Here is a 67336-nt window from a genome sequence, read left to right as displayed (position 1 = left end):
TATTAAATTTGATATTTTTATTCAAATTAATATTTTTATTATATATTTTTAACATAGCTAAGTTTATTTAAAATTATGTTTCACATTCAACTTTACTTCAAATTGTTTTCAAATTTTAAATTTATGTGTTTTATTGTTACATGAACTAGATAATTTATGAATTTTTTTTTCTATTAACATTATTTTCCATTAACAACTTTTAAACCATTTTAAATAAAGTTCAATGTAAATCCATGCTTTAAAAAATTTGGTTAAAAGTAGTATAAATTTCTTATATAAATTAAACTTAGGTCACACTTACATAATCTCCATTTAATAAATTTCTCTAAAAACAAAACCATCAATTGATATTTAACCTACAATGTTGACTGCTTCAACTTACTTTTATAATATTTTAACAGAGTTCTTTTAAATTTAAATTAGAACTATAGTATAAGCATTACATACAACTAAAATTTGCAATAAAAAAATATTTCTCTTTATTATTGATTTACAACAAACAATCTAAATTGTCATATAAATTTTTTTGAATAGTTGTCATTTTTTTAAATATTAAAATTAAATTTGTAGATTGAAATAGATGGTGATTAAACGGACCAAGTTTTCTTCTTAACAAGGGTTTTTTCAATTTCAATCAATGCATGATATCCCTAAGGAGCTAAGGTACCCATAATTCACCTTTTAAAGTTCAATTTCTAATTCGGTAACAACTTTTAAACCATTTTAAATAAAGTTCAATGTAAAATATTAATTAAATGAACTTAAGTTGGTTAAAAATATTTACTTGAAATATCAATTTTGATGAAAATATTTGTGTACATTTATATAAAAATTAAATTTAATTTCAATTTGGAGAGAGGCAAAATTGCTAATTTTTACACAAATTGGGACTAAATTGAGACAAATTAAAATAAAGGGACCAAAATGAGACTAAGGAAATGACACCTGGCGTAATACTAACACGTGTCACTGTCACTGCCATGTGGCACAATGGCAGCTTGACACGTGGCAATTTTTTGATTTTTTTAAAAAAATTTAAAAAAAATAATAAAAAAATTCAAAAAATCGAGGAACTGACACATGACACTTCCTCTAACAGCGTCAACCTTGAGTTAACGGAAAGAGCAAATGTGAGACGTTTTAACAAAAGAGGGGACCAACTTGAGACTTTTAAAAATTTGGGTACCATTTTGAGATTTTGACTCCAAAATGGGGACCAAAGGTATAATTAAACCTATATAAAAATATATTAGTTATATTTAGAGTAAATGATTATTTTAGGGTTAAATATGTTTTTAATTTCTTCACTTTTACTGAATTTTGAAATTAGTTCATTTCGAAATTTTGGACCAAATTTAGTCTTTTCATATTTCGAAATACATAGATTTAATTTTTTTAATCAAATTTTGTTAAGTTTATTTGACATTTCAAGCGCGTTTCATAATAATATTTGACTTAACATTAAAGCAGAAATGTATCAGACATTATAAACAACTCATATATAATCCTGAAATTCGTACGAAACATCAAATAAACCTAATAAAATTTGATTAAAAAGACTAAATTCACGTAGTTCGGAAAATCAAGGACTAAATTAATCCAAAATTTCAAAATAAACTAATTCCAAAATTTACTAAAAATTAAGGAAACAAAAATATATTTAATCCATTATTTTATATATATTATTATATAATATTATTGTCTGTACGAATAATAATAATAAATATTAGAGTTAGATATTATTAAAATTAGGATTTTAACATTTGTCGTGATAGTTTTTAACAGAGTACTTTAAAATTAATTACAAATAATTTTAGATATTTTGTTACTTGGAATTAAAACATTATATTTTTTAATAGATTACATTAAAATTATTTATAAATATTCATAAATATTTTGTTAGATAGAATAACAACATATTATGTTTTTTAATTGTTTACTAATAAATAAATTAATTACAAATAATATTATGGTTCTTATTATTGTGATATTTAATTGTTATTGATTACTATAATCTTTGGAAGAATATATTAACTAAAATGTTAAATATAGTTATAAAAGTGAGCAATTGTTTTTTTTTTATATTTTGGAAAACAAAATAACAAACATTGAAAATAATATATGGAAAATGATGTTTTAAAAGGAAAAAAACTGTTTGCTGAATTTGTCTCCTCCGTACAGACAGAGAAAAAGTTTAATTCTAGGTGAAAATGGAAAAGACAACTTCTTGATACTGTATCAAGAAGATTGTGCACTAAAAATTTCCAAAATTCGTTAACGTCCTTTCATCCTAGAAAAATAAATTTGTTTGTATATAATATAAGATGCATCAGATTGGAAACGACCGTTAATTCAATATTTGTATAATTATTGTTATATTTAAATAAAAAAATTATATTTAAGTGTTATAATTATATATAGTATTAAATAAATAATTTGATAATATTTAGATGTGAATTATTTGCTTTAAATTATAAAATTGATTAGTTATATATAGTTAAACCATATAAAATATTGAGGTGGAGTTTACCCTTTTCGATATAAAATATAGTCACAAGATATTTCAGGATTAATAACAACCACAAAATAATGATAATGACAATTATTATAATACTAAGACTAAATAATAGTACTATTATTAATAACATTAATATTATTAATAAAAATAATAATAATACTGAATATTTATTAATACTAATATTAACACAAATAATAATAATAAAAAAAAATAATAATAATAATATCGATCCTATAAAAAAGAATAATAGTACGAAAATAATTAAATAACTAATCACAAGTATTTTTGGTAATAAATTAATTAAAAGTAAATAATATTTATTTCAGAAAAATAATAATAATAATAATATTTTTTTAATAATAATGTTAATAATAATACTAATGTGATACTATACAACTAATAATAATAAATAGTGGCTGATATTGAGACATATGCATGTGTACGATTATTATTTTTTTAAAATTATATTCAGAAAATTAATATAATTATAAATAATATGATATTTTTTTTACTAATATATAATCAAATAATGAATGTCAGTTGTGCACACACATACGTGTATATAACTTGTAATTTAATTATATGTCTTAACCTACACAAAACTTATTGTCCACAAACAAAAATATGCTACACTACCCTGAAATATATATGAATCAACACAAATCAACAAACAATTAAAAAAAACTAATTAAATCATTTATTTGTGATGTCATGAAATGAAAATGAGAACTTGAAACATAAAAAAATAGAAATCAATAAAAGTATTATCTTCCAAATCCAATCAAGTATTTGTTCATCTTAAAACCAAGTCCAACTTTCCACTCTTCGGCCTTCGCTACCCTAAAAAAATGCAAGTAATTTTATAAAAACTAAAGAACAACAAATTAATGTACAAAATAAACTTAATAAACAAAATATTAAAGAAAAAATGTTACCTTTTGCTCATTCGAAAACCCTTTTGTTGCTATATGCTCGTCAAATGAAAAAAAAAAAAAAAAACCTAAAAAGTGAAGAAGAACCTAAATCAATTTAATAAACAAAAGATTAAACAACTGATAGATAACAATGTTGTTACATACCTATAAAGGAACTTATGGATGAAGAAGAAAAAAGATTTAGAGCAATTATAAAAGTCAAAACAATATTTTTAAGATGAAAACCAAAACTTGTAGATCAGCAGGTGACAATACTCATCTGCTGTGAGAGAAAAAGGAAAAACATTTCTTCATTGTCGTGAGAGATAAACATTGTATTTGAAATCTTTCTTTATCATTTCAATTACTACTCTGAACCATCACAGATGAGAGCCAAAAAAAATGCCAATCGTCTACAGTTTTGGTGCCATATGAAAGGGTGCTCGAGAGACCATTTTGCCATTCAAGATACCATTCTCCAATTAAAAAGCAAAGCTAAGTTGGTAAAATAAGAACAAAACAGAGTCAGGGATGGAACGACAAAAAACCCAAATTTTAGGACAACTATCATGATTTTAAATATAGGCATTTAGGTCCATTTCTGATTAGTTGGTTTTCTTAGTTTTTAGATTTGTTTTATATCAAATAGAAAATAATGATTCTTTCAGAGGTTTTAAATTATTATAATTCCATAAATTGAAGTGACATAACACAATCATACTAAAAAAAAGGAAGACAAGAAAAAGGTTAATCTGTGCCTCTAACTCACTCCTCGTTTTAAAACGGACTAAAAATTAATATATTTTAATAGAAGGTTTGTCAAAAACTAAAAACATATTAATTTTATAAAAATTTAGAAAAGTGAAATATAAGCTATATTAATGATTTAATTTAAATGTTATATTAATGTTAGATATTTAGCATGAAAACTATATGTGTTTGTTGTGTATTTATTAAAATAGACTTTAAAGTTGAAAAAGAAAATAATAAATATTTTGAAGTCTATAAGTTTTAAATAAAGTTAAGGTGAAAATGGTTTATAAATTTAGAAAATCAAAAGAAAAAAAAGTTATATATATATATATATATATATATATATATATATATATATATATATAATACTATAAAAGAACAAAGGATGTAAAATTATTAAAAGGTATTTTAAGATATGGGCACGATCAATACGTATGGCCGTTAGGCTTGTTCGATGCCCAACCTGTTTGGGTTTTTCGGTCGGTTTGGTCTGTTTGGGTCTTTGGGTCAGACCAATTCGGCTGGGTAGTCGGGTCAACCCGATCCATCTAGGTTATCGAACCTGTTTCTAAATTTATCATGAACTCAAAACATAATTAAGCCTAAAATAAATATTGTAAAAATTAAATTTTATCTCATAAGATATTCAATTGTTTTTTCCAAACAAAAGATTGAAATGTAAGGTATTTTAATTTCTTTATCCAAACAAGTTATTTAAAAAATGAAGGGAATTTAATTGCAAGCAATTCAAATACAAAGCATTTTAATTTATAAGCATTGTTGAAATGCTCCATCTAAACACAAGGTAATGGTGTGTTTGGATAAGGCAATTTAAGAGAGTAATTCATTTAATTGGAGAATTTAAAATTTTTTTAAGTAAAATGACTTGTTTGAATGAAGAAATTACAAGGATATTCAAATTGAGAAATTTTAAGAAGCTATTTCAAATCACTAAAATACTAGAATTTGAAATTCACTCAAAAATGAAAGAAATTGAAATTCCAAAATTGTGAAATTCCTCATTGTTAAAAAAGAAAGTCGAATGACCTAGACGGGCTGGAGAGGGCCCGACGACCCAAACATGTAGGGCTAGATTAACAACCTTAATGGGCCCAACCGGCCTGATGACCTAGACGGACCTGACTGGCCCAATGATCCAGATGGGCTCGACCGACCTGACGACCTCAACAGACTTGGCTAGCCTGATGAACCAGACAAACTTGTTGGACTAGGCCGATGACCTAGACGAGTTGGGCCGCCCCAACGACTCAGACGAGTCAGGTCGGACCGACGACCTTGACATGCCCAACCGACATGACGACACAAATGAGGCCGACCAACCCAACCACCTAGACTAGCTCGACCAGTTTGACAACCTAGACTGGCCCGACCGATCCAACGACACAAATAGGCCAAGTCAGGCCGATGATCCAAACAGGCTAGGCCAGGTTGGGCCTAACAACCTAAACGAGATAGGTCGACCAAACGAAGAGTCAAGCAAGACTAATAACCTTGACGGGCCTTATTAGCCTGATGATGCAGATAGGCCTAATTGGCCTGCAATCCAAACAGGTCTTGCTAGCTCGACGACCTAAACAAGCCTGGCTTGCCCAAAGACCAAGAATACCCGACGACCCAACTAGACCCGAGGGTCCGACTACAAAATATCATATGTAATCCTAAATTCAAGCACACCTATATAATATTTTTAATAAATTGAAAAGATGTGAGAAATATTTTCTATATTCGTGTACTCTGTACATACAACATCTACGAGAGTATTAACTATGTACAATATTTAAATTTTAAATATTATAATATTTTAATCTTAATTTTTTAAATCTAAATAATAAAAAGTATTATTTTTTTATCTTCATAAAATGTATTTCTAAAATTGAAAATTTTCTTAAAAGTTAATTTAAGTAAAAAAATCATTTACAATAGAATTATGGACCCGCAGCACTTGCCCTAATTATATTCAATATATTTATCAACAAATTTCTGACACAAATTATAATAATGAGATATTAATAATATTAGAGTGAACTTGTCGATTCTTTTATCGATATGATGTAATTTATATTTAGTTATTAAGTCATACATAATAAATACGATTTTAGTGTGATATTAATATTAAATAGAGCGAAGTATTTTATTTTTTTATTAAAGAAACAAAGTTATATGTGAATTGGACAACTTGGGACAAGAAGTCATAGAAGTCATAATTCTCATTGACGACTTCTTATATAAATTGTAGTTATGGTATATGACTCTTTTAGAATGAAGTCTAAAAATTCAATGTTTTCTATTTTTTAATTTTTATTTTTTAATTGAAAAAAATAAATTTAGTTTTATACTTAATAAGTTGTATCAAAATACATAAAATAAATAATGGAAGACGTATCTACTTAAAAACTAAGAAAACAAACTACTAGGGATATTACCGTAACACCCCGATTTGTTTATCTGACACGTGTGCATTTATTTGGTTTTTTCGTCATTTTGGTACCTTGCAGTATTTGTTTGTTCTAGCTGAACGTTGGTGTTTAAAATTACTGGTGTATACTTTTATTGTGTTCAGTCAATGAATTCATGTTTGGGTTTTTTTGAAATTTCACGACATTTTGTAATGGCGACAACACTGCAGATAGTGTGATGGATTTCTTTCAAAGCTTCTCTGCAGGTTCAAATTTCAAATCACATTTATGCTTTCCTTTCTCCTTCTTCCTCCTTCTTCCTCCTTCTTCCTCTGCTTCGTCTCATTTCTTCTTTTCTACTTCTTCTATCCACTACATTTGTTGGTTTTTTAAAGACATTTTTTTGGGACTGTGGTTGTCGTGCAGTGCTTCTGTAGAAGGTGTGTCCGTTTTGAGTTATGAGTTATTTTTTGTGTAGGGTTTTGATTGATCTTTTAAGGGTTTAAGGTTTTGATCGTTTTGTTTAATCTGGAGTTCCGTTCGTATGTTGGTTGAGGGTTTGTGAGAATTTGTGGTTCTATTTTTTGTGTTGTTTGTGATTTCGTGTTTGGGTTGAGGGTTGTGGGTTATGGATTCTATTTTTTGTTGTTTCTTATTTTTGTTTTGTAGTTGTTTATTTACACTCTTTATTTGCAATTGCTTTAAATGTTCTACTATAAGTTTGCTTTCTATTTCATTTTCGTAGTGTATATTCAAACGAGTATGGTTTTTTGTTTAGGATTTCTGTTTGGTTGGAATGTATACTATGTTTCTATTTTATTTCATTTTTATGGAGTTTTTTATTTTGGTTCTCGATCTCGACTATTCCTATGGAAAAAAAAAATTTGTCTTTGTGAATGGGTATTTTATTTTTTACTTTTGGTTTTGGAGTGTTGTTTGGCTGGAAGAAATTTTGGTGTTCGTAAGTGGTATGGTTGAAATGTGTGTTTTATCGTTTGGATTGTGAATCTGCATTGTGTTGGGGTTTTAATGTTTAGCATTCAATTTTTGTGGTTTGATGTTTTAGTATTTACCATATAGTTTATGAGGGGATTTAGATGGTTTGATGTTTATTTTTTTCTTTAAGTGCATAACCGCATTTAGGAGGGTTGTTATGTTCCATTTATTCTTCTTCATCATCAAAGGTGTTTCCTTTACATCTTCTTCATCAAAGGTTAGGGTTTCTTGATTTGGTTTTGTCTCTTCATTCAGAAATAAGTTTATTTTTTTATGTTTTCTTCTTCTTCTTCTTCATCGAAGGCTTTATTCATGTTCATCATCAAAGGTTCTTGCTTTACATCTTCTTCATCAAAGTTTAGGTTTTCTTGATTTAGTTTTCGTCTCTTCGTTTGGAAAGATTTTTTTTTGTATGTATGTAATAAGAACATTCAAAATAATTTTTCTTCTCCATTGTTCAGGCCAAAATGCAAGTAACTAATTTTGTCATTTTTATTTTCTTTTTCTGAATTATTAGTTCTTTGTTGATTATTTTACTGTTATTGTTTTGTTTGCATGTCTTATTATCGTTTGTCCTTTCATCTTCGAAATGGGTTTTTGATTTGTGGTTTGTGGTTTTTTTTCATTTGGACATTGTTTATTTAGCTTTTTTATGGGTTTTGTTGTTAAGGTTTTCTTTTTGTTCATGGGATGACTGTTTTCTTTCCATTTCCGCCATTGTTTTGGCTTGATGGTTGTTCTGGTTTAATGGTAAAGTTTTCTTAAAATGTTTTTGTTAAAGTATGGTTTGTTTACTCTTTTGTAATTTTTTTATTTTCTTTTGTATATTTGAAATGACTTCATTTTTTGAATGGTTTTCTAAAGTTTCAGTTTTTATTTTTCTTATTTTCTGAAGGTTGTAATAGCTTAACTTTGTAGAGATTGTTGTTCTTTTCAGGGCTGTAGTTCTATTATTAGAAATATAGGAAATTAATTTGTGTTCCTGTTACTAGAAATATAAAAAAATTTATGATTTGTGAGAAAGAAAACAAAATTTTTCGTACTACTAATGTCATGTGGTATTATGATTTCTGACATTGCTACATCTTTTTCCGTTTTCAGCTTAGTTATTCTCCTTCTTTAGTCTCAAGCACGAATGTGATAGCGAATTGATGTCATGTTAGGCTCAAGTGCAAAGTTCTTTTAAACTTTCATCAGGTAAGATTTTAGTGTTTGATTCGGGTACATGACTATTACATTGAATTTTAGTATTAGTTCCTTCAAATATTGGCTAAGTTGTGTTCCTTTACTAGGTTTATTCCATCCCTAGATCTTCATTGCAGATGAAGATGAAAGTGAAGGTTGTGTTTATTTTTTTTTTCATTTGGTTCATAAATCAACCTCAAATACTCTTTATTTCCTTGATCGAAGAATTAACAAATGTATAGTAATAAAGAAACAAAGCATATGTTATCTGTTGTTGACATAGTGTGGCGATGAGTGCAGAAGTGGTTTAATTTCTATGTTGAAATAGTCATGCACACTCATCCATGGAAGTTGAAATAGTCCCAGAAGCCAAAGTTTTGCTCCTCAAGCCAAAGTTTGAGCTTTGAAACCTCATGAGATTAAAAGCTTCATATTAGATCAAACTAAAAGCTTGGGTATGTGTTGCTAATTTATTTTTAAGAAATTGCATTCCTTTGTATAGTATTAGAATTATTAAATCTTTTTTCACTCTTTTAGTCATATTATTGTTAAGGTATGAGATTTAATCTTTTAAATTTTGAATTTGTTTACTTTTTGTTGCAGTGACAGGAGCTCCTCGCTTTTATGTTTTTTCTTGAATTTGAAACTGAGAGGTAGATACAACTAGCATATGTGGCGTGGTAAAATTGTTTAATTTTTAGTTTATGAAAGCAACATTTTATTACTGCACAACAAATTAGAACAAACCATTTTGAATGTTTAATTTTGAGAAAAATGATATACAAGTGTAGGTTTCATATATGTTTTACACTCCACCATTTTGAATTGAAATGTTTTTTTTAGTGTTATATTGCGAGTGCTTATAATTAGAAGCAAGCATTGTAGAACAAAGAAAATGTTATTGTACTCCAACATTATCTACTTTATTGAGAGAATGCTTAATACAATTATTTTGTTAAGTTAACAAATAATGTTTTTTTTTTCAGAAAAATCTATACTTTCAATTTTTTGATTGTTTGTTTTATTTTTATTAGCTATATTAATATTGTTATTTACTTCCAATTTTATTTACCTTTTAATTGTGCATATTAATGTTAAATACTTTTTAATGACATTGATATTAATATTTTGTACGCATTTTAGTTTATTTATCTAAAAATGTACATGCATTTAAATTTTTTAGAGTTATTTGGGGTTCTAAAATTGTAGTTTATTTATCTAGAAATGTGTACGCATTCAAATTTTTTAAATTTATTTAGGTTCTAAAATTGTTTCTAAGTTGAATGCATTTTTAATAGTATAAGTTTTTCTTTTTGTTTAAATATGATTTGTCAGCTGATGTTTTATGATTTGGAAAGTTTGGCAGGTTTGTTAGTTGTGCATATTAATGTTAAATACTTTTTAATGACGTTGATATTAATATTTTGTACGCATTTTAGTTTATTTATCTAAAGATGTACATGCATTTAAAGGTCAGGTTAGGAGTTCGATACCCACTGACAACAACCTGCCTTGCGAAGTGGGGGGACACTTGGGGCGAGGGGTTGGGGTGTATTGGGCTGCAGACCTAACATGACCCTCTTGATAAGAGGGGTGTTATAGTTTCTAAGTTGAATGCATTTTTAATAGTATAAATTTTTCTTTTTGTTTGAATGTGATATTTTATGATTTGGAAAGTTTGGCAGGTTTGTTAAGACAATTTCTTTAAATTGGTGAGACATACATTTTTTTTGCCTTTATTATATACTAATAGGCCTTTTGTTCAAGATATAGCCTTATTTCTTGCATAGTTCTCTAATTTCATTGTTAAAATATATAAATTTGAAACGATACAAATAATCATAGCAATTAATGTGTTGAATCTCTTGAGTTGTCATTTTAAGGTTGAGATAACTTTTCTATATCACATCATGGAATTGCATAATACTATGGATCGTGATGATGAAACAAGGTTTTAGCATTCAATTTGCTTTATAATTTTAATATGGATTTTGATCCACATTATTTGTGAATCTCAACTTTAACCATAACATTTTTGTCCTTTAGCTTTTATATGTGTAAACCATAAATCTACATACAAATTAGATCATTAATTTATAATTATCTGGTATAATATGCTTCATTTATATTTATCTTATTAACCTGATTAGTTCATTTAGCTTTTAATCATAAATCTCTCAAAGTGAATAAATATGATACATGGGAACCACTTTTGTATAAAAGTAGTCTTTGGTTATCACTTAAAGCCACAACCATAAAATAAATGTTGGCCTCATGTACCTCCAAAAGAAACATCATATGTTGGTAAACGCAAGCATTTCATTTGTCTTGATTTTCTCCTATACTTAACATTTTAGCTGATATGAAATTACTTTATCATATAGGCAGTGGGAAGACATATACTATGCAACCATTGCCTCTCAAAGCTTCATAAGATATTTTAAGATTAATGCACCACTCCTTCTGAAATTCTAATTGTTTGTTAGTTTCTTCGAAATATATGGTGGAAAACTTTTTTATCTCCCCAATGATCGAAAGCAAGTCGTCATCATCATGTGAAGTGGAATAAGTATCTAATTTGGGAGTTATTTGGTTGATTAGCTTATGATTTTGTAGAAAACTTTTCATGAGGGGAGGATGGGAAACAACAAGTTTGCATTGTTGGCTTCCAAGAATATAGGGTTGTTATTTCAATTCATGTTTATTCAATTTTCTAGGTTTTCTTATTCCCTTTACAATTTTTAAGTTATGTTGTTTCAGAGAGGAGGATCCTGTTTGTATGTGCTAAACTTGGAAAAACCAGATAATACTATGGACTTTCCTTTTGGTTGTTCTTTATTTGCAATTAGTTACATTAAAATTTGTTGCTTTCTTTTAATTTTAACCATAACAGAGAAGAAAAGTTTATTTTTTTAAAGCTTAGGAGTAAGTGTTTTCTTCATTCATGTTTGATTTTTATTTCAAATAAGAATACCCTATTTGTGTGTTCTATACTCAGAGAGAATCAGGTAATAGTATGGGTTTTTGTTTTAGTTGTTCTTTATTTGCATTTAGTTATATCAAGTGCCTTCTTTTAGTTTTTAACCATCATAGACCATTGTTGTTTTGTATTTATTTTATCTATGGGCCTTTTTTATAGTATGTGATTGTATAATGTAACTCTTAAAGGTCTTTGATGATAGCATAATTGTAATAACTCATTGTCATGCAAATTCCATGATATTTTTTATCTCTTCCATGATTTAATCTATTCAAATGTCCATAATATGGAATATTATTATAACTATGATTATAACTGATAGATTCACTTACTAAAACTTTTACAGTGACCAAGTTTCTTCACTCTAAAAAGCCTTCCTTTGCTAATCATTTTCTAATTGTAGTTTGTGATGTATGATTTTGTTCTGCTGCTTACATTTCATTTAATAAATATCTTGAATTACATATTTGAAATTCATTTCACTGCTTTACTTCATCCTGCTTATATGCAAGATCATTTGTCAATTATAAACTTCAACAATTTGTTGTTATGATTTTCAAGTTTGAAAGACATGTCAAAGTTATTATCTCAATCCATGATGGCCATTTATTTTTGCCTTTGTAGTATGACAACAAGAGAAGGAAATATGTGTTCTCTATTGCAAATTCAAAGTTCATATGGTGTATATTTAAAACGGTCTTCATATTTTGGTTAAAATGGTGAACAAGAATTCCAAATGATGAGTTATTGTTGATTTGTTTCAGAATGGGATTGAGGTGGTTTCCCATGTTGGTTCCATTCCATAAATCGAAGTCCCAAACCAAGATCATCTGATCGTGCTTATCTTCAAATGGTATGTTTTTCTTTATATATATATATATATATATATATATATATATATATATATATATATATATATATATATATATATATATATATATGGGAATCAAACAATATTGAATGAATTAGAGTTATGTTAGATCATTTCAGCATCATCCTTATGATCCTTATGTCTATAATAGGTTGTAACCCCTTGCTTGATACCATGAGTGGTTCAATAGAGGAGCTTGGAGGTTGAGATTGTTGTTACCTCTTATGAGATCTAGCTTCTTTGGCCTGTTTGCCTTGCTTCCATTGCATCATCTTAAAGTTAAATTAAGATTATGGTAACATGCAACCTCAAGAGTTAATTGAACTCAATCAATAAGTGACAATTAGAGAATGTGGGTATATGATGTTCTTTCTTAACTGCATTATTTTCTGTTTTGATGTCGTTAAGAACATGAGGGCAGTATTTCAAGACATGATGTTGGAGAAGCTCTTTGTGAAATTAATAAAGTAAAGCCTTGATCCTTAGCCTTCGCTTGAATGAGGATTCTTTCATTAAAAAAAAATAAAAAAACCTCATTGATATGGAAACACCATGACAATTCATAGCTAGGTAGGATTTAAAGGTTGTTTTTATCTTTCTAGAGTAGGTAAGATTTATATTGTCTTTGGCAAGCTTTATGGTCCATTCATTTTCATCATTATCAAGAAACAATGGTATTACGAAGTATTGGATACAGATACAAAAATTTTCAGAATTTATATATTTGGATTGATTTGAGTTTTTATGCTCAATATGCGCAGGGAGAAATATCAAGCAGGATTAACTATTCAGGATTAGCTTTAGGGTGGGCTATGATTACTTTAGTTAGGTTTTGTGATAACCTTGGGTTATTCCTTAAAATTACTAAGAGACTCATTTCAATAACTTAATTTTCCTTTTATTGCATCTTTAAATTTATTGATATGTTTACACAGTAAAATAGTTTATTGCTTTTTTTCAAATCTTGGTTAGGTAGGTGCCACCACTGACAACATAGAAAGTTGTGCAACCTTGCTAATCATGCCTTGGGATTGGTAGCTTCCTTTGATGATTATTCATCGAATTAATAAGTGCACTGAAGGCTGGTACTACATTTATGTTGATAGTAATTAGAGCTCTTTGTCATTACATTTGTGCCAAAGGGTAAAGTGCATCGAGTGCTTTGTATATTTACACATAACACCCTAATTATATTTATGCTCATTTATATTTACATATAATCTCTGTAATTATACTGTATCTACACTTTTAGATTTTCAATTGAAACTGCTAATTGCAATTCCTTTTAGATTCTAACCAATTTGGTAGTTCATTATTTTGATTATATTCCACTTTTGCATAGATGTGGAATTGTTTGGTTTTTTCAGCTTTTTTTCTTGAATTGTTGAACTCTGTTGGATTCTATGTAAATTAATTTCAATTTTAATTTCTCTAATTCTTTATAGTTGTAGTTAGCCGTGAGTTTACAAAATTTTAAGCAGATGAACTAAAATTTACAAGATAGATAATTCAATATCTTTATGCTCTCACGTGATCTCTAAAAAGCTCTTAATTCATGCTAGACACTATCATATAATATATGGTTGTGTAATCCATTGATATGATGCTTTTAATAACCGAAACACCAAAGTTTAAATGTAGATTGATATTTTTTTTTTAAATACAATACAAAAATTTAAATTGTTTTTTAAATTTTAATCATAATAAATATTTATGTTAATTAAATATTTGATTTTTCCACTCCCACACGGTCTATGGTAGTATAAATTGATATGGAAAAGCGTACAATAATTCTTAAAAACATGTTAAGTATATGATTGATATTATGTGAATCTAAATTAAAATTGTATGTATTAAAATCCTAAACCCTAAACCCTAAATAATTATTTGTATTATTAATAGTATTGTTATTATTACCTATAATATTGATATTATTATTATGGTTAAATATGTTTTTGATCGTTTAATTTTTAGTGAAAATTGGAATTAGTCCCTTTTGGAAACTTTGAACCAATTTAGTTCCTCATCTTTATAAATGCGTGGATTTAGTCCTTTAAACAATTATTTTGAAGTTTAGTTGACGTTTCAAACGCATTTGTCAATTACGTTGAAGAGAAAATATGTCAAACAGTGTAAATAAACTAAAATATTATAATAAAATGTGTTTGAAATGTTAAATAAACTTAATAAAATTTGGTTAAAATGACTAAATCTAGATTGGTTCAATGTTTCGAAAAATGACTAAATTAAATTTTCAGTCAAAATGAAATGACCAAAAACATATTTAACCCTTATTGTTATTATTGGTATAATATTATTATATATATCGGTATTAGTATTGATATTATTATTATTATTATTATTTAAAATTATTTTTATTAGGATTATAATTAGTATTATTGTTATTATTATTATAATAATTATTAGTATTGTTACTATTAGTATTATTATTATTATTATTAAACAAATGTTTCTTCGATGTTCTTTTTTGGTTTAAATTGTTTATAGGTTCATATCTATATATACTTCTATTGAAAAATTTAAACATCAATTTTATATTGTATTGTATAATATGCCTACATCTTAATTTAACAAAAATCCATATAATATCTTTCATTTTAATATAATTATAATTTAGAAATTTAATTATAAATTTTAATTTTATTTAATATATAATATAAAAAGTACTCATAATTAATTACTTATCTTTTTCTCATATCATTAAAACTTATATATAAAAATTACTCATAATTATTTATTTGAATATAAGAATATTACATTAATATTTTAATATAAATTAAGATAAATTTAAATCAAATACAATAAAAGTGTTCCAATTATGTGTTTTTTTCTAGAGGTGTGGAATGAAATAAAGTATTTATATCTGAAAGATTTTGTCAGGATTAGAAAAAGTTTTCCCACTATGTGTTCTTTTGTTTCCAAAATATAAAGTTGGGTGAGTAATTGAAGGACTTGAAATATGGTGGATTGTTGTATCATAGGTTTTTCCCCACAACTTCAATGGAGTTCCAAGATGATTTACATTATTATTATTACTATAATCATTATTTGTATTTTATTATTATTATTAATATAATTATGATTATGATTATTGTTGTTATTATTATCAACATTGAAATTAGAATTAGCCTTATTAATATTATTATTAGTATTATTAATATTGTTATTAGTAATAAACTAATATGTTTAAACTATTCCTATATATTATTAATTGTAAATAGTCTTAAAGATATTATGAGACGTGTCAAGAAACCAACATAGCAAAAATTATATAGATAATGTTGATAGTTAAATTAGGATAACATATTTGATTCTATTTAAATCTTTATTTAATATTTATAGTCTCAATATTTAATTTAATATTTAATATTTAATTTTTGCTACAATATTTTTATTTAAATTTAATAGTAAATTATATAAAATTATAGTCTCAAATAAAATGTCATTATGAAATTATATTTCATTTATTATCACATGGAATATTTGTTAAAATAAAAAATAAACAATAACAAAATTATGGCAAAATACACTAAAATCATGATAGAGAAAAACAAAAATAAAAAAAACTTACACTTTATTCAAGATTAACTTATCACAATAATTTCTTCATAGAAAAATATGAAAGATTTTAGACTACATTTCCCTGCTAATATGCAAACACATGGGTCATTCCTCCCTAATAATCCAAAGCACAATTCATTGATCGGAGAAAGTTTAACAAAATAAAAATGAGTTACACTCAAGCCAAATTCCCTTAAATCCCACACTCTCATTATGTTTCGGTGCATATAAATTGCAATCATTAATTCATCATAAATCGGCCCATCAATTTTGATCATGTAACTGTGGGTGCATTCTTGAAGGCATTCACTAAAGTTGGCTAGGAGTTTTTTTTCTTCTCCTAAATCACTATTTTTACTGTACTTTAGTGTAATGTAATATTAAAGTGTTGTTTTCATTATACTTTAGTGTGGATCTATTTAATTTAAAAAATATTTTATAGAGCATGCATAATGAAATATACGGATCTGGATTGAAGATCTAATTATAGCACAATAAAGTGTATTTGAATTACGTAATAGGAATTTTTTACTAAGAAAAGTGACAAAGTCACATGTTTTCCAAAATTATCATATTTTCATGACGTTCTAAGTAATAATTACAATTAATAGATATGAATGTAAAATGTTTTTCTTTTGGGGGATAAAAATTGACAGAAGAAATTTTTCTGACATTTAATTGACCAGAGAAATTTTCTTAGGATCACAAGATTTAGGTATAAAGGAGTTAACTTTAATTTATCTAATCTAATCATAAAATATTATATAGATCATACAAAGTACACTTTTAAAAATAATTTCATAGGCTAAGACATATAATTAAAATTACAAGTTATATATACGTATGTGTGCACAGAACTAACATTCATTCTTTGATTATATATTAGTAAAAAAAAATCATATTATTTATAATTATATTAATTTTTTTAATATAATTTAAAAAATAATAATAGTTGTACACATGCATATGTCTCAATACCATCTACTACTTATTATTATTAGTTGTATTACATTAGTATTATTATTAAAAAATATTATTATTATTATTTTTCTGAAATAAATATTATTTATTATTAAGAATACTTCTGATCGGCTATTTAATTGTTTTCATACTATTATTTTTTTTACGGGATCCATAATAATATTATTATTATTATTTGAATTGTTATTATTTGTATTAGTAGTATTAGTGTACATATTAGTATTAATAAATGTTCAGTATTGTTATTACTTTTATTATTAATATTAATGTTACAAATAATAGTATAATTATTTTATATTAGTATTATTATAATTATCATTATCATTATTGTGATTATTATTCTTCTTATTATTATTTTGTTCGGATTCCTAAAATATCTTATGTCTATATTTTATATGGAAAAGTGTAAACTCTACCTCAACCTTTTATATGGTTTAATTATACATCACTAATCAATTTTATAATTTAAACCAAGTAAATTTACATCTAAATATTATCAAATTATTTATTTAGATATTATATATAATTATACATAATTATAACACTTAATATAATTTTTCTATTTAAATATAATAATAATTATACAAATATTGAACTAACGGTGGTCTTCCAATCCAATGCATTTTATATTATATACATAATTATTTTTTTACCTCTTAAAACATCTTTTTACATATATTACTTTCAAGGTTTGTAATTTTGTATTCCAAAATATAAGAAAAAAACAATTCCTCACTTTTGTAACTATTTTAAACTTTTAATTAATATATCTCTCCAAAGATTATAGTAACCATTAACCATGTGACATTTTAATATATAAATATCACAATAATAATAACCATAATATTATTTGTAACCAATTTATTTATTAATAAACAATTTAAAAACATAATATTTTGTTATTCCATCTAACAAAATATCTATGATTATTTGTAAGCAATTTTAAAATAATATATTAAAAAATATAATATATTTTTATTCCAAAAGTTATTTGTAACCAATTTTAAATTACTCCATTAAAAATTATAATGACAAAAATTAAAGTTACATTGATCATAATTCTAATAATATTTAATTCTAATATTTATTATTATTATTTGTATGAATAATAATATTATATAATTATATATACATATATATGAAAAAAATATCAATTACAAAAAATAATTAATATCTTTTTATTTTACAAATACAAAATTAAAAAAAAACACCACCCGTGCGTAAGCACGGGTATAGCACTAGTTATTAAAAAAATAAAAAAAGAAGGAAAAAATATGATTAGAAAGAAAGAAAAGAAATGTTATCCGGGAAAATGATAAAATATATTATAAATGATGATATTATTTTTAAAGTTTTATAATAATTTGAGAATTGATTATTTGACTACTCTCTAAATAGACAATTTATTCTACTGTGACCTTCACTTCTACAATAAGTAAATTTTTTTTGGCTTATTTGAATTTGAGTGATCCATTTTATTATGGACGATTGGTAGTAGGCATTCTTGATTCTTTACGTGAGATTAGGGGTTCAGGTATGAGATTCAGTCCCGTATAAGAAGATCCATAATCTTGATTTTGAAATAGTTGAAACCGGACTGCATAAGCGTTCAAAACGTTGAGAGGTTATAAACGAGATGGACAAATTTATGAAAGTGTAAATGACAAGGGGAACAAATAACAATCACATAAGAATAAAGGAGCCAGAGAGCTTGAAACTGTCCACGATCACACCACCGAACATCTAGTCTAACTTTGTATGTCATTGGTCGACGACCAAGTTCAGTAATGACTATCTCCTGAACATGAACTTCTGAATTTGTCTAGCGAATTCAGAGAGGAACAGTATTGAGATAGTAAACTAATAGATTAATTACAATGCATCTCAAGCGAAGCAATCAAAATACAAATATCAAACACAAACAGTTAAATAATGTTGGCATTATTTATTTCTCTAATCAAGAAAACCTATATATATATATATATATATATATATATATATATCCATGAAACCAAGAGATTCTGCTGCAAATGCTACACTTGGGACTCATGAGATTCCATATCTGGCATCTGAACAGCATTTGAAACTTTTGCACAGAGAAACCGAGTGATGTTAGCAATGTGGTTGAAGAAGTAGAAGAAGGCTAAAAGTGAGAGAAGTAGGTTGATGATGACATAGTAGTGGAAAAACTCAGTGAGCAGAATCCAAAACAGTGTCTCACATGCAACTACACCTGACACGTGGAATGTTATGATGGTGCTTCGGAAGTTCATGTTAGCAGTGAGTGCAAGAACATGGGAAAACATAGCAAGGAAGAAAACCAATATGGTTGGACTCAATCTTTGAAAGGGATTGTTGTTGTTGTTGGAGACTCCGTACTTTGTTCCCACACATGTTAACTCCAAGGTTATGAGAACAACGTAGGCTTTTTGCCTGTTCATAATGCAGATGATGATGATGACAATTTTCTTTTTCTTTTCTTTGTTGTCAGCACAGATGATGAGAGTGAAAAAGAGATAGCAATTTTTCATGTTAAATAGGCATTTAGAAACATCTTTCTCAAGTTTCCTATTCCTGTAATTTAAGGTTAAAGAGGCATGCATGCATACATATGCTTTATCATTGGCAGTAAGTCATCATCACCATTTACTGAAAAGTTGATTGGTCTGGTGAGAAACCGTGTAAGCCTTTAGAGAAAGTTTGATAATCATCAGTTTTTTTTTTTAAAGAAGAATCGATTTGTAAATAATAACTCCTATTTTATTTTTCTTTTTATTGTACAAACAATTGATTGAGAGCATTAAGTAGTATTTCTGAAGAAAAATATTATTTAATAATTTGACATTTGACAACCATTTAAATGTAAGAGTAAAATATAAATAAAAATTGAAACATGCATTTTAACTTTCACAAGAATAATGAACCAATAATTATATAAGAATGATACTCAAAATTGAAACCATTTTAAACATTACTTACCCTAAAAGAGCTTCCTGGACCACATCTTAGTTGACAGGAAAGCACCTATCGCAAAGGTCAAAAGCATAGAACCCTGAGAGGACATTATAAATGCAGGCGTATCAATGAATTCAGGTATTGATACTAGAGATGACAACTGAAGATTTAAGATCCAATCGCATTCAGGTGGTGCTAACTGTTATGTTCATCCCTGACAAAACTATCACAAAATTATCCTTTCATATTTACCATTGTAAAGAGGCAATTGAAATAAATAACATTGCAAAATGCACTCAAAATAGTAATTTATATACAGTTTCCGTCGCATGCACACAATACAATTCAGAATTCATTTAGAAAAAGTGAAGGTGATGGAACTGGAAGAATTTACTGTCAATAATATAAGATGTTGTTATACAACATTACAACTTGACATTTTCTATATTGGTAAAAAATGTAAAAAGCTTTTGAAATATGTACAATCATAATTCAAATTTACCTCAAGATATAGATTGCCTCCAAAATATTCAAAAGCAGATGCCACAAACACTATATAGGCCCAATTTCCCAGCAACTTTTGTAAGAATATTTTTCGACACTTCCATTCAAAGCTCAAACCAGCTCATTCAATGTCAAGTATTGATCAATGAATTAAGACCATACTTGTCACATTGTCCAAAACATCTTAAATTGCATTGCTGTCACAAGAAATTTTCATGAGGTAATACTGTAACTTGTACTTCTCACGTAGTATTCTTGTGCTACACACCTGCTTTAATACTAGGAAGTTTTGAACCGTATCATGGCTTTCTCCCTTGTTTCAAAATCTTATAGAATGGATAAAGTGCATATTACATTGCTAGCACCCTTCCTTTTAGAAACAAGTTAAAGCAAAGCAGATGAACATCTGATTGAGACTTTACCAATTGTCCTTGCAAGAACACTTCCCATCAAAGAAATGATGAAACCTGTTTGAATCTCTCATAATGATTGGTCGCCCTATAGTAATTGATGCAAACTTCATAAATACATGGCAGTCATCACAGACACGTATATTCTTTATGATCCGTATCGGTGAAATCCCATTGGGCTTTCTAATTAAAGCAAATGCAAGGGCAAGTTTCTCACTATGGTAGGAAATGGATCTAAACTTTTCTTCCTCTCCCACATTGTGTAGAACAAGGTTTATATCAGGATTATAACCAATTTGTTGCAATATTGAGATCAATCTGTTCAATTCTCCATAGATTTTCCCCACTTCTGGATGAGAGTGATCTTCTGAAACAAATCTGTGGACTTCATTCCCAACCTCAACCCAACTGTAGGCCGCAAACTTCTTTGCACTCTTTTCCTTCATGAGAGACCTTACAACAGCTACATCTTTCCATCTCCCACAAGCAGCATACAAGTTGGAAAGCATTATGTAAGGTCCAGCATTATGTGGATCCAATTTAAAGAGATGATTAGCTGCCAACTCTGCACTCATTAAGTCAGCTTTGGTACAAACAGATAGTAAGGTGGACCAAATACGGCAACTTGGTTGGTGAGGCATACCTTGAATTAGATCCACTGCTTTATCAATTCTACCTGACCTACCAAGGAGAGTGACCATACATGCATAGTGATCCAATGTAGGTGTCATTCCTTTTGCACTAATAGAATCAAAATACTTCTGTCCTTCTTTTACCATATCAGCATTGATACAAGCAGATAAGACAGCCACAAAAGTAATATTATCAGGTTTGAAATTTTCTTGTTGCATTCTTTCATACAAAGTCAAGGCCTCAGGAACCTGTCCATTTTGTGCATAACCCAGAATCATGGCATTCCAAGTGATCACATTCCTAATAGGCATAGTTTCAAAAACGACCCAGGCATCCAAAGTGATTCCACATTTGGAGTACATATCAACAAGAGCACTTGATACAAGCATGTCATTCTCAACGCCCACTAAAATTACTTTTCCATGGACAACTTGACCATGATACAAAGAAGCTAGTTTGGCACAGGAGCAAATCACACTAGAAATGGTGTAACAGTCAAGTTTAACATTTCTGCGTAGCATGTCCCCAAAAACCATCAAAGCATCCTCCTCTCTTCCATTTTGAGCATAACCAACTATCATGGTTGTCCAACAAACTTCATCTTTTTCCAGTAATTTGTTGAATATATTTCTTGCATCGTCCACACGTCCACATTGAAAGTAGGCATTGAGAACATTCGACACTGTAACTACATCAGGTTTCAAAGCTGACAACTGCATTTCATCAAACAAATGTATGCACTCATCAGGTTTTCCCAATTTTACATACCGAGAGATCATGAGATTCCATGAAACAACATTTTTATTAATCATTCGATCAAACAACCAGCGTGCCCTATCTATATCACCACACCTGGCATACATATCAATCACAGCATTCCTTACAAAATTATTTCCTTCCAAATCAGTAACAACAATCTTCCCATGAATCTGTTTCCCATGCCACAAATCCAAAAGCTGAGAACATGCTTGCAATGCCTTCACATAGGACTGATGGGTAGGCTGAAATCCTTCTTCCTGCATTCTCATAAGAACTTCTAATGCTTTGCCTGAATGTCCATTACTAGCAAAATATGCAATTAATGTGTTATATGAAATAGAATCGCGATAAGGCATCTGTTCAAAGACAACATGTAAATTTTCAACCATGTCCATCCTTGCATAAGCTGAAAACAAGGCATTCCAAGAATAAACATCTCTCTTAGTCATGTTATCAAACACGTTTTGAGCATCTGCGAGCTTGCCCAATTTGGCATACAATTGGATGAGTTGGTTGTGGATGAAGGAGTCTTTGGGTTGAAAAAGGTAAAGTTCCATGTGAGACTGAAGTCTCTTTGCTTGAGTGAAGTCATTGGCCCGAAAACAACGAAGCACAAGACGAGTGTAATCATCAAGAGAAGTTGGTCCATTAGAGTACAGTAGATCTATGGCTTGGTGAAGCTTTTGCTTGACCTTCATTTTGGTTTGGCAACCTCAGCCTCTCCCACCAGCACCTAGTCTTAGATAACTCCTTACCGGTTTCATCAAAGACAATTCCTCTAGCTGGTCCAACCACCATCTCCCCGGCATTTATAGATTTATAATTGTGAAGGATTCTAACACAATCAATTTGATGAGGTGATTAAACATGATAAACTTCAAGGATGAAACCAGGTTTGTATTGTAACGCATTTCTTTCATCTACCAGAGATATCTATTAACGTTGGATTTCCTGCAACAGTGCACAGACCTCTGTTCGCTAAAACTGTAAATGTATAGTAGTTAATATGCGAGTAGGAAAGGATTTTTTTTTAAAAATTTAGAAGGTGTATATTGAGAAACAATTTCAGAACGAATTTATCAAAACATGAATTTGCCGCGAAAACAGAACTTGACCTTACCATTCAGCGATGGAGGAAGCTCCTGATAGGCTAAAAGAAGTAGAAAGGAAACCAAGAAATGCCATGTGGCGTGTTTGAGGCGAACCATGATGAGCGAGAGAAAAATTAGGGATTAGGATAGCAAAGAGTTTGAAGCATTTGTTTGCACCACAATGTTAAAGAAAACTAATACAAAGTTTTATTGAAGAGGTAGAATTTTTTTGAAAGAAAGAAGGAACTCCATGAAATAAAATTTTTTAAAAAAGATAATTTTTCTAAAAAAAATATTTTCTTAAATATCTTCATCAAATAATTATTTTTTTACTACAAAAACACCCTTTTAAGTATTTAAAATTATCTTTTATAAAATGGATAGTTCAACTAGTATGCTATTAATATACTTTAGAATGAGATGAAGAATACTTAATTGCTTCAATTGCCAATGTAACTCATAATTGAAATTTAAAAAACTTAAACCACTCTACTGGTCCTAGGGTGCAATTAAACATTTTTAAATAAATATCAAATTATGTCACAGTAAAAATTTTAATTATTAAAATACCTTTTGTTTAGACATAATTCTTATACTAACACTTGCATTTCCTCCTCCAATAATAACTCTAAAAATGTCTTTAAACGATGGTGTATCTATACACATCCTTCTTTCTTAGTGAGAAATAATATTTTTTGTGTAATAAAAGCAGAATAACAAAATTGTGTGGAATAGGGATAAGATTCAAACTTCCTCTATCTTCTACTTATATTTAGTAGTAGATTTACATCCCTCAAGTCAAATTATAATATAAAATTTCAAGCAAGTTTAAAATATTAGTTAGCATCCTATATCTATAAATTATGAATTGATACAGATTGTTCACTAAGAATTTACATCACATTAACATGTGTATATAGGAATAACCAAGCTACACAAAAATATAACATTTTGTGAGACATGATATATATCATGAGAGCAGATTTTAAGGCTGCAAGACTCCAATTAGAATAGAGTCTTTTGAGAAGGCCAATGATACGAGAAACATGAGGCCAAGATGCAGAAGTTCCTGATCCCATATTGCAAGGAATCAGACTATTATCTGATGCAGAAGTTACTGTTTTATATTTGTGATCACATATATAAAACAGTAACTTTGGTGTGTTCTACTCAGAATTAGATATAGTTAGAATTCAATAAACAGTCAGATACCATTGTACAAGAATTAAAGTTTTGCATAATTTCTCTAGAAGTATTGATCAACTTACAAGTAGTCTTTTATGCAAGATTTACTGTCTTCTCCTTTACAGGAAACTTTCTTCTTGACCGAGAAACGAAAAAGCCAGTTTATGGACAAAATACAGAAGCACGATAGAGGACCAGCACTCAAACTTACCTGAAATATATATCATCAAAACCATTTCATCCCAATTAAAACACCACAGTATCTAATAATAAATCAACAATTCAACCCTACAATAAGATTAAAAAAAAAAATTAAAAGTTATTTAAAAAAAAACCAAAAAGAAAGAAGGGGAAAACTAAAACAATGTTCCACTCCAAGGGATTCCAACACTCTAGTTTAAGTAATTATTGACAAAGACTTTCCAAAAACAAGTTAGAAACAGAAGAAGCAAAAATTGCAAAAAACGAGTATAATGTCAGGTGAAGAAGCTTCTGAATGATTCAAGGTCTGAATAGGTTTCTTCTCAGCAAGCATTGGCATCTTCTAGAAGCAAAATAGAAGAGCAATACAATACCCAATTAAAAATCTACATCTTGAAAGCTAGAAAAGTTAACCTTTGGTATATTGAGACAGAAAAATCTCAAACAAAACAATACCCAACTAGAAGCAACGCAAAAGATTAAGGAGAATAATCAATCCAAATAAAAGTGATAAAAGGAATGAAAATGAAAACAGAGAAGAAAGCTAAGCAAAGCAAACCGGAATCTGATTCTTGGCAACCATACGGGGTGAGTTCCAAGGGCGGCGGCGCTGAAGTGCACGTGCGGCGGTGCGGCGAGATTCATGCTGTAAGAGTTAGACTTGGAATTTAGGAGTAAGAGAAGGAAAAGAATAAAAAAATTGAGGAAAAAAAAATCATCAAAATTATATATTTTTAATTATTTATTTATAAAATATACTTAAAAAGGTATTTAATCACGTTCGTTTATTTCAGTGTAAAATAAACTTAGAGTATTTTTATGAAATTTTGAAATAAATTTTTGGATTTTAACGAAGTTTAAACAATTTTTCCATTTGTTAAATTCATTCTTAAAATTATAATAACATTTAGTTTACCTATCAATTTTCTCATTATCTTATAATATATCAAACAAAATATAGACTTTTTTTCTATCTCACAAAATATACAATATTTTAAACACGTATCTTATAAATCAAGTACGAAAATTGGTCAGAAAAGATTATCAGAAAATTTACTATTATGTTAAATGAAACTACATATTATTAGGTGAAAAAAAATAGGAGAAAAACTAAATTTTTGGGTCACCATCGAAAATTACGTATTCCTAATTAAAACAAAATTATCTAGCAATAGGGCCACATAACATAGTACACTTGCAACAACAAACAGAAGATCCTCGTAATATTCCATATTCTTGCCAAAATGTGTTCCATAAAGCATAATGCACTTGCTTTTTAACTTCAGTGTTCCTTCACTTTTCTCTTCCAAGTTCAAACAATACTTAGATTGATATTGGTAACCTTCCTCAAGAATTTTGGCTAAGAGGTGAGTACTTCATCAACTTTTCATGTTGTGTATTGTTTCACCTTCTTGTCAAATAAGAACACGGAATAATTTTTTAATTTTTTTGGACGTTACACATTGATTAGAGATAAAATTAATTTAGAGTATATAAATGAATGTAAATTTTACTTAAAAATCAATTTTGTGAGATTAAGTTAGACTTAAAAGTTCATTTTCTAACTGTTTTAGTTTTCAGTATTAGCCGGATGGTTTTGTTTTTTATGCTAATTTAAAGTTGTGTAGAGTTTTAATGAATTTGTGTTTTTTTTGTGTTGCATGTTATGTGAGCAAAATTTGGTGGTCCACATTTGCAGTTTCCGTGTTCATTTAATGGCAGAACAAAGTACACTTTTGAATGGAAGAGGTATCTTTCTTCTTGGCCATTATAGAAGTTTTATAATTGGGAGACAATGGAGTCGTTTTTCTTAGCTTGGCTATGAAGTGACCTTTCTTTCATCTTCATGCGTGATATTGAAGTGCTTGTAAAAAAGAGTCATCTTATCATCATTTCAATATTCCCTTTAATATACAATTGACAAGAAGTGAAGAATATATATATAAATAATGCATGGTAAGTTAAAAAATTAAACCACTAGTTATTCAAAAAGAGAAAATTCACCTCCAACGCTAATTTAATTTTCTTTGTATTGTGTGTTGGCCAATCTATCCTCAGTAAGAACACTGCTACATCACTAGGTAACCCTCTGGATTTATGTTACATGACTACTCACGATTGAGAAACATAGAGTTTTGTTAAATGTTTGGTTTTCGTCTCAATCTTGTTTTTTCATGTTCATTGAGAAGCTGGTAGTTATTAATTTCACGTCTAAGAAGTGATTTCTTGATTGTAACATGTTTCCAAACACAATCAAGGAGTGTTGTGCTGCTTTGAAACTGAATAATATGAGCTCAGTCCATAGCATATCAACCACTTTGGTTTGATAAAAATCTGAAGATGTCATACTGATGTGATTTGGTAACCATATTTCAACTTTTTTCCTTATTCCTTTCACACTATGAGAAATCTCAATGTTTCTCTACCTGAACATTAGAATACACTGAGTTAAGAGATTTGGTCCTAGCAAGAAATTTTGGATACCACTTGAAGTGGTGCTTAAATTTTAAAAACATTGGAAAATGAGTTGAAGCACTTATAAGTGTTGCCTTTTGTGGGAGACATTTTCTCATTCATGTAAGCCAAAATAGAAATAAAGATTAATCTCTGTTGGGTTATATATTTTCTCATATGTGCATTATGGTTATAGTCATTGAGAGATTGTGGTTCTATATATATGGTATTAGTCTTATACATATAAGGCATTTGACACCAGTTTTACACCAAAACTCTTAAGGCAATGGTGTTATGAGTCTTTATTCTTATATAGTGTTTAACTTTGTCTATTATATCCAATCCAATGTGAAACTTTTTGACTCACACTTGGACTATTCCCAACAATCTCCCCTCAAGGGTGAGTCTCTTTTTTTTTTTCATATGATATATTTTCCTTCAGGTTATTTGTTTTTATATATTTTTTCATATGTGGGTTATGATTATAGTTATTGAGAGATTGTGGTTCTATATGATTATATGACATTGGTTTTACACATATAAGACATTTGACACCATTTTTACACCAAAACCTAAGTCCTCTAAAAACAATTGTTACTATCAAGAGAATCTTTTAATATTGAAGTATGAAACAAAAGGAGAATTATATTTTCCTCTTTTCCCAACTTGCGATTATAGAGAGAAAATCACATTCAAATCGAAAAGACCAATGAAATGGATATTAAAATTAGAATCAAAGTTGTTAAACTATTATTACTAATTTGTATTTAATCATTGAGTGTATTCAAATCTACTTTCTTAAAACTCTTCATCTTTGTCACTAAAGGAGGTGTGTAAGACATTATTTTTTGCTTGGAATAATGGTATTTGTACTTTCACAAAAATACAATATGATATGTAAATATAAAATGTAAAATTCTTTAAACCAAGAAAACAGAATGCAGCAATCAAGTATCATCACAATTCAGATCCATTTGCATTCATAAACACATGTTTTTTTTTTCTTTCATATGATTTACATTTTCTGTAAACAATAATGACTTGTGGTTTACGTTTGAAGACCACAACATAAGAATGTACATAGAATCGTAAAAATAATCCATCTGAGCGAAAGAATTAGGTTCACCAAAACAAATCCTGCACAGCAAATTGAAACAACCTATTTCTTGAGTATGTTAAGTAACACCATGTCTTCCTACACTTCTTTGAAGTTGCAATGCAATATCTTCAAAATCCTTTCCAAGCATCAAGAACTTCATGGAAGACTTCAGCAATGAGATCCCTATCTGCATTATGCAAGAAGGTATTGAAATCATCCCGGATTTCATATATTTTGCCAAACTTCACAAGATATCGGATACAACTCATCTTCAGTTTCATCAACTGATATAGAGATGCGTTTTGGAGCCTCTCAAGTACATTTTTTGTGTCAATGTCTTCAAGAAGACTCTCATGACATGCATCTCTCAGATCAGATATGTCATACTTGTCAGCTGCACGAAGAAGGGCCAACCTATGAATCAGAAACTCTTCATGTTTGATGATTCCATAGAGATAATTGAGAAAAGCTTGGCATGACTCAAGTGACATATCTGATATGTTTATGGTTGACAACTCTTTCTCCTGAAGATTATGTGAAAACATGCTGCGGAATACTGGTGATCTTGCAGCAAGAACAGCTCTATGAGCTCCTATACTTCCATCAGAAACATTTATGGTGATGTCAGTGTGGATTCCTTCTGTTAGCATTCTACCAAGACACTCTATGGCATTTGCATTTGATCTCTGCTGAGTAAATCCTTCTGCCCAAATGGAACAAGGTTCTCCACTCTGCATTCAGAAATAACATTCCAAGTTAAGGTAAGGTATATTTGTATTCTAGAATTGATGTACAAAATTCAATCACACATCAAGTTATTGCAGACATATGCATATTAATGTTACAATAAACCTTATCAATGTTTACTTTCAATACAAAGCCTTGAAATAATCATCATTTGCAATGAACGCTAAAGAAACAAATGTGTATTGAGAACATACGTTTGGGGATGCAGTCTTCAAATCTAGAAACTCAACGTCAATAATGAATTTCCCAGTTAGTGGAACCTCAATTGCCCAAACAAAATCCTCGTTGTTCTTTAGAACTTTGTCCTTTATTTCTGCAATACATAAAAAAGAACAGATTTATGCATGTACTCAGTCAGCATGAGAAAGAAACTGTTGATCAGAACTTGTCAGCAAAAACAGTTTTGAGAAACTGTAAAAATGCAAACAAAGTGGCATAAGATAAGCCACCTATTGTGTTCTATTTGCCCTTTGGACCAAGCACAACAACAAAAATGATTATTGATTATTCTCTATCCAGAAGGAAAAGTAAAATGAACCAACAAAAAAGAGAGAAAAGGTGAAAAGAAACTAAGACCTGGGTGTGTGATGGCTCTGCGATCTCCAACAGAACTTACAACCCGAACGATGAAAGATGCAATTGGAGGGTTGTCTCTTGTAAGATTCGATATTTCTGGAAACAATTTAACAAACAAAATCCTGTTCTTCTCCACAGACAAATGCCTTCATTTCAAACCAGAAAACATACATACAAAAATCAAAAACCACACTCTTTGTTCCAATATGACACCAAATCAACAACACAAAATCTAGAACAAGGGTCTTCAAATTACAGCCCAAAAACCAAACTTTCTGAGGAACCAAACACTTCATCACACACCAAAACCAATTAAACCAAGTGGGGTGCTGCATAATTTGCTGATCAAACAACACAACCCCACTTGTGAGTTTCTGTTTCCCTGTCCTGTTTCTCAAGTTAAAGTTCTCTTTAAATGAAACATGATCACTTTCTTTTTCAAGACACTAACAAATAAACACATAGATAGATAGAGAAATATGTATAGAGAGATACCAATTCCACTTTCCGATCTTGAAAGGATCGGATTTTCGGTAAGTGCAAGAAGCCAAGTTTTCGATTCTCCATTGAGCAAGGCGTGGGGTGGTTTCGACTCTGTATGCAGAATCGCTCATCCTATCAGCAAAAGCAAGTGCTGTGGTGATTTCATGGATGCAATCCAAAATTCCCTCCAGCAAAAACTCTCCCGGCTTTCCCAGGTTGACTCGTTCTTCTCAAACTCACTTCACTCCTCATATGAATATCCTCTGTTTCCTCACTCTGTTTCCCCCTACTCTGTTTTTTCTTCTTTTATTTGTTTCAAATCCCCCCAAAATTTCAGACAGTGTTCAACAACATTCACTCTGTCTTTGATTAGGTTGCAATTTCTTTCAGAGGTTTCGGACACGCAAGGATTTTGGTGTTGCTTTTACCCTTTTTTTTGGAGATTAAAAGAAACAAAAAGAGAGTGAGTGATTTGTACTTTTATTGGTATGGGATGGTGATGGCCTATGCTGATAAATGTCTATAAGAAAGACTTAACATTATATTGCTTATATCATTGGAGATGAAGAACGTATACGTGTTGGATTTTGTGTTGGTTCAGGATTACCCTTTGCTTGGGTCATGTGTGAGCATGCTTTAAGGGGAAAAGAATTTTTTAATTTTTTGTGCTTTGAAGCAAAGTATCTGTTCCTTCCAAATCTCACCAATTTCTCAAAACCACATTCTTGGATTGTGGATGGGACATACTTTCCTCTTCCTCACAAATAACACTTCATTTCTTGCATTATTAAACTTAAATGTTTTTTCATTACTGTCACAGCAAGTTAAAATGGTATCAGTAAAAGTGACTTGGAACAACATTGAAACCTCTGATAACATGCTCAATAATAGAAAAATCAATGAAAAAACAAAAGTTATTCAAAACAGTGTAACATAACACTTGTACTTATCTCCCAAAGCATAGTTTGATGTCTGAATCAAGCTATTGAGTCTCTCTCTCCACGTGTCCCAAGGTGCAACCTTTGGTGTTGTGATATTTAATTTTGTGTGACTCTGATGCTGATATAACCAATGCTGTGGCATGCTTCATTTCATCATTTCAACAGTGTCTTGCATCAGTGTAGTGTGATGGTTGGTTCATCTCAGTTCCGGTTCAGTTGCAAATTGCAAATTTCAGAATTTTCTTCTGAAATGGGCCACACTCTGCAGTAATGAGTCCACGGAAAAATCCAATTTTTTTCAGATTTTCCCATACCCTTTTTTCTGTTGTTGCAAGTGGACCTGTAACTCACTTGCAAGTTGACCTTGGTGCATGCAACATCAACCTAATGTGAGTGTTGTTCAACCAAAGTTGAATTTTTGGTGTAGCTCTTAACTTCAGGGGGGAAGAAAAAGAAATGGAATTAGGTGCACTTAAGTCATTCAAACGCGGTTTTGTCATTGATAATTGAGAGTTTTTAACAAGTTTTCAACTATGTTGGTGTGAAGAGAAAGTTGTAACTAATTGAGTAGGAGAAGATTTTCAGTAAATGGTTGTTTTCTACCGGACATCACATTAAAAAAAAAAAAAAAGTAGTAAAATCAATAAAGTTATTAACTTTGATGATAAAAAAAATTATGGTTTCCACTATTTTGGCATAAAAAAAGCTATTTGCAGCTGAAATTTGTGAAAGGAAATATGTAAAATAACTTGTTTTTTTTATGAATCTAAAAAAAGTAGTTTATGATTTGCATTACCTTCATCCATGCATGCCAGTTTTTCTTATACAAAATCTGTTTTTTTTGGTCACAAGAGATTAATTATTAGAACCCCTTTTCATCAAACTTATCCAAATAAAAGTTAATTTGAATTGTAATGGATTATACATATAGTTAATTTTCAAAGTAGTTTAATTTTTTTTTTCATTATACCAAAAACTCACCCTTCATGTAAAAATTATAAAATGAGCACTTCATAATTTCTTAGAGAGGAGCAAAGGAAAAACAATATATTATATAAATAACCAACATTTCACTTTTCAGCCTAATGAGAGGTTTCAAATAGTCAAGAATAAAAATTCCTTGCTTGGATAACACACTTAACATCCATTCAAATTCAAAATTCCATTATTTGTTTATTTAAACATTTCCATAATGGTGATGATTTAGTTACGCAACTTTTAGCTTTGTCTTCCCTCCTATTTAAGTTGATGCATTATGATTACCCTTTATATAAAAATGAAAGGAAATTGAATTATGTAAATAAAATTCCATTAAATAGGAGACAAAGCAAAGTATGGTGTTGACGTTGATTGAGAAAGATGGAATCTTTAGATTCAATTGGTTTTCTCTTTCAAATTTCTTTTTCTTTAGCATAGAAGAAAGAAGACAATACGGTAATAAGTTGTTAAACAAAGAATTAAAAACCTGAAAGAGACGTATAATAGAAGGTAATGAAAGAGAGAACCTTTCATGTAATTAGAGCTATCAAAATAGGTTGAAATGCGTGAGCCAATTTGGTTTATCATAGATTTGGACCGGGTTAGGTTAAAATGTTTTTACAAATTTTAATACAGATTAATTTTTGACCCGACTCATCTAAAACTCAGCTCACCCGAGTTGAATCCGTGGTGAGCCGGGTTGGCTCACTAACCCGCAGATAAAAGGGTCACACAAGTGTTTTTTATTAAGTTGGGTTTACATTTGGATCATGTTAGGTTTTTTTTTTAACCAACACATAAATAATTTGTAATTTTTTTATTTTGGTTTGTATTTAGATTGTATTAAAGTTTTTTTAGATTTTAATTAAAATTATAATTTGGTTTTGACTTAAAAATAAAAAAAAATTGTATTTTTTTAATTAAGTGAATTTGTGAGTCAACCCGTTTAACCCGTCAACCCGTAGTGGGCTGAAACGGGTTCAAATTTTTTTGACCCATTAAAAAGTAAGTCAAGTTGAGTTGACTCACTAAATCATCAACCCGGATCAGACCGGATTACCCGTTTAGACAGTTCTACATGCAATCTTAATAATTAAAATTAAACATTTTTTTAATGTTTGTTCTCAAGTGGACACCCACCATTGATTTTAATTGGTTGTCGTTAATCTTAATCATGAGCAACCTTTGTGTTCTTTTTGGCTTTTATTGTTTTTTAATCAACTAATGGTACTTCATGAATGAATGTGAACATGGTTTACATAAGGGTAATTAGGCTAATTAAGAGTAAGTGCGTGAATAATTAGAGAGAATATCTTTTTGTTCTTTGTGTTCTTCATGCATAAATACACTTGGTTGTTTCTTCATAATGGTAATAAATGATTACCACCAAATTCGGAAGTTTTTAATTTTTCTAATTAATTATTTGATCATCAAAAAAGTATCACCCTTTTACAAATTTTAATACTTTCTGAATTTTTTTTTTTACAGTTTATACAATTAATGTTTAAACTTCTACATTAGTGTCAGAGAAAAAGAATGTAAAAATGATTTGAACTAATTTTAATTGCTAAACATTAGTATAAATTATTATAAACAATTATTTTGAACTGTTTATTGTTTTATTAATACACTCAACGCTAATTTATTATTATTATTATTTCATCATAAAGAGTCATTATTGCCTTATGAGTGGGTCCCATGACTATTGACTAAAAAGAGAACAAGAAAAATATCTAACTCTTCAAAAATGGCAAATAATATAGTAATAATTATGACTATATAATATATATAATATAATTTTTGAAAATGACCCTTTCTTTTAAAATAGTAGAAAGAATAACACAAGCCAATGAGGTAGGCCAATTGCAATTTGTAGTGTGTCATTCATTTCCTTAAATTGGGCCCAAAAGTTGGAGTGAGAACCTAAAGTTAACGGATTACTTATAAGAAAAACACCAAGTTTTGTTTAAAATATGTAATATATCAAGAAAAATTAAAACGCAAGAGTAAGGAAATATTAAAATTTCAAGAAAATAAAGCATGTTAAAAGAAATGGTTAAATATGATTTTAATCTTGTAACTTTAAGTGAATTTTAAAATTAGTTTAATACAAAACTTTAGACCAATTTAATCTTTTATCTTTCAAAATACGTTAATTTAGTCATTTTAATCAAATTTTGTTAGCTTTATTTGATATTTCGTACTCATTTCAATATTGTACTTGAAATGTTTATAATGTTTGACACATTTTTACTTTAATGTTAAGTCGAATACTATTATGAAACGCACTTGAAATGTCAATTAAACTTAACAAAATTTAATTAAAAGGACTAAATTCACATATTTCGAAAGATGAAAGATTAAATTGATTAAAAATTTTGAAATGGACTAATTTCAAAAAGTACTAAAAATAAGGGGAAAAATATATTTAATCCTAAAAGAAATTATAGAGAATAAAATTTATGTAACAAAAATATGATTGCTTATATGAGTGTTTTTAGCAACATTGATTTTTGTGAGTCTTATAAAGCTATTCATATTTCAGTATTTTATTTATAAAATTTCAGCTATTTCTTTTGAACCATTTCTCTTATGAAACAAAGCCTATTCTTAAAACTATCAATTTGATTTATTGTCTATGATTCAACTTACCTCATACTTAAAATAAATTTATTTTTATTGATCTACTAAATAAGTAGGTTAAAATAGTTTCAATTTCAAAAGTTTATAATAAAATAGGTTAAGATTATGACAAAAGTATATTTGACTTACTAGAATATTTGACTTAACTGAATAGTTATATTTTTTTTCAGAATTTTATGAGTTGTTAAAATATTCTAAATTACAAATTTATTTATAAATATTTTATATTAGTTATAAATTAAATTTTAATTAATTTTGTATATTTATAACTTAATTAGAAAATTAAGACTCAATTCAACTTTTGTATTTGGGTCGATTAAACCCAATTGAGTTTAACTTATTCAATATTATCAAATGTAGCCGTAATTTTCATCAATCCAACTTTTCTTATTAGTGAGTTTGGATTTAAATTAAGTAAATATTTGTTATGTGCATAATTTTTTTTTCATTTTAAGTAACATTTTTACTTTAAAAGATATTCATAGATTAATCCTAGTCCATGGATCTTTTCTTAGTATCTTGATCTTATAACTTTTTTTATATTTAAGTTTTATGGACTTTTTTTTATCCATACTCATAAATTTAGATGAAATTTCTCAACCAAATTGACAAATCTTATTTAGATTAACAATGGGATACTTTTGTTAAGTTAAAATTAACTCGTTAAATGTCGTCTAAGTTAAAGTTTTCATTTAAAAAAATTAAATGAGAAAGCTTTTACAAAAATTTAATCACATCATTTTAAATTATGCTTAAGTTCACTCACTAGACAATGTTGTTTATGCTGGATTTATACAATTCCATTGCATACTAACCATAATAATAAATATATAATTATTTTAATGGAACTTTCTAATCCTCTGTTATCTTCTTTATCTTAAAACAAACATTTATTTAAAATTAAATACTAATATAAATAGAAAACTATTTTTTTTAAATAGACAATTAAAAGGTAGAAATCAGCTTAATTTATTAAATGAATGTTTTATTAAATGAACACAAACAACCAAACCAATGGATTACTCATTTTGAATTAGTCCATTTGCAAAAAAAAAAAAATGTTGATAGGGCTTAAAAACAAAATATCCTCATTTTGTAGAAATCAAAATGAAATTAACATTAAAATGATTAAAAAAAAAACCAAACCCATAATATTAAAAAAATTAGAATATACTAAAACAAATATTACGAAAATATCAACCAATGTGAAACCAACCTAATTCTAAAATAGAAAAAAAAATAAAAAAGTAATAATTGTCAGAAGTGGGATTTGAACCCACGCCCTCAAACGAGGACCAGAACTTGAGTCTGGCGCCTTAGACCACTCGGCCATCCTGACTTTGATGATTAAACAAACGATATAATTATATATATATATATATATCATTATTATTATTTTTATACAATTTTAGGAAGTTAAATTTTACGCATATTATTAACCTTCTATTTTGGGTTTCATTATCACAAAAGCCCGTTCGGCTAACGTTGAAAATTTAAATGATTTCAATTAATTATTACAAAGCTATTTTTTATTTTAGTTTTCAGGTTTTAAAATTAATTTAATTAATCTTCAATTCTGTATATATTATTATAGTTTCATCTAATCGAACCGTCAACCTAATATACTCATTTAAGGTACTACGAAAAAATATTTTAACAAATTAAAATTTTTAAGAATAAAAAATAACTTTATAAACGAAATCGATAGTTGGGTAAAATTTATGAAATTTGTAAAATGTGGTACTAACGTTACGAAGAATATACCGATCAAAATTTGCAATTTAACAAATGATTTATTATTTGGTCTGTTAAGGAATTCAGGACTTCTCCAAATCAGTTTTTTAATAGGGATTTTTAAATACGTTATTTACTTATACCCTTTTTGACTTAAAGTGCTAAATGGGTCTCATCAGTAATCTCACATAATTATACTTTACTAATAATATATTTTTATTTATGAAAAAGTGGTGCAGTTTAAATGACTGTCAAAATTAAATTACTTTAATTGAGAATTAATGCTTCAGTTAATTTTATACAAATTAATTGTAAAAGGAATCCTGTCATAAATAGTTTATTTATTAAGCTCAATGTATCAAAACAAGTACAATAAAAAATGTATGGACCAAATTTGGAACATGCCACCCAAAAATAAGTCAAAAGGAAGGAATAACTAATAGAATGGATAAATAGAGATAATCAATGACATGAATGGCAAAGAAATAACAGAAGAGTATATTTTAACTATATTACCCGAGAGACATGTATGATTTTGATATCAGCTAAGGTAAGAAAGAGGCTTAGACGAATACTAAAAAAATAATTGAACAGAAATGATGTATTTTGTTGTGAAAGGGGTCAAATTTACAATAATGGTAATAAAAGCATTCCTTAAAATTCTTTGAATATCAAAGGAAAACAGAATACCAAGAGATTAAGATCATGGATAGAACAGGATGCATATAGGGCCTGATGTAGAAACAATCGATTGTTTGTTTTCAATGATCCCTTTAATATATTTTTTCAATTTGATAATTGAGAAGTATAGACAGAAATAATTAAATACCTGATTAACAAGTACAACTCGTTGATCATGAAGCTGTTGAATGATCATATCACAAACTGCTGTCTTGCCAGATGCTGCACCCCCAGCAACACCTGCATCATAAAACATAAGCAAGTTAGAATCATTAAGATAAAGGAGAAGCTGTAAGAATTGAAGGCAAGGTATCCAAACTAAGCACCTTGAGCTATGAAAAAGCTCTAGTCCATTTTAATTGACAGAATTTGAAAAGAAAAAAAGAACGGTGTGACATTGATATTAGTTGAAATGTATCATGCTAGAACTAAGCCATGCTATGTAACTAAATTTCATTTTAATTTTTAATAGCTCCAGCAAGATGAATTTGTGATTTCTATTAAAAGCAGACATGTTTCTGACCTGAGTAGGTCAATTTTCACACCAAGACACAGGTTTCAAGCCAAGAAACTCGATTACTTCAACTAGTACAAAATTGTGTTTTAACAGTGGTGATTTTGTTCATGTACTCTGTAACACAACTTCAAGGCCTCATGTGAACTTATTTGGCAGTTCACCACAGGAAAACACACCTATGACAAAAGGTTGTTTATACATGTCAGTTTCAGAGGTTGTTGGTTGTTCTATGCTGTCCTTTCTTTGCTCAAAACCCACCATCTGAAATCCAGAAAAATTAACCTCGTTAGAAGACTCCATTAATTCTACAGCCGACTTAGCATCCATTGGCAGAGAGACCTGGAAAAAATCATAATTAAAAATTGCACATAGAGAAATGAAACTAGAAACAATAAAAGTCACCAAGACTAATCTGAATCTAGTATGACTAGATATAGCGAACAGATTAACCACCACCTTTTAACCAACTTTATAGTGCGTATACATACAGACTAATGTATTAAATGTGAATGATTGAATCAAGTCAACCATTTTAGCTTTGGAACTTTTTAGTCACTATTTTTGAATCGAAGACTAAAAATGCATTTTTCTTTTTTTGCATATCATGACTTTGCATTGACTAAAGTAGAGTAGAGTAGCATGTCATTCCTTTTGTCTTCCACTATCATTACAGATTGAGATTCTCTGGTACACTATCTTTGGACCTTGATAATTTTGGTACTATTTTTAGTAATTGCAGATTATCTATGGCTTTCAAAGCATATATGCATACACCAAGGGAATCCAAAAGGTTTCTCAGACCTCCCAGCACCATTTTCATAAATCTACCAAAACCCTATAAATAGACTAAGCACCCCCAATTCCTCAAGTATATCACAAAGGTGTGCATCCCACTTTCACTTTGCCCTTGACTATTATGGACCAGAAAAGAGTAACACATCATATTACTTTTCCAACATATACATCAAACACAAAATTGTGCTCACCCACTCATGACAATCCTTTCAACAAAGTAGCCAGCAATGATTCAAGTTTCATTTACCATATAACAAAACATCAATCGCATTCATGTGGTGCTGACTGTTATGTTCATCCCTGACAAAACTATTACCAAATTATCCTATCATATTTACCATTGTATAGAGGCAATTGAAATAAATAGCATTGCAAAATGCACTCAAAATAGTAATTTATTTATAGTTTCCCTCGCATGCACACAATACAATTCAGAATTCTTTCCCAAGTTGTGGATCTTCCTGAAACTTCACACACTCAATGATATAGAGAACCAATATCCATGTATATACAATAATGACATGACAATATTCTGTAAATACTAATACCAATACCATCTAATAGTATTATATGATTAGTTGATCAATGATCAATTATTAAATATAAAAAATGAAAACAAACATGTATTGACGTCAATGAGGTGTAGTAGCAATTAAAACTGAGCTACTTAGAAACAAACAACTGTTAGAAAAAGTGAAGGTGATGGAACTGGAAGAATTTACTGTCAATAATATAAGATGTTGTTATACAACATTACAACTTGACATTTTTCTATACTGGTAAAAAATGTAAAAAGCTTTTGAAATATGTACAATCATAATTCAAATTTACCTCAAGGTATAGATTATCTCTACCAAAATATTGAACAGCCTATGCCACAAACAATATTTAGCCCAATTTGCTTGCAACTTTTGTCAGAATGTTTTTCGACACTTCCATTCAAAGCTCAAACCAGCTCATTCAATGTCAAGTATTGATCAATGAATTAAGAGCATACTTGTCTCATAGTCCAAAACATCTTAAATTGCACTGCTGTCACAAGAAATTTTCATCGAGGTAATACTGTAACTTGTACTTCTCACGTAGTATTCTTGTGCTACACACCTGCTTTAATACTAGGAAGTTTTGAACCGTATCATGGCATTCTCCCTAGTTTAAAAATCTTATAGAATGGATAAAGTGCATATTACATTGCTAGCACCCTTCCTATTAGAAACAGTTAAAGTAAAGCAGATAACCATCTGATTGAGACTTTACCAATTGTCCTTGCAAGAACACTTCCCATCAAAGAAATGATGAAACCTGTTTGAATCTCGCATAATGATTGGTCGCCCTATAGTAATTGATGCAAACTTCATAAATAAATGGCAGTCATCACAGACACGTATATTCTTTATGATCCGTATCGGTGCAATCCCATTGGGCATTCTAATTAAAGCAAATGCAAGGGCAAGTTTCTCACTATGGTAGGAAATGGATCTAAATTTTTCTTCCTCTCCCACATTGTGTAGGACAATGTTTATATCAGGATCATAACCAATTTGTTGCAATATTGAGATCAATCTGTTCAATTCTCCATAGATTTTCCCCACTTCTGGATGAGAGTGATCTTCTGAAACAAATCTGTGGACTTCATTCCCAACCTCAACCCAACTGTAGGCCGCAAACTTCTTTGCACTCTTTTCCTTCATGAGAGACCTTACAACAGCTACATCTTTCCATCTCCCACAAGCAGCATACAAGTTGGAAAGCATTATGTAAGGTCCAGCATTATGTGGATCCAATTTAAAGAGATGATTAGCTGCCAACTCTGCACTCTTTAGGTCAGCTTTGGTACAAATAGATAGTAAGGTGGACCAAATACGGCAACTTGGTTCATGAGGCATACCTTGAATTAGATCCACTGCTTTATCAATTCTACCTGACCTACCAAGGAGAGTGACCATACATGCATAGTGATCCAATGTAGGTGTCATTCCTTTTGCATTAATAGAATCAAAATACTTCTGTCCTTCTTTTACCATATCAGCATTGATACAAGCAGATAAGACAGCCACAAAAGTAATATTATCAGGTTTGAAATTTTCTTGTTGCATTCTTTCATACAAAGCCAAGGCCTCAGGAACCTGTCCATTTTGTGCATAACCCAGAATCATGGCATTCCAAGTGATCACATTCCTAATAGGCATAGTTTCAAAAACGACCCAGGCATCCAAAGGGATTCCACATTTGGAGTACATATCAACAAGAGCACTTGATACAAGCATGTCATTCTCAACGCCCATTAAAATTACTTTTCCATGGACAACTTGACCATGATACAAAGAAGCTAGTTTGGCACAGGAGCAAATCACACTAGAAATGGTGTAACAGTCAAGTTTAACATTTCTGCGTAGCATGTCCCCAAACAACATCAAAGCATCCTCCTCTCTTCCATTTTGAGCATAACCAACTATCATGGTTGTCCAACAAACTTCATCTTTTTTCAGTAATTTGTTGAATATATTTCTTGCATCGTCTACACGTCCACATTGAAAGTAAGCATTGAGAACATTCGACACTGTAACTACATCAGGTTTCAAAGCTGACAACTGCATTTCATCAAACAAATGTATGCACTCATCAGGTTTTCCCAATTTTACATATCGAGAGATCATGAGATTCCATGAAACAACATTTTTATTAATCATTCGATCAAACAACCAGCGTGCCCTATCTATATCACCACACCTGGCATACATATCAATCACAGCATTCCTTACAAAATTATTTCCTTCCAAATCAGTAACAACAATCTTCCCATGAATCTGTTTCCCATGCCACAAATCCAAAAGCTGAGAACATGCTTGCAATGCCTTCACATAGGAGTGATGGGTAGGCTGAAACCCTTCTTCCTGCATTCTCATAAGAACTTCTAATGCTTTGCCTGAATGTCCATTACTAGCAAAATATGCGATTAATGTGTTATATGAAATAGAATCGCGATAAGGCATTTGATTAAAGACAACATATAAATTCTCAACCATGTCCATCCTTGCATAAGCAGAAAGCAAGGCATTCCAAGAATAAACATCTCTCTTAGTCATGTTATCAAACACGTTTTGAGCATCTGCGAGCTTGCCCAATTTGGCATACAATTGGATGAGTTGGTTGTGGATGAAGGAGTCTTTGGGTTGAAAAAGGTAAAGTTCCATGTGAGACTGAAGTCTCTTTGCTTGAGTGAAGTCATTGGCCTGAGCACAACGAAGCACAAGACGAGTGTAATCATCAAGAGAAGTTGGTCCATTAGAGTACAGTAGATCTATGGCTTGGTGAAGCTTTTGCTTGACCTTCATTTTGGTTTGGCAACCTCAGTTTTAGATAATTCCTTACCGGTTTCATCAGATTTATAACTGTGAAGGATTCTAACACAATCAATTTGTCTTAGAGTCTTTCTCTTAGAGTCTTCTTCCTGTTGTCTCTTTTAATTCTCTTTCATAGTCCTAACATAATCAGTTTTTTTATTAGAGTCTTCAAGTTTTCTTCTTTAATTCTCTTTGATATTATAAATTCATCAAAATAGATTTGACTTACTAGAAGATTTCACTTAACTAAATATTTATATTTTTCAGAATTTTAATGAGTTGTTAAAATATTTTAAATTACAAATTTATTTCTAAAAATTTATATTAGTTATAAATTAATTTTTTATATTTATAACTTAATTAAAAAGTTAAGACTCAATTCAACTTGTGCATTTGGGTAGATCAAACCCAATTGAATTTAACTTATTCAATATTATCTAATGTACGTGTAATCGTCATCAATCCAACTTTTCTTATTAGTAAGTTTGGATTTAAATTAAGTAAATATTTTTTATGTGTATAATGATTTTTTTTTTTCGTTTTAAATAACATTTTAACTTTTAAAGATATTCATAGATTAATCCTAGTCTATGGATCTTTTCTTAATTAGTATCTTGATCTTATAACTTTTTTTTATATGTATATTTAAGTTTTATGGACTTTTTTTTACCTCAACTCATATAAATTTAGATGAAATTTTTCAACCAAATTGACAAATCTTATTTAGATACTCCTTAACAATGGGATACTTTTGTTAAGTTAAAATTAAATCGTTAACATATTGTCTAAGTTAAAGTTTTCATTTAAAAAAATTAAATGAGAAAGCTTTTACAAAAATGTAATCATTATGCTTAATCACTAGGTTAAGTTCACTCACTACACAATGTTTATAGAATTATACAATGCCATTGTTTCCTAACCATAATAATAAATATAGATTTATATTTAATGGAACTTTGTAATCCTCTGTTATCTTATTTATTTTGGATAAAAATGAATGAAAGAAAAAAAAGCAATTGTGTAGTCCATTTTTAACTTACTTTAGATCGAAGTATAATCAAGTTTATAATTAAACAAAAACTATTTTTTTAAAATAAAATGTCAGAAGTGGGATTTGAACCCACGCCCTCAAACGAGGACCAGAACTTGAGTCTGGCGCCTTAGACCACTCGGCCATCCTGACTTTGATATTTCATAAAATGATATAGTTATATATATTTAATAGCTTTTGATTTCTAAATTTTAAAAACGAATTTATGTAATTCTTATCACCGTGTCAATTTACAACAAAGATGAAATTCAAGAAATATTTAACCCCATAATTATACTCTATTAATATTTTATTTATTTATGAAAAAATTGGTGCAGTTTAAAATGAATGTAAAAAATAAATTACTTTAATTGAGAATTAATACTGTAGTCAATTATATATAAATTACTTGAACTTTGCAACAATATAGTTAAAATTGACGATGAAATAATGTAGATATTTGCTTTTTCTGTATTATTCACTGCATCAACTCTTTACTTTTTAAATGAAGGGATTCAATTCAAATGAAAAATCTAATTTTAATTTACACACACATATATATATATATATATATATATATATATATATATATATATATATATATATATATATAGGGTCAAATATGTTTTTGGTCTCTCAAGTTTCAGTGAAATTTAGAATTAGTCCCTCATCAAAACTTTTGACCAATTTAGTCCTTCATCTTTCAAAATGCATGAATTTAGTCCTTTTCACCAAATTTTGTTAAGTTTAGTTGACGTTTCAAACGCATTTCATGATAGTATTTAAATTATTTACACTGTTTGATACATTTTTACTTCAATGTTAACTTAAATACTATCATAAAATGTGCTTGAAACGTCAGATAAACTTAACAAAATTTGGTTAAAAGGACTAAATTCACGCATTTTGAGAGATGAAGGACTAAATTAGTATAAAGTTTTGATGAGGGACTAATTCCAAAATTCACTGAAACTTGAGGGACAAAAACATATTTAACCCATATATATACATATATATATATATATATATATATGTATGTATACATATATATATATATACATATATATATATATATATTGTATTTTTTTAGAAAATAAAAACTATTATTCACAGTCTATGATTCTGTAAACTTTTTATTATCAAAACTATACAAAATAAAACATAATATCGATACAAATTTTATACTTATCTAACAGATTTATCATTCAAAACAATTATATAACTGGATAGCAAAGTAAACATTTTCGTGAGTGCATAAAGTCACAAAACCATACTCCAAAAGATGAATAAATGGAAAATGTCGATGACAAAATTATACCAGCTTCAGCAAGCACTTGAATGTAAGAGGCTTTAGACAGCCAGAAGAAACAAAAAAAAAATAAAACAGTGTGAACTGGTATTGAAATTCCTCTACTGCACTTTCCAATGATCAGGACTGCACAAACACCCTTCTCTCTGACATCAAAATATTCATTCTGTGAAGCTCACTCTGCACATTCCTCCCAGGCACTTCAGGAATGAATCTGTCAAAGTCAGAACTTTCTCCATCAAGACAACTTCCACTCTCATTTGTTGTTCTGCAATGTTCCTGCTGCCAATCATTTGAGCAGCACCCACAGACCTGATAATAGCCTTCATTTCTAGCACCATGTGATAAGGGAGCAGTATGCATTGTTCTACCATGATCTTCTCCAAAATAATTTGACCCTTCATTTCTAGCATCAGGTGATACACGAACAGCTTCCATTGTTCTGGCATGATCTATCAGAGAGAATCTAACATCGGTTGATGTTGGCACTGGTAGCAAAGATTGCAAGTGCTGCATTGGTTGCACTGTTCTTCGAGTATACAGTGGCTCAGGAACAGTTTCCATTGTTCTAATATGATCTGTCAGAGAGTATCTGATATTAGCAGATGTTGGCCCTGGTTGCAAAGATTGCAATGGCTCCATTCGTTGCCATGTTCTTCGACCATACAGTGGTTCTGGAACAGTTTCCATTGTTCTAATATGATCTGACAGAGAGTATCTGATATTAGCAGATGTTGGCCCTGGTTGCAAAGATTGCAATGGCTCCATTGGTTGCCATGTTCTTCGACCATACAGTGGTTCTGGAACAGTTTCCATTGTTCTAATATGATCTGAGAGAGAGTATCTGAGATTAGCAGATGATGGCCATGGTTGCAAAGATTGCAATTTCTCCATTGGTTGCAATGTTCTTCGAGTATACAGTGGTTCTGGAACAGTTTCCATTGTTCTGATATGATCTGTCAGAGAGTATCTGATATAAGAAGAAGTTGGCCCTGGTTGCAGAGATTGCAATGGCTCCATTGGTTGCAATGTTCTTGGTGTATACAGTGGTTCGGGAACAGTTTCCATTGTTCTAATATGATCTGTTAGAGAGTATCTGACATTAGCAGATGCTGGCCATGGTTGAAATGTTCTTGGAGAGCCTAGACTCGTACCAAGAGAAGAATAACCATCAGGAGGAGCACCTCTTCCATGCACTTCTGTCATGCTACTTGAGTGAACCCCATTGAATAATGTCTCTTCTTTCATTTTTAGAAAGTGACTTGTTGTAGGGTAATAATTGAGATGAGCTGAAATTGGGAATTGCTCCACAGCATACTCAATCTCTTGACATGGGAGATTTCTTTTGTGTCTAGAAACCCTCATTCGTTTTCTCTTCATACGCTTTCTCTTACCTTCAGGAATGTAGACAAACTTGTATGTGCAGCACTTACCCAGTGGAAAGGGTTCATCACATCTATAGCTATCGCCTCTCTTATTATTGTAACCAGGGTAATCTTCTCTCTTGAAGTCAGCACGCTCAATCAACGTCAAAAAGCATTGTGCAGCAAGATTCTCAATGTTCCAGTAGCTAAAAGGTTCTGTAGTTTTATGACTGAGGTGTATTTCACCATTGGGTCTAAGCATGCGACTTGCATTGTTGAAGAATCCATGCACAAGGGCCTTATGCATCCTATAAATTCAAGAACACAAAGAAAACCGCATGCAATCATGTGGATGGTTGATAAGGATTTGAAACTTAAAAACCATGTTTCACATACAAAGAAATCTAACATAACAGAATACACAAACCAGCAATTCTGCAAAACATGAAATTCAAGCTCTCATTTCCAGCCTTCCACAAAGAAAAGAGAAGCAGGCTAAACTTTTACACTATATATAGTTTTTCTTATCTTAGCCTAATATTAGCAAAGAAGAACCAAGAATATCCCATAAATATTTTTGTTCCACAAAGATATTAATCAGTGGACAAACTGACTTGTACTAGAATACTCACTTAATCAACGATGAGCTATCTTCCTTCCCATGAAAGCCAGCATGAGGAAAGTTGAATATGACTCGATCAAACCTTCGCATTTTTATATCTGGATGAAGCTTCATTTTGGTTGCATCAACTCCATGTAATAAGAATGCTCCCAGCTTGTGCAATTCATCTAAATTTGACTTTGCGAGCTTGTACATCTTCGTAACATCATCTACATGTGAGAGATCATTTGGATTTTGAGCTCGTGAGCTATGTGACTCTAAAAGCTACCCTTATTTTCATTCATCAGCTTTCCATATTGTCCTAGCAAGTACAATCAAAACTAGAGCAGAAAAAAATAGACAGATAGATAGAATAAAACATTAAACAGCATAAACAACACTTCCCCAAATTGTGGGGAATGAAAGCATAGTAGAAAGCTTTAAAAAAGGACAAAGCTGCAAACAGATCATTCCTGAAACGCAAAATAACTTGCAATATCATAGTATTTACCCAATCCAACCCAAAAAAGAAAATGGCTTAACTTCAGAAAAGTGACAAACTGAAAAATGTCTTCATTTTACTAGAAACATTAAAAAAAAAAAAAAAAAAAAAAAAAAAAAAAAAAAAACCACTGACTTCGCACTGATAAAATATATCAACATGTCCCAGCTGCAACAATCTCGTTTGAATCTGCAATTTTGGCCATGGAGTCTAGGAAAGCCACACAAAACGATACACAAATTGTTAACAAAATCAAAACGTATCACCAAGAAACTACCTTCCATCATCTTCAAAACAACCCAATAGAAACAGTAATAATATCATAAACACACTAGGGTTACTTTATGAATAACAAATGTGACAAATAGAAAGAAGAACCACATATGATCAAACTCCAAGACACACACAATATTTGAAAGAGAAAAACATCAACTATTTCCTCATACATTTCTCAGCAAGATTGAAACTTTATCTTGGAAACGTGCTGCACAAGCTAAAGGGTAAGAGAGAGATAGAGAGATAGAGACCGTAGGAGTTGAGAGAGGAAGCGACAATGTTGGCAGCAGAGCCGAAAGATTTGGCGAGGGAAAGAGAGAAAGAGAAATCACCCTCTCCCACTAACAGTATTTGGTGATCACTGGAATAGTGGGTTACCCATTTTGCATTGTCTTCTTCATCTTCTTGAACAGTGTGGCATTGGTTCTTTGATTCCTCCATGTTGAAAATGGCGAGAGAGTGAGTGAAAACACCAATAGCTGCCACCACCACTACACCGATTTTATTGCAGAAGATTTTAACTTCAGAGTTATAACTGCAGGAGAATGGAAGTGCAATAGTCTCCCAAAATGCAGTGTAAGAGTAATATCTCTTTCTATTCTTTCATGATTAATTGCACAATAAAAGTATTCTTTCATGATTTCAAAAATGTGCAAGATATATAGTAACTTCTGATTTGTAGTGTTCATCTTTTATTTTTATTTTTTTTAGTTTTCTTAAAAAAAATTGAAATGGATTTTAGCTTTAAGGAATGATTGTTTTAACGTTCATCCTATGAGATATTTCTAAGTATTCGAAGTAATTATATTTATTTATTACTAAACCTATTTGGATATATGTTGCAATAGAATACTGATGTATGAAAGGTTTTTTATGTGATTAAAATAATGAACATAACAAAAGTGGGAGGTATTCAGTACATCATAATATTGATTCTGAAGGGAAAAAGGAGAAATAATGGAAAAATCTTCTCTTTTTGGTGACTTATTGGAATTTAAACGTGGAGATCATGGAAGTTGCTGAACATACTGTTGCGTGGAAGAAATGCTTTTGTTGGGTATAAATTAAAATAATTAGTTTTTTTTTTTCCTATCTCTTTGATAAAAATAAGATAAAAGACAAGTTAAAATATATCTTAATATTGTAAGTATTGAGTATTTTTATTTCAATTTCCTAAAACTTTTGCTGTTAATTTAGTTTGTATAAATATTATTTTTAGACTTAATACTCTTAGGGTCAACGGTAATTTAAATACACTTTATAACGTTAAAAATTGAAAAAACTAAAATCTAACTAGAAAATATTTTCTAATGATATAATTAAATACTATTATATATTTAATAATTTAAGAATGTGAGGTATAACTATTTTTTATTTTTTTTTAAATATTTTTTATCATTATTTAATGATATATAATATTTGCTTGAATTGTCAAATTAATTATTAACTTCAAGACTATATATGACAACACATCGAAGTGGTAGGATTTCCTTAAAATAAATTAAAATGTAAAAGAAAACAAAAATTAATTTTGTTTGTAACAACAAAATATGGGCCGTGCTGGGTACAATATTAATGAACTGGGCTTTAATTCTGGGGTCTTTCTTCTTACACCTCCGAGCATTTCTTCTGCACCTCCAAAATTTTTTTAAATTTTCAAAATACCCTTTGACCATTTAAAGAAATTCACGGACATCACACCCCAAAAATACTTGCGGATGTCGACTTCCGAAAGTCAAAATATATCACCGGAAGTCGACTTCCGAAAATCAAAAATCATTCGGAAGTTGACTTCCGGAAGTGAAAAAACATTACGGAAGTCGACTTCCGAAAGTCAAAATATATCACCGGAAGTCGACTTCCGGAAATAAAAAATCATCACCGGAAATCGACTTTCGAAAATAAAAAACATTACGGAAGTCGACTTCCACATATAAAAAAATTTATATCTTTTATTTTATTTTACTTTTTTAAAACACGTATTAAAAATTATAAAACATATAAATTTAAAAAAAAAATACTTTAAAAAATAGAAAAAAACATAGTAATAAAAGTACTAAATAAAAAATTGAAAAATAAAATTAATAAATAATTTAAATTCAAATAATCAAACTTTAAAATAAAAAAAATAATATATATATATATATATATATATATATATATATATATATATATATATATATATATATATAAACGGAAGTCCGGCTTCCATAAATGTTAACATACGGAAGTCGACTTCCGTAATATATATATATATATATATATATATATATATATATATATATATATATATATATATATATATATATATATATGGATCTATAAGAATTCATCTATTCCAATAATAAAAAAATATGACTTGAATGATGCTGTATTAAGAGCTAAATTGGCTAAGGGAATGGGTCATAATTATTATGGAGAACCCGCATGGCCTAACGATCTTTTATATATTTTTTCAGTAGTAATTCTAGGTACTATTGTCTGTAACGTAGGCTTAGCGGTTCTAGAACCATCCATGATTGGGGAACCTGCGGATCCTTTTGCAACTCCTTTGGAAATATTATCTGAATGGTATTTTTTTCCCGTATTTCAAATACTTCGTACAGTGCCCAATAAGTTATTGGGCGTTCTTTTAATGGTTTCGGTACCTACGGGATTATTAACAGTACCCTTTTTGGAGAATGTTAATAAATTCCAAAATCCATTTCACCGCCCAGTAGCAACTACCATCTTTTTGATTGGTACTGTAATTGCCCTTTGGTTAGGTATTGGAGCAACATTACCTATTGAGAATATATATATATATATATATATATATATATATTACTTTTTTTTTAATTAAAGTTTTATTATTTTAATTTAAATAATTTTTTTATTTTATTTTTTATTTTATTTATTTTATTGATATTATTATAATTATTTTATTTATATATTTTATGTATATTATTTTACATTTTATTTAAATTTTTTAATTTTGTTTAAAATTTAAATATTTAATTTTAATCAAATTTTTAAATTTTTTTCAATTATATATTTTTTATATAATTGTTAATAAAATTTTGACTAAAAATTTTATTTATACAAAATTTTAAACAATTATATAAAAAATATATATAATTGAAAAAAATTTTAAAATTTGATTAAAATTAAATATTTAAATTTTAAACAAAATGAAAAAATTTAAATAAATAAAATAATATACATAAAATATATAAATTAAATAATTATAATAATATCAATAACATAAATAAAATTATAAATAAAATTAAAAAATAATTTAAATTAAAATAATAAAACTTTAATTAAAAACAAAAAAATTATATATATATATATATATATATATATATATTTCATTTTTTTTAATTTAAAGTTTAATTATTTGAATTTAAATTATTTTTTAATTTTATTTTTCAATTTTTTATTTAGTACTTTTATTACTATTTTTTTGTTATTTTTTAAAGTAATTTTTTTTAAATTTATATTTTTTATAATTTTTAATAAGTAAAATAAAATAAAAGATATAATTTTTTTTATATACGGAAGTCGACTTCCGTAATGTTTTTTGACTTTCGAAAGTCGACTTTCGGTGATGATTTTTTATTTTTGGAAGTCAATTTTCGGTGATATATTTTGACTTTCGGAAGTCAACTTCCGTTGTGTTTTTTGACTTTTGGAAGTCGACTTCCGGTGATGATTTTTGATTTTCGGAAGTCATATATTTTGACTTCCGAAAGTCGACATAATTTTGGGGTTGGTGTCTGCGAGTCAAAAGGTTTTTTGGGAATTTAAAGAAAATTTGGAGGTGTAAAAAAAATTTTGGAGGTGCAGGAAGAAAAACCCTTTATTCTGAGGTGGGCGTGAGTGGGATATTCAATAATGACAATTGTTTCTACACTCCATCAATTTCTTCGTGCACCCCATCGATTTTAAAATTGATATTTTTCTCTTACAAAAGTGACTTCCGAATTATAATTTCTACTTCTTTTTGTATAAGCATGATATTTTGATTGCAAAATAAACATTTAAAAAAACACCAACCCTATATTTTTCTTGAGGTTTCAAATCTTCTTCAAATAAACTTTTTAGAAACATGATATTTTGATTATAGAATAGGTGTTCCAAAATAGTAACACCATCGCAGACATAGAATGTGTGGGCTCTGTTCAACACATTGTTCAGAACTTTCTCAAACATTACCACGTACGAATACCACCAACATTCAAAATCCAAATCTCAATGCAGCTCCACTTTTGTTCTTAATGTTTCTTACTTTTGTCAATACCCAGAAAAAGGAAAAACACATTGTCCCCACTACTAAATCAAAAGCTTCTTTATCCCTTCTTCACTTTCCTTAACCCCTCACTCCACTTAGAACAATAAATATATAGAAACCAGTCATGATGATCATCATCATCATGATCTTGATCTTGATTTTGATCTCTACACACATACTGTTTGTTAGTTTGTCTGAGTGAAGTGTGAAATTTTCTAGCAGTTTCTACTGATTCTGAACCATGCTTGCCCTTCCACCACCACCTCCTCCACCACCCCTAGCCACAAGAAAACAAACCAAGCAAGTGTCTCCTGATCAAATTGTCATATCAAAACACCCCATCAAACAACATTCTCAGGAACCAGAAGCACCAAATCATGTTGCAACAAAGTCAATTAGGCCACCACCACCAACTCTAAGGCAGCCTCCATTTCAAAGGACCAACCCCATCATATGGGTTGCTGCAGTGTTGTGCCTCATATTTAGCCTTGTGCTTATCTTCTTTGGGGTTGCAACTTTGATCATCTTCCTAGGCATCAAACCAAGGAACCCCACTTTTGACATCCCCAATGCAAACCTTAATTCAGTGTACTTTGACTCACCAGAATACTTCAATGGTGACTTCACCCTCCTTGCAAACATCACCAACCCCAACAGGAAGATTGATGTGAGGTTTGAGTCCTTGGATATTGAACTTTTCTTCTCAGACAGGATCATATCAACACAGTCCATTCAGCCCTTTACTCAGAGGAGAAGGGAGAGCAGGTTGGAATCACTGCACTTCATATCCAGTTTGGTTTTTTTGCCTAAGGATCTTGGTGTGAACCTTAAAGGACAGGTGCAGGGTAACATGGTCAAGTATAATGTAAGAGGAACCTTTAAAGTGAGAGTAACTATGGGGTTATTCCACTTGTCCTACTGGTTTCATAGCAGATGCCAGATAGAGATGACGGCTCCACCAACTGGTGTCTTGGTGGCTAGGAAGTGCATCACCAAGAGATGAAACTTGAAAGTAAAGGGTACAATTTTTATGCTTGTTTATTGCTTTCTGTGTTTGGATTCATATATAACTTGTACTGATACCATACCAGTGAGCTAAAAAAAGTCTGGGAACTACTTGATACATAAAAAACAGTTTAACTTTTATATGTTGTTGATATAGAACATTGTTAATAGACTAGAAATCAGGATATTTATGATTTTTAAAATTGCTGTCATAGAACTGAATGATTGGATGATAATGTAAAGAAATTTTACCGAGATTGCAGCTAGAGAACATGTTTTAGTTGATTCCTATATCCCTCAGAATAGTAAGAACTGAATTCACTCCAACAATCATATAAATTCATTGCATAACATGGTGCGAGAAACTTTTCAGTATCAAGATAAACTTTCTTTTCAGTAGCATTCATTTTTTCCTTATCGTGAAGAAACACATTATTACCACATTTCCCTTATGAAGATAGCCTTGAAGTCTCTTAAGAACTCAAAGGAAAAAGAACACACGCCCAAATAACAAATGAAAGCGTGAACATGGCTTTTGAAGTTCAAAACTTGAAGTAGAAGCTGAATAAAATTGAACACTAATCATAACTGAACCAAATCAGTTGAACTTAAGGGAGAATGTGGGCTAAGAGAAATAGGGACATGTGATCATTCAATACTGTGTAGTGCAAGTGAAGTGGTTCACTAGCCAATCATGTGCTGCTGGGTTCCAAGAAATTTTGTAGAAAGTATATCAAAGCGTCAACTTTTAAACCTAAGTCAATCATATCAAACTCGATCAATAATATAAGATTTGTCCTTACTTATGTATTTTAATTTAAATTTTAGTTAATATAAAATTTTCAATATATCCTCTCACAGGTGCGGAGATCAAAAGAGATCCAATAACAATTAATTCAATAAGTCTAAATATCGACTAAGATAGACTGGTTCCATTAGGTGAACTTTATCCGTACTTATATATTATATTTGGTCTTGTCTTTAGTTAAAGTGAAAAACATACTCTCACACCAAAGATATAGTACGTTCATATAAAGATATTGAACATGAAAATCGAAAGAGACTAACAGATGGTAATATTGACTCAAATTTCGGCTAAGATACACTCTTATGGTCAGTGGCGGAACTTGCTCAATATTGATGGGAGTGCCAAAATATAATTAAAATTTATATATTTAATTTATATATTTAATTATGAATCCGTAAGATTATTTAACTTAATAATAATTGTATCAATACTAAAATTTTTAGTTATATTTTGTTTTTAATGTAAATAATCATATCGTCAGCAAAAAATTCATCTTCCGTAATATTTTGCAGTCTTATTTTGATAATTTTCATTGTAGAAAATTATCTTTTTGATATAGTTGTAGAAATAAGAAGAGTTAAAATAAGACGAGACAGATTAAAAAATCAATGAAATAGATGTAATTGACTTCCTATTTTTGTCAAAGATTGATTTTTTTCTATTTTCTTCCTCACAGTAGCTTCTATTTTATCACTTTTAAATAATTAATTTATTCTTTTATTTCTTCATCAATATACTTATGTTTAAAAAAAAATACTAAAAGATAATTTATCATAATCTAAATAAAAATTGTGATATGTAATTAATAAAAGAAAAAGATATGATAATCAAGTCACAATTAAAAACCAGTTATTAAAAAACACTTAGTGCATTGCTTTTTCTTGATATTTATAAAAATGAATATACCAAATGCTCGTGAGATAAAAAATAATATTAATTATTAAACTAATATTTCACTATCAATTGAGAAAAAAATAATTACTTTTCTCTTCAATAATAGAAGAAAGCATACAAAAATGAGAGTACAAAATAATGAATTTGTGTTCAACTTTCTTTTTTTCTTCATAAACAAAAGAAAACAAAAAGTAAAAGTCTAAAGTGGATACAATATATGAGAAACTCAAAAAACAGTGAGAAACAAAATAAAAAATATCTTAATAAATTTATTTATTTTTTATTAAATTTAATTTTATGTTTTATTATTTATTAACATTAAATGTTATATTTTATAAAATAAATAAAAAGATACCTATTTTAATATTTATCAATTCCTAATATATATTTTTATTATTTAAAAAATTTCAAAACATTAAATTTCTTATACATAATTTAAAAAATTAAAAACAAAAAAAAATTCATATAATATAAATAAAAAAAAATCAAAAACGTTGGGGGGGCCACGGCTCCTCCTGTCCCTTCCTGGGTCCGCCACTGCTAATGGCTCTATACCATATTTAAATTATACAAAATCGGTTATTCACACACAAAATATGTTTAAAATTAACTTTTTTCTACTGTGCAATCTTGTAATTTTTCGTTAAAAATTGATTTTTTGACTACTAAATTTTGACAACTTTCTCTTACAACTTTAAGTATCATTTTCTAAGTGGTTTTCTATTTTTGCTTTTTCTTATTTTCAATATTCAAAAATCACTTAAAAGATAACACCTCATGTTATAAATAAAAGTTGTCAAAATTTAGTAGTCAAAATATCATTGCCCTTTTTCATTTTCTCTTCAATATTTGGTTATATTCTCTTGATAAGGGTTTTTGTGGTTTGGATTATTTAAAAAAAAAACATATATCTAGATAATTTAGTTTGAATTTTTTAAAAAGTTTAAATCATAAATGAAAAATAAAAAATATAAACAATTTAGTTTAAATATAAGAAAATACTTGAACCAAACAAAATCAACTTTTGAGAAATGTTTAAGATTAGTTTTATGATTTTATAGTATAATTTTCACTAATACATATTTCTCTACATGACGGCATAATATTATGATAATAGATAATCATGAACTCCAATGTAATTAAATATAAGATAAATAATCCATCTACTATGACAAATATTAATATATTTTTTTCATAATACTATAAAAAATTACAATTTAATAATTTTAATAATTTTATTAATAATTAATATAAATGAACATGTATTTAATCTTCCAGTAATTGTTATTTTCATTATAAAAAAATTAACCTTAATATACAATCAACCTAAAAGATTTTTAATTTTACAAAATCATAAAACAAGGTAAAAAAATCCTTTTAAGGATAATTATTACATATTAAGATTATTGTATTTTAATAAAGACATGTAACAATATCTAAAAACCAAATTATTTTAATTATTAAAAAAATTCAAATAAAATTATAAAAAAAATAATAATTTCTTTTCTTATACAAAAAAATATCAATATTTATTATACCAAATTAACTATTTATCAAAATAAATGTAAGAAAAAAAATATTGTTGCAAAACTTTCACAGCCATAAATAAATTTTGGGCAAATGTTGCACCTATTTACATTGTTGCGAAACACATGAATGAGTCGCTTTTACTTGTATTTAAATCTTAAAAAAGCAATGCAAAATTTCTTGTTTGGAGATTTACTTAAATTTAAATATTTGATAACTTATCTAAGGATCTACATAACCTAAATATATAATTCTTAATCATATGACATATTTATACATTTCTAATATCTTATTGCATGTGCTGTAGAAACTTAGCTAAACCAGGTTTGGGAATCTAAAGATGCAATCTGTAAAATAAACATATACATTAATTTCGACACATAGTGAGGTTTGTGAGTATTTAACCTTCACAGTCAGGCATCTAGAAAAAAAAAATCAACACGAGTTCAAAGAAAATTTTCTAGAGTGCAGTATTATAAACTTGAATTTTTCATAAAATTTTATAAAACTTTTCATAAACTTGAACAAGCACAAGGACTATAATATATGGGTGATTTAATAAGGACCAACAGTGTCAAAATTGATTTAGAACTAAAATTCAGATCCCAGCACTATAATCATAAACCAAATCTCAATCACCTTTCTAGAAGACCAACAACCAGTAACCAAAATTTATCATGGATTTTGCCAAACTATAACTACTGTGAAGAAACCACCATCTGCTCATCATCATCATCATCTGTTCCAAAGTACCTATCTCCAAACTCCCCCATGCCAGGTATGACACGGAAATCTTCATTCAAACCGATTTCAATCTCAGATGTTACTATCTTTATTCTTGGAAAACTTTTGCATACAACATGCACACCTTTAGGAGCCTGAAAAGATGCAGAGATAGAATTAAAATTATCTAAATAATAACATAAGGTAAAAGAGATAGAGGAACCGAGCAAGACATTGGCAACTTACAGATATGAGATTAAGAAATATAATGTTGGATTCAGGTACACCTTTTCTTATGAGTAAAGAAATTGCTTGAACAGCCGAATTACCTAGGATGAAAAATGTTCAAGAAGCTAATTCAATGAAAAGCAGCAAAACCAAATATCAATTTCTCTTAAATCTGCTCTTGCTTCGATGTAGCGCCAATAGGCAGCACACAGAGGACAGATTCAGTGACTTTTTTTCAGAAAAGGTCACGTAATTTAGTTAATTTCTATATGTTGAGTGACCGATTTCAATTTTCCAAAAAAAAATATAAAAGAAACTAGTTAAAAATTGAGCAAGTTAACTAGTGACTTTTCCTGGGAAAAAGTCACTGAATCCGTTTCCCAACACACACTTGCAACTTCAAAACAAAAGAGAATGACAAACCTGTGCCAAGTATAGGGTCCAACAGTAACACATGCCTGTCTGAGATATCATTTGGCAACTTTTCATATATTAGCTGCTCGTTGATCAAAGATAAGAAATCAGTGTGAAGAAATGAAACTGAGATTTGTGTTAAAGCATACATGCAGCAGATGGACAAACCTGCTGACCATTGTCACCTTCCCTGTGAATTAGAATTTTACCAATCTTGATACCTTTGCAGCATGCTCTCAAAGCATTCTCCATGCTCTCCCCACTGAAATGAGAGTATGTTATTATATGATAACAGAAAATGAATCTCCAAATATCAATTCCTTAAGGCATGCCACCAAATGTAATCTAATGGAGTTGATACTTCAGTTTTGGACAAGACTAATACCTTCTGATAACAGAGACACCACACAACCTTTTACAAAAATCAACACCAGTGTATACTGAGCCTGCATATGAGGACAAGAATCAACAGTTACCTTAAGAGAGTTCTCATGTGAACAAACTAACTGTTTTAGGCAAATCGAATAGCAAATATGACATATATATGGAAACATACGCAAAATATGGCAATTGTTCCCAATTAACATCATGGAAAACAACTGACACATATCTCATGTACAGCAACATGACAGACATTTGGTTCACACTATCAATAAATGTTCCTTTCAACATTGGTTCTATAAGTAGAGCATCATGCCATCAAATGGAGACATGAAAAAGTAAATCATTAGAGGGCATACAGGAATGCTGACATTTTTTAATCAACTTCAATAATGTTAGAACCTCTACCAAGACTACCATTTAAGGCATAGGATAACAGAAATCTAACACCAGAAAATAAACAAACTAAAATTATAGTCATAGCCATTTGTAGAATATAGCGAAGCACTCGTAGTTTCTGTATTCCTCATTTGTAACAATATACCAACACATGATAACCTCGAGATCCAATGTACATGTTATCTCCACAACAATTTGCATTCAAAGGAGAGAACGGAGCACGTACAACAGCAATAAAAAACCAGATATGTCAGCAAAAATGTTCTTCTAAATATTTGTTGCCACAAAGATCAGAAAGAAAAAAATAGCACAGAAACGTGCACATCACAATAATCTTAAGACGAAAGTATTTAAAAAGATAACAATACCGGTGGGAGTGACTACTTGTTTTTCTGTAAATGGCAGATGCCCCAAACCATGTTCAACAACCTGGTCAAGTTCAATTATTATGATGTCATATTGCCATTGAATTCAGAAACAAAAAACAAACTTATTTACTTACCAATCGAATCAACCGATCAGAGTAAAATACAAAATCATGCTTTGTTGTTTGAGCATCACGTATCAGCGTATGCATACCCCTTATCTGCATAGCAGCATTGACCAACATGGTTTAACTTAAAAGTAAAAATCAAAGATTGGTGTTTACTAAGTGGGATCACTGAAAATGCCCATAAACAAAAGGGTACCTGAAAAGTTGATTGAATGACATATAAATTCGGATATATTTTACATAGGTCATGCTGACCTAGCTTTGTGCGGATATGCTGTACAATCAAATCAATGGCCACATGATTATCTCCTCCACGGGGTATAATTATATCAGCATACTTCTTTGTTGGAAGAATAAAGTCATCAAAAGCTGGCTTCACAAATTTTGAATACTGCAATAAATATTACATAACAGTCAGCTGCAAAATATCCATTAAATGGTTAATCTTAACCATGAATCTATTGAATAATATGCTAGCTTGACAAATATTTATAAACAAAAACAATCCTTAATGACTTAATTCCATACAATCATATGTTTCTATATTAAGGAATTTGCACAGTAACCAACCAGCAGCATGAATCTAAAAGTAATATTTCTCAATTCATATGCATTGAAGTAAATATAGCAAGGTGAGAAAGAATCAAGGAGTAGTCAAAAGATGCGCAAATGGTCTGGTAGAAAGTTGCTACCTGATCAAGAACTGCTCCAATATCCCGACCCTTCTCATTAGTATCACGCCTAATCCTTCTTGCCAATCGAACATCAGCATCTGCACTGAACATTTTAAAATGTAAAGTAACAGCTTAACTCAGTATTTCAACAAAGACACATAAATAAAACAAGTAGAAGTTGGAATTCAATGCTCAACAATTTTAAATATTAAGTTTATATACAAGCTTAGAAAATACCTAGGAGATACACACAATAATAATTTAATGAAGTAATAAAGAACCAACAAATAAATGAAAAAAGTAACAATATGAAGATGGGTCAACGTGTAACAAATGGTTTCATAGTACCGCAAATCCTCCAAATTTCTTAAATGATATAACACAATATGGAGAATACAAATTTTCCGATATCATAATGTGGATTATAGGGGGAGGGGAAGAAACTAATTCCAAGAGATGAAAAAAAGTTAATCTTACAACATATCTCATTTGAATTAACAAATGCAGCACAACTTAAAATAAATAAATTCTGAGTTAAATTTGGAAAAACAATAATAAAGGACCTGTATCAACAAATATCTTCATATTCATCAACTCCCGAACACGTGGATCATGGAAAACAAGGATGCCTTCTAGAATTATGACATCTGAAGGGTTCACCTGAAAACACGTTAAAGCAAAACAATGAAAAGAGAATCACAACAACTTTTTATAAGCTAAATATGCATTTCGATTATCACATAGATATATTTTATACTTCAATTTGTACTAAATGAAGAAACACTTTCTTTTGATTATATTTGCAACTTCAAGAGTATTAAGTCAATCTAAGTTGTTTATCATTTTAACCAAATGGTTAAAACTGCGAATACAAGCAAAAGTTCCAGAGATATACCCTTCTTAACACATCGCTCTTGTAAGTCTTAAAATCGTACTTCGGAATATCTACTGCTTCACCATGCTTCAACTTGTCCATAACGCGAAGCAATTGCTCATTATCAAAAGCATCTGATTCAAAGTCAAAACATAAATACAAGAATATTAGCATAGTTTCTTTAATAAAATCAAAATGACAATATTTTAACTCGTCTTGCTACCCCATCAATTTTCAGAAACATTATAAGAGAATGAAAAAGGTGTTCATTCTGTATAATATTTTTACAAATTTTTACAATGTCATCCGATCAGTGTGGTAAGTTTGTTGACTTTTACAATAATCACCTCAAAAGTCATACCAACATGATTTGTTATTGGATAATAGAGTAAAACTATTTTACACTGTCAGTGCATTATCATTAACTAATATTTTAACTCACTAACCTGCAGCTTTAGTTAAAAAGTTCATAATTAGTTTATTAGAATCACTAAATATGAGAATGAGCAAAAGTTTAGGACCCTCATTCTCAAAACTAAAAAATGTATGTTAATAACAAGAGATAAGGCCATAGAATATTCCATTTATAATACTTTAATATGAAAGAGAATGTCAGTAATGACAAAGAAGTGTACTACCAGGGTGGTCAAAGTTGTAATCCTGTACTCTTGTAAGTTCCTCCTCAGATAAGCTATTGTAAAAGGAATCCTGTCATAAATAGTTTATTTATTAAGCTCAATGTATCAAAACAAGTACAATAAGAAATGTATGGACCAAATTTGGAACACGCCACCCAAAAATAAGTCAAAAGGAAGGAATAACTAATAGAATGGATAAATAGAGATAATCAATGACATGAATGGCAAAGAAATAACATAAGAGTATATTTTAACTATATTACCCGAGAGACATGTATGATCTTGATATCAGCTAAGGTAAGATAGAAGCTTAGACGAATACTAAAAAAATAATTGAACAGAAATGATGTATTTTGTTGTGAAAGGGGTCAAATTTACAATAATGGTAATAAAAGCATTCCTTAAAATCCTTTGAATATCAAAGGAAAACAGAATACCAAGAGATTCAGATCATGGATAGAACAGGATGCATATAGGGCCTGATGTAGAAACTAATCGATTGTTTGTTTTCAATGATCCCTTTAATATATTTTTTCAATTTGATAATTGAGAAGTATAAACAGATATAATTAAATACCTGATTAACAAGTACAACTCGTTGATCATGAAGCTGTTGAATGATCATATCACAAACTGCTGTCTTGCCAGATGCTGCACCCCCAGCAACACCTGCATCATAAAACATAAGCAAGTTAGAATCATTAAGATAAAGGAGAAGCGTAAGAATTGAAGGCAAGGTATCCAAACTAAGCACCTTGAGCTATGAAAAAGCTCTGGTCCATTTTAATTGACAGAATTTGAAAAGAAAAAAAGAACGGTGTGACATTGATATTAGTTGAAATGTATCATGCTATGTACCTAAATTTCATTTTAATTTTTAATAGCTCCAGCGAGATGAATTTGTGATTTCTATTAAAAGCAGACATGTTTCTGACCTGAGTAGGTCAATTTTCACACCAAGACACAGGTTTCAAGCCAAGAAACTAGACTACTTCAACTAGTACAAAATTGTGTTTTAACAGTGGTGATTTTGTTCATGTACTCTGTAACACAACTTCAAGGCCTCATGTGAACTTATTTGGCAGTTCAACACAGGAAAACACACCTATGACAAAAGGTTCTTTATACATGTCAGTTTCAGAGGTTGTTGGTTGTTCTATGCTGTCCTTTCTTTGCTCAAAACCCTCCATGTGAAATCCAGAAAAATGAACCTCGTTAGAAGACTCCATTAATTCTACAGCCGACTTAGCATCCATTGGCAGAGAGACCTGGAAAAAATCATAATTAAAAATTACACATGGAGAAATGAAACCAGAAACAATAAAAGTCACCAAGACTAATCTGAATCTAGTATGACTAGATATAGCGAACAGATTAACCACCACCTTTTAACCAACTTTATAGTGTACGTATACATACAGACTAATAATGTATTAAATGTGAATGTTGAATCAAGTCAACCATTTTAGCTTTGGAACTTTTTAGTCACTATTTTTGAATCGAAGACTAAAAATGCATTTTTCTTTTTTTTGCATATCATGACTTTGCATTGACTAAAGTAGAGTAGAGTAGCATGTCATTCCTTTTGTCTTCCACTATCATTACAGATTGAGATTCTCTGGTACACTATCTTTGGACCTTGATAATTTTGGTACCATTTTTAGTAATTGCAGATTATCTATGGCTTTCAAAGAATATATGCATACACCAAGGGAATCCAAAAGGTTTCTCAGACCTCCCAGCACCATTTTCATAAATCTACCAAAACCCTATAAATAGACTAAGCACCCCCAATTCCTCAAGTATATCACAAAGTTTTGCATCCCACTTTCACTCTGCCCTTGTCTATTATGGACCAGAAAAGAGTAACACATCATATTACTTTTCCAGCATATACATCAAACACAAAATTGTGCTCACCCACTCATGAAAATCCTTTCAACAAAGTAGCCAGCAATGATTCAAGTTTCACTTACCATATAACAAAACATCAATAGACAGAGGGCAAATAGAATAAAGAACCTACCTACCAATGCAAGTAACAACCAAACAAAATAAAATAATAATAACAAAAAAAAAAAACTAACTTTATGCTTGTCCACTTCACCACTGAGTAAAACAGACAAACCCCAGTCATCACAGCCCAAAATTCTCTAATGGGTTTTCCACAGCCAAATCCAGATCCAAAAAAAAAGAGAAAAAAAAAAGGGAAAATATTGTAGTTGCATGATTCATCAAAGTTGAACCCCAAACAATCCAACCAATGCACAGAATAATTGTTATATCAAATAAACAAATGCTGATTCCTAACATACCTGCTGAGTGGAAGAATTTGACAAAGAGGGAAAGAGATGCAGAGCAATAGTAGAAGGCTGAGTTATTTACTGCAACAGACAGAGATGAGTCAAGTGTAAATGGTTTTGTGATATCCCTTTGTTTTGGTTTGGTTTATATACACTAGTTGTTGGCAAATGGACCCCATTTTTTCTACAAAATTACCACCTTCACCAACCATTTAAATTTTATTTTATTCTTTTTCTGATGACAATTGTCCCTGAAATTCATAACTTTTAAAAATAATAAATAATTAAATACTCATTTTTCGTTTTTTCTTATTTTACCACATTGTTTTGTAATTGCACAACTTTTCACCTTTTTAAGAAGATTCGGTATAGACACACGCGTTGCGGTAAAGTTTTTTCTCTCTTTCTATGAACTGAAATTACTGTATTTAGGATGGCAACGTATATATTTATTTTTATAGAAAATTTTATATTTATTTTATATTTAAATTCGATGAATATTAAATTTCTTTTATTTTCATTTTACTGAATAATAGTTATATTTTTGCACTCATAAACATACTTATATTTTTACTGTTTCAATTTTAATTAATTATTCTTTATATAATAAAAAATTATGATAAGGAAAACATAAATATTATTAGATATATATTCAATATTAAAAGAAAAGTTATTTTTTATATATCAAATATTTAAAAATAATAATAATTATATATTTCAAAATAAAATTTCATAAAAATCATAATATTTATTAAATTTATAGATAAAATTTTAAATATATTTTAAAATATATTTTAAATGTATGTTTATTTTAATATTTTAAATTCTAATTTTTAAAGTTATAAAAGTTATAATATTAAACATGTATGATTAAAGTTCTTAATTCGAAAGATAATTAAACATGTGAATAGTTACTTAAAATCATATTAACTATTTTTTTAACAATTTTCAAACTATTATTTATTTTTTACATGTATCATGATTAAATTAATACTACCAAAACATAGATATAAATAATCTCAAATTAAATAGTAATTTACTATTACTTAATAGACATTAGTTGTTACTTTTATTCACTTAATAAATTTTTAATTTTTTTTGTTAACTTCTTTCACGTACAAATATTTCTCTTTATGGATACTAGACCAATTGGAAAGCTGTCTATAATTAGGTTCCAAAAAAAGACAAAATTGGTTCAAATTTGAAAAAGATAAAATTAAAATTATAATAATTGCCTCTCAGTTAAATTTTATTCTATTTGGGTAAATATTCGAGTAATTCATCACACCTTTTATAAAAAAAAATAATTTAAACATATTAATGTATTATGGTTTAATTATATTTTAATTCAAATAATGCATAAAATGATAAATTAAAAATAATACATTATTTTTTAGTTAAATATGTTGTTTAAAGTTTTTATTTAATTATTTTACAATTTAAATGTTACAATTACTAAAATAATTAATTTATATTATTAAAGTTATAAAATATGAAAAATCATATATATATATATATATATATATATATATATATATATATATATATATATATTATAAGCACAAACTCATTAAAAATCAAGAAAACAGGACAAATTAAGAGGGTTTTTAAAATACATAAATTATCACTGATAAAATTCCATTGTGTGGTTAAGGTCATAATTAATCATGTTGTATTTGGAAAATAAGTGATAGTTATTGAAAAAAAAATTGAAAAGCTTCATAGTGTTAATATTTATATTTAAAACATTTTGGTTAATGAAAGAAAAAACTGCAAATTATGAAAAAAATATATACAAATGTGTGAACACCAATCATAATAAAAATTACAACTAAATCTATTTTCTTAATTTTTTTGAAATCAACATTCTAAAAAAATTATTTTAATGTTTGAATGGTAAATGTTAAAAGTTTGGAGAATATTTCTGTATTTGAAATTGACTTGTACGTTACTGCTGACAGTGTGTGTGTGACCCAACGCTTATCACATTTTTTCGCAATCTACGTCGGTACTGATTCGGATGTGGGCCTCGTTTACTTTTAAAGAAAAGTTATATTATTTTAATTTTTAAAGAGATAAAAACTTTATGGTTATATTAGTTTAATTTATAACTTATAAATATTAAATGATTAAATATATTTTATTATTCATGTAAATTAAATTATAATAATAAATAGATATTTAATTAAAATTTATAGGTAAATTAATAAAATAATATTTAATGATGTGTTGCACTTTTAAAAAAAAAATACAAATGTTTTTAGGATTCCTGATTCTATTATTAAGAAGAGATTTGCATAGATGTATCGCAAGGAATTTAGAAGAGAAAGATAAAACCCATCTTTTTATAATAAAAACAAATTTACAAAAATTTGTAAGAAAATGCCATCATTAAATGTTATTTTATTCATTTATCTATAAATTTTAATTAAAGATATATTCATTATTATAATTTTATTTTCATGAATTATAAAATATATTTAATACTTTAATGTTTATAAGTTATAAATTAAACTAATATAAACATAAAGTTTAACTATTTTTCGTACATTAATAATAATGATTACATTAATAATAATTATTATGATAATAATTATAATTTATAATAATTAATTTTAATAATTAATAATAGTTAACAATAACATAAATTTTATTAATAACTGATAAAATTTAATAATAATGATAATATAAATTGTATTAATAATAATTATAATAACAACAATGATAATATAAAAATACTAATTGTGAAATTAAAACACAAAAAAAGTTATTAAATGATACTAATAATTATTAATAATAATATTAAACCATAATTAAAATTAATAATAATAGTGATAATAACAATATTAAAATTAATATTGATGATAGTATTAATAATGATAATAATGACTATAATAATAATAATTACATTTAATTTTATATTATTTTGAATGATAGGGTAAAACTTTAATTTAATAATTTTATTTATTAAAATATATATTTTTGTTTATCACATTCATTAAATTATTCTCAAACTCTTACAAATTTTATTTTTAAATTTTTTCACTTTCATCTCTCTATCTCTTAAAACAAATAATCTAACTTCTCTTTTCTTCTCCGATTTCATCCTAGATTCTCTCTCAACTTTGTTCTTTGAAGCAAAAATTATTAGTGTCAAAATTGAAATTTAATTTAATTTTTATTTTAAAAATAAATAATTGTAATCATTTTAAATTTAATTATATTAAATATTTTTAGTGTGTCAAATAATATTTTAGATTAATATTTAAATTACTTGTATACATTTTAATTTAATTGTTAATTTGAAAAATGTTAAATAAATAAAAAATAATTATATTATTAGGTAAAAAAATTAGATTCATTATTTTTAAATTAAAATAAAAATATAAACAAAATTTCAATTTAGTTTCAGTCTACAAATATATTTAACTATATCCTAAAACTACAATTAAATTTTCTGTAAGAATTCATATATTTTATATTATTAAATTATTTTCAAAATTTGTATTTTAGTTTTTGAACTCAATTTATATATTTTATTTTTGTTATGAAACATTCTTTTAAAATTTATATTATAATTTTATATCAAATTTCGTTTATCATGTGATAAATCTACAGAATATATATATATATATATATATATATATATATATATATATATTAAAAAAACAAAACATAATTTCTAAAATTATTTAAAAACAAAAATCATATTTAACTTTTTTTAATCTTTAAAAGTGTTTAAAGTTCAGTTTTTATTTTATTTCTCTACAATAATTTATCATCTTCTAATTTTTTTTTAAGAAAATGTATTTTATCACATTTATCTTTAAAATGGCTTAGACGGTATTTTATGAGAAAGAAACTGTGTTAGAAGAAAAATACACATTTTATGTGCATCTAAAATTCTTTTATTGTAATTCATTTCCGACAATGAATAATAATATTATGATACAAGACAGTGTTTTACAGAAACAGTTTAAACTTAAAAAAAAAATATCATAAATAATTCTAGAAACTAATACCGAATTTTACATAATATAAAAAGTAAAAAGCATGTTTACCATAAATAATTTTAAATTATATTTGTATGAGATAAAAGCTTTTATGTTATTTTATTAAAAATTTAAAGTAAAATACTCACCTTTTAAGACTGTTTGTTTTGTTTTATAAGTTTAATAGTCTTTTTATCGTTTTTAATTTAATTCTATCATTTTTAGATGTTTTATTTTGTCTTAACTTTAAAAAAATAATTAGTCAATTAATAATATTAAGAATGCATGGACATTATATAGTTTTAGTGATGATAAATTTGAGTTAGTTTAAGTAATATTATGAAACTTAATGGTATACATAATAAGTAGGAATATCAAAAACATTTGTACATGCGAATATTTGTGTATGGGTTAAATATGTTTTTGGTCCCTCAAGTTTCAGCGAATTTTGGAATTAGTCCCTCATCAAAACTTTTGACCAATTTAGTCCTTCATCTTTCAAAATGTGTGAATTTAGTCCTTTTAACCAAATTTTGTTAAATTTATCTAACGTTTCAAGTGTATTTCATGATAATATTTAAATTATTAACACTGTTTGACACATTTTTGCTTTAATGTTAACTTAAATACTATCATGAAATGTGTTTGAAACGTCAGATAAACTTACCAAAATTTGGTTAAAAGTACTAAATTCACGCATT

General features: G+C 28.6%; 4 protein-coding genes, 1 long non-coding RNA gene, 2 other non-coding genes and 2 pseudogenes across 20 annotated transcripts; 2 read left to right on the top strand and 7 right to left on the bottom strand.

Moving 5' to 3' along the window:
- Window positions 1–6908: 6908 nt before the first annotated feature.
- LOC146885832 (uncharacterized) lies at window positions 6909–13915 on the top strand. Of its 4 annotated transcripts, none has more exons than XR_014995467.1 (6): window positions 6909–7042; window positions 8700–8795; window positions 8891–9238; window positions 9387–12434; window positions 12528–12616; window positions 13607–13915. It is a non-coding gene; the product is annotated as an uncharacterized LOC146885832 (long non-coding RNA). The 4 variants fall into 4 exon arrangements; XR_014995465.1 differs by having other exon boundaries at window positions 8891–8938; window positions 9084–9238; window positions 9387–12616; window positions 13607–13914; XR_014995466.1 differs by having other exon boundaries at window positions 9387–9436; window positions 12388–12616; window positions 13607–13900.
- Window positions 13916–18885: 4970 nt separating this feature from the next.
- Window positions 18886–25621, bottom strand: LOC114187219 (pentatricopeptide repeat-containing protein At5g04780, mitochondrial pseudogene; annotated as a pseudogene). 9 transcript variants are annotated; one of them, XR_014995960.1, is made up of 4 exons: window positions 25495–25621; window positions 23579–24945; window positions 20655–23442; window positions 18886–20366 (listed from the first exon to the last, which is right to left on the bottom strand). The product of XR_014995960.1 is annotated as a pentatricopeptide repeat-containing protein At5g04780, mitochondrial pseudogene, transcript variant X5 (transcript). The 9 variants fall into 9 exon arrangements; XR_014995962.1 differs by having other exon boundaries at window positions 20655–23409; XR_014995959.1 differs by having other exon boundaries at window positions 24818–24945.
- A 2720-nt stretch (window positions 25622–28341) lies between these two features.
- On the bottom strand, window positions 28342–30905 carry LOC114188651 (BTB/POZ domain-containing protein At1g55760). The gene is made up of 4 exons (XM_028077225.2): window positions 30307–30905; window positions 29812–29957; window positions 29430–29548; window positions 28342–29219 (listed from the first exon to the last, which is right to left on the bottom strand). The coding sequence occupies exons 1-4, from the start codon at window positions 30423–30425 to the stop codon at window positions 28617–28619; spliced, it is 987 nt and encodes a 328-aa protein (XP_027933026.2). The 5' UTR covers window positions 30426–30905; the 3' UTR covers window positions 28342–28616.
- A 5206-nt stretch (window positions 30906–36111) lies between these two features.
- TRNAL-CAA (transfer RNA leucine (anticodon CAA)) lies at window positions 36112–36195 on the bottom strand. Its single transcript has one exon. It is a non-coding gene; the product is annotated as a tRNA-Leu (tRNA).
- Window positions 36196–37077: 882 nt separating this feature from the next.
- LOC114187249 (pentatricopeptide repeat-containing protein At5g04780, mitochondrial pseudogene) lies at window positions 37078–42045 on the bottom strand (annotated as a pseudogene). The gene is made up of 3 exons (XR_014995677.1): window positions 39415–42045; window positions 37965–38127; window positions 37078–37511 (listed from the first exon to the last, which is right to left on the bottom strand). The product of XR_014995677.1 is annotated as a pentatricopeptide repeat-containing protein At5g04780, mitochondrial pseudogene (transcript).
- A 981-nt stretch (window positions 42046–43026) lies between these two features.
- Window positions 43027–43110, bottom strand: TRNAL-CAA (transfer RNA leucine (anticodon CAA)). The gene has a single exon. It is a non-coding gene; the product is annotated as a tRNA-Leu (tRNA).
- A 1076-nt stretch (window positions 43111–44186) lies between these two features.
- On the bottom strand, window positions 44187–47543 carry LOC146885831 (uncharacterized). Its single transcript, XM_085674218.1, has 3 exons — window positions 47261–47543; window positions 46263–46461; window positions 44187–45938 (listed from the first exon to the last, which is right to left on the bottom strand). The coding sequence occupies exons 1-3, from the start codon at window positions 47448–47450 to the stop codon at window positions 44387–44389; spliced, it is 1941 nt and encodes a 646-aa protein (XP_085530344.1). The 5' UTR covers window positions 47451–47543; the 3' UTR covers window positions 44187–44386.
- A 3552-nt stretch (window positions 47544–51095) lies between these two features.
- LOC114188494 (uncharacterized protein At1g08160-like) lies at window positions 51096–52490 on the top strand. Its single transcript, XM_028077065.2, has one exon. The coding sequence runs from the start codon at window positions 51524–51526 to the stop codon at window positions 52283–52285; it is 762 nt and encodes a 253-aa protein (XP_027932866.2). The 5' UTR covers window positions 51096–51523; the 3' UTR covers window positions 52286–52490.
- Window positions 52491–55989: 3499 nt separating this feature from the next.
- On the bottom strand, window positions 55990–62768 carry UKL4 (uridine kinase-like 4). The gene is made up of 15 exons (XM_028075444.2): window positions 62656–62768; window positions 61446–61608; window positions 60918–61009; window positions 60341–60410; window positions 59724–59836; window positions 59392–59488; window positions 58847–58926; window positions 58351–58545; window positions 58164–58247; window positions 58030–58090; window positions 57267–57327; window positions 57050–57143; window positions 56891–56963; window positions 56486–56568; window positions 55990–56394 (listed from the first exon to the last, which is right to left on the bottom strand). The coding sequence occupies exons 2-15, from the start codon at window positions 61594–61596 to the stop codon at window positions 56215–56217; spliced, it is 1434 nt and encodes a 477-aa protein (XP_027931245.1). The 5' UTR covers window positions 61597–61608; window positions 62656–62768; the 3' UTR covers window positions 55990–56214.
- Window positions 62769–67336: the final 4568 nt, after the last annotated feature.

The sequence above is a fragment of the Vigna unguiculata genome, chromosome 6 (genome assembly GCF_037176805.1).
Source record: "Vigna unguiculata cultivar grain cowpea cultivar isolate G323 ecotype 2 chromosome 6, ASM3717680v1, whole genome shotgun sequence".
In the NCBI taxonomy this organism is placed as follows: domain Eukaryota; kingdom Viridiplantae; phylum Streptophyta; class Magnoliopsida; order Fabales; family Fabaceae; genus Vigna; species Vigna unguiculata.
The sequence above is the reverse complement of the archived record's forward strand: the minus strand, read 5'-3'. Positions and strand labels throughout refer to the sequence as shown.

What these genes read in the sequence shown, in the direction of transcription:
- LOC114188651 (XM_028077225.2), bottom strand. Translation starts at nt 30,425, where the DNA reads ATGAGCGATTCTGCATACAGAGTCGAAACCACCCCACGCCTTGCTCAA. An exon ending in AAGATCGGAAAGTGGAATTG is followed by an intron (nt 29,958 to 30,306) that starts GTATCTCTCTAT and finishes TTTGAAATGAAG; the next exon opens with GCATTTGTCTGTGGAGAAGA. An exon ending in CAGAGCCATCACACACCCAG is followed by an intron (nt 29,549 to 29,811) that starts GTCTTAGTTTCT and finishes TATGTATTGCAG; the next exon opens with AAATAAAGGACAAAGTTCTA.
- LOC146885831 (XM_085674218.1), bottom strand. Translation starts at nt 47,450, where the DNA reads ATGGAGGAATCAAAGAACCAATGCCACACTGTTCAAGAAGATGAAGAA. An exon ending in TTCCTCTCTCAACTCCTACG is followed by an intron (nt 46,462 to 47,260) that starts GTCTCTATCTCT and finishes TCTCACATGTAG; the next exon opens with ATGATGTTACGAAGATGTAC. An exon ending in GATAGCTCATCGTTGATTAA is followed by an intron (nt 45,939 to 46,262) that starts GTGAGTATTCTA and finishes TTGAATTTATAG; the next exon opens with GATGCATAAGGCCCTTGTGC.
- LOC114188494 (XM_028077065.2), top strand. Translation starts at nt 51,524, where the DNA reads ATGCTTGCCCTTCCACCACCACCTCCTCCACCACCCCTAGCCACAAGA.
- UKL4 (XM_028075444.2), bottom strand. Translation starts at nt 61,596, where the DNA reads ATGGATGCTAAGTCGGCTGTAGAATTAATGGAGTCTTCTAACGAGGTT. An exon ending in TTGGAGCAGTTCTTGATCAG is followed by an intron (nt 58,546 to 58,846) that starts GTAGCAACTTTC and finishes TATTTATTGCAG; the next exon opens with TATTCAAAATTTGTGAAGCC. An exon ending in CTGATCGGTTGATTCGATTG is followed by an intron (nt 58,091 to 58,163) that starts GTAAGTAAATAA and finishes GAACTTGACCAG; the next exon opens with GTTGTTGAACATGGTTTGGG.